Source organism: Mytilus galloprovincialis, chromosome 11, assembly GCF_965363235.1.
Source record: "Mytilus galloprovincialis chromosome 11, xbMytGall1.hap1.1, whole genome shotgun sequence".
NCBI lineage: Eukaryota > Metazoa > Mollusca > Bivalvia > Mytilida > Mytilidae > Mytilus > Mytilus galloprovincialis.
Window position 1 is genome coordinate 37,879,445 of NC_134848.1, and position 72,089 is coordinate 37,951,533.

At 32.2% G+C, this 72,089-nt stretch overlaps 2 protein-coding genes across 2 annotated transcripts; both read left to right on the top strand.

Moving 5' to 3' along the window:
• The first annotated feature begins 11,655 nt into the window (after positions 1 to 11,655).
• LOC143051128 (uncharacterized) lies at positions 11,656 to 15,572 on the top strand. Its single transcript, XM_076224141.1, has 4 exons — positions 11,656 to 11,685; positions 13,734 to 13,812; positions 14,432 to 14,781; positions 15,442 to 15,572. The coding sequence occupies exons 1-4, from the start codon at positions 11,683 to 11,685 to the stop codon at positions 15,454 to 15,456; spliced, it is 447 nt and encodes a 148-aa protein (XP_076080256.1). The 5' UTR covers positions 11,656 to 11,682; the 3' UTR covers positions 15,457 to 15,572.
• Positions 15,573 to 24,710: 9,138 nt separating this feature from the next.
• Positions 24,711 to 38,262, top strand: LOC143050743 (uncharacterized). Its single transcript, XM_076223862.1, has 9 exons — positions 24,711 to 25,209; positions 30,586 to 30,749; positions 32,354 to 32,478; positions 34,114 to 34,265; positions 34,792 to 34,852; positions 35,442 to 35,604; positions 36,078 to 36,204; positions 37,006 to 37,298; positions 38,145 to 38,262. The coding sequence occupies exons 1-9, from the start codon at positions 24,711 to 24,713 to the stop codon at positions 38,175 to 38,177; spliced, it is 1,617 nt and encodes a 538-aa protein (XP_076079977.1). The 3' UTR covers positions 38,178 to 38,262.
• Positions 38,263 to 72,089: the final 33,827 nt, after the last annotated feature.

A 72,089-nucleotide genomic window follows, 5' to 3' on the forward strand; every position in this document is an offset into this window, starting at 1 on the left:
TTATTGACTCTTTGAAACATTCGCCGTTTCCATTTAGGTAAGGAAAAAGGTTGGCGCCTGTGTTAAAACCTTTAATAACGCTGCATTTGTCTGTACCAGTCCTTTTGTTCAATGGTTGTGTTTTTTTATCGGGTTCATAACTGTTTCTTATTTCTTTTTAAATAGATTGTACCATTGGTTTTCCTGTTGGTGTTATTTAAAGTAAGTAATGTTAAGGCCGGCCTTTTATAACTTACTGTTTCGTGTGAGCGAATACAAAAATGAGGATGTGGTATAATTACCAATGAGACAACTCTCCACAAGACACCAAATGTCAGAGAAATTAAACTATAGGTCACCGTACGGCCTTCAACAATGAGTAAACACATACCACATAGTCAGCTATAAAAGGCCCCGAAATGACAATGAAAAAAAATTCACATGATAAAATTAACGGCCTAATTTATGCACAACAAAATTAACGAAAAACAAATAACACATAAACAAAAGACAACCACTGAATTACAAGGCTGTACTTGGACATATCATTGTTTACTATTTACAAATTGGGTCTTGGATGGGGTTTTGTCTCATTTGAACGCATACCTGATCTATTTAATACTTACAGAGAACCAATCATTACCTAGCCTTAGTATGTATTGTACACACATGCTTAGTACACACAAGAGGTACTGGTGGGCGTGATCCAAGAGAAGAGGGTATGTATCAAATTAATCAGATTAATTAAAAAGGTGGTATGAATGCCAATTAGACAACATGCGGCATTTTGACTTATGGTCTATCACAATGATAATTCTTCAATATAGAAGAAGCATCCGTTGGTTTATATACACAAAAACAAAGAAATGCCAACAGTACCAATTCCAACTTATGAGGTTTTAATGTGTTTTCAGCATTTATTTCAATCGTTCGTCATCAATTTATTTATATGTTGTCCGGGTAAAACGTTGCTTATTTTTCCTCCACGCCGTGCTCTTTTTATAGAGGAACGAAACATTTAGTCTAATCGTGTAAAATAAACTACGCCTAATAACTCCATATGAAATATACACGGATTATACGCGGTTGCTTTTAAACAATGATATTCCTAGAACTGTATGGCAGTTAAGAGAAACGAGAAAATTATGGGCTTTTGTTGAAAGCCACACGGTGATTTTCAGTTGTTTATTACTGTTTCATTTTGTCTCTTGTTGAGGGTTGTCGTATTGGCAATCCATACCACATCTTCTTTTATTATATTGTTCAGCGAAAATAGACATCACACTAAACTCCGAAACATAAGAATGAACCAGAATGAAATTTAAAAAAACACGCAGGACTAACAAAGGCCAGAGATTCCCAACTTGCCACAAGCACAAAATGTGGCAGTGTTCTACATGTTTTGTGAGATTTGAACTCTCCCACTCTACCTTTATTTGGAGTTGGATGAAAAAAGCACATATCAAAACGCACACCCAAACTCACTTTAAAAGAAGCTGGAGTCCTATGTTGGATAAGAAAACAGAAAAATGACAATAATACATTGCAAACATAAATTAACAAAGGAATACTAGCAATAATTGACATTCCAGCTCCAGACTAAAATTAAACTGATTAAAAGATCATTATACAAATCAAGCATTAGAAGTACACATTTGTTTTGCCTGCTTATATTCTAAAATGATTAAAAGAATATGACAAAGGATGCACAAAGGATGCATTAGGTGTGAGCAAAGGCAACGCTTTGAAGACCGTACTTTGACCTATAACGGTTTACTCTTACACATTTTGACTTTTGATGGAGAGCTGTCTCATTGTCACATCTTCTTATATCTAAATTAGTGAGTTTTCCAATTCACAGACAGTCAGTATTATTTGTGATGTACATTTTCCTGTCTTTTTAAACCAGTAAGATCGGACCCTTTACATGAAGAAAATGCAGTTCCTATGAGTTCAATTTACTAATGAAGGAATTGATGCAATGAATATCAGCAAATTTGTTTTTACAAGGAAGTAACATTTAAAATTCAATTTTATTTTCTATAGTTTCTAATTGATACACCAAACCTTTTGCGCGACCACAGTATATAACTATATACTATATGACATTCAATAGGCAGTCTTCCCAATTCGTTCCTTGTACCAAAATTTGAGGCACTCTTGTTATATTGGAAAACGTCTCAATAACGTCAAGCCAAACCATTGCACTTCAGCGAAAAGACCATCGTACTTCGGCATGCACCATCGCACTTCAGCGTCCCCATAGCACCTCAGAGTCTTACATATTTAATTATATTATGATACTAAAACCCTATCTGCTATGAGTTCTTTGTTACCTTGTGTATCATTGTATTTTTTGGAGTTTCTTATGTAACTTATTCTGACATCGAACTCGAACTTCTTTTATTCATTTTACTGTGGGTATGGCTGTGTGTTCGTGTGTTTTACATTGCCTAGACATATAGATGGCATATCTATTAATATTGACAATGCAATTTCCCATAGGAACTCATATCCTAGAAAGGAAAGTTCATATTTTTTCAATGGTCAAAATATAGGATTATTAATTCCGATTTGATACTGTGAGCCTAGGATGAATATAAATTTCCATTCCGTAAGATTATCTGTCAAAAAGGGGAAATACGATTTAAATAGGAATTTTAATGTACGTGTTTTAAATCAAACAAACATACATTTCTACCTCTATCACACGAATACTGAATTATAATATCTTTGGAAAAATCCTCGTGTCTTAAGATTCATGATTTTTTATTTTATTGGTATCAGATTACTTTCGTCGAGGTGGTTCAACTATGCACGACTGTATCATGATGAATGAAGCAAATATTAAAGGGATATAATTTGTTTAATTATCAAATTTACGTTAAGCTATGCGAATCACAAGATGAATGTTGCCTGATTTATAAGCCTAATAATTAACGAAAGTATGCTATAAATAAACCGAAGGAAATTATAGCCCTTTAGACTTTAGATGAACTGTATAACGACTGATCGTACGATATAATGGTAAAGTTGTAAATTTAACGATGATTTTGACTGATTGATTCGTTGACTTGTTTATCTTATGTTAAACTGTTGATTGTTTTGTAAAATTCGAATTCGAGAATATATTAGACAATTTGAAAAAAATAATCCATAAACGAGTGTTCCGCGAAAAAAGGTACGACCAGCATGAAACGTTGTAAAAAAAATCTCAATACAAATTGTTGCTTGTTTGATCCAGATTTATATGATCTTTAAAATGATATTCAAACGGATTTCAATTATTAAAAAAATAGAACGCTCAAGTTATACTATGCACGTGTAAATTATATTTACAGAAAACCATATTCCTAGCTTTATTATGTTTAGTCCATGTGGTGACTGTGATACATGCAAGCAGAAAAAAGGGTATGTTTTTTTTCTTTCTTCAAAACACTCCACAATTCAGAAAATATAGTACCGTAATTGCAAACTTCGGCAGCTTTGTGATAAAGCCAGAAGATTCATATTGGACGCCAAAAATATAATCGTAAGAAAACTTATAGACAAACAAAATGAAGACAATCGAAAGGACAATTCTGCTACACTGGATATAAAAGACGAAACAACACTTACCAATCACAAAGGGACGAATGGTAGTCAATCGGCAGATCAGTAAAGTACATTGTATTAAGCGAAATATTATAAGATATTATATGTGAAGGTAAGTTGTATGTCAATGTTGATAATGACGAGAAACGCTGTCAACGTTAGAAACGGGTTTTATTGAAATAATTCTGAATATCTTTGTTTTGTATCCCGATTAAAAAAAAACCACTAGGAGAAAACACAGAAGCACCGGACGAGTTTTTCTGACCAGGGGTTATATTTTTCAAAGTTTGATGGGTTTTACTAGTTTTCCCTTAGTATAATAACAAAAGCTTGAAAAATAGAGCGTTAAACAAAATTCTGTAGTATTGTGAATTGTGTCAATACTGATGAATATATATACACAGTACCGATAACTACCATATCATACAATTTACACGGTAGCTAATATCATGATCAGATTATGCAATGTGTCATTACAAACCGTCTAATCATATCAAATAACCTGCTTTAAAAGACCCGATTACAAACTTATTGTAAACATCTCAAATATATCCTCCTATTGGTGGTTCCAAGATTTCTTTTGATGCTATCCACTATAAATACATTGTAGAGCAACGAAACAACAATTATATTAAAGCTGAAACGTTGCCAGTGATGCCAGCACCAAATCTGCTGACAGTACGAGTAGTTTTACCAACACCATCTCCATATACAGAAGCCCCAACGGTGCCAACGGCTTTTCCGCCAACAATGAAAGAAGGAATACCAACAACTACTAGTCCAATTTCAGGAGTTTCAAAATCAACAACACTCCGACCAACAACTGTACGAATTCCTAACAATCATGTTCAAACCGCAGTCAGTCAAACGACTGTAAAACTATCATACACAACTGTTCATTCCTCAATGGATAGTAATTACAGGCTACCATCAGCAGCAGCTCGATCACCGATTGTAAGAATATCTAACAAAACTTTACATACTTCAAATAATGGGAACCACTTATCACACGCTTTTGGAAATGGAGCAGAAGCTGCATCTGATGCAGCCTATATCAAAGTCTACTCGGCTATTATTTTCAGCTTGATGGTACGTATACAACAGCCAAAACTTACAAACTTGAATTCAATAATGAAAAAGTCTCAGTTCGAAGGTCTTTGAAGTTACCACAAATCCCCAACTGTACTTTCATTGTTGTAAGAACAATCAGGTAAGTCGTATTTAACTTTGGCTTAGCATAGTTATGCTTAGAAGCATGTTACAGTTTTGCCTATTTAAGTTGCGATATTTCTTTAATTGTAGGTCCTATTAATTTTGTTATAAAGTAAAAGTATATATGTACTCAGTCTTCATTTCAAATGAAATGTCTACCAGTATGAGACAGTGTATCGATTTTATTTGCATCAAGTTTGATCTTGTTTGAGAAATGAAGAAAAAAAGTGTTTATTATCTATGTTCCATTTCGATTGCAATGTGTTGCACTGGGAACACGTAGATGGAGTCTTCTTTAAACATTTTGTTGTATGTATTGCTACTCCATTTGTTAATGTTGTATTTGATCCGCTGTCATGGCTTTCGAGATATATTTTATATTAAAGCTGTTCATATAGTGTTTGTGTTCTTAACTCGTTTTTGTTTGTGTTTCGAAAAAGTATTAGAGTTTCTATTTGAGGTAAAATTCGTGATGATATATTTTCTTATTTCATGCTCATATTTTACCTCTAAGTAGAAACGAAAGATACCAGAGTGACATTCAAACTCAAATATCTATAATAAAGCGGAACATTCGGTAAGACATTTCACATTGACTTAATGGAAACCTTAAATTATAAACGAGGAAATGTCCAACAGACATATAAAAGTACACACAACATAAGAAAGTCAACTTAAGACTGAGCAATACGAATCCAACCAAACACATGGGAGTGTTCTGAGGTGATCTGGAAGGGTAAACATATATTGCTCCACACGGGACATCCCTCGATTTTACTCATGTTAAAGCGAATCCTATAATCTGTCTTATTTAGAAAGTCAAATTTTGGGATATTGGACGGTACTGTAATTAGAAACATATCCGCTATCATCGGTGAAATGGATATTTTATAACCAACGACCGGTTGATTCAAACTTCACCATTTAGAAATCTTAGTTGAAAACCTTATGAGCAGCAACCCTTTATCATGGAAATAATAATGATAGGAAATGCAAGCCGTCGAATATCGTATCAACTAGGATAACTTATAACCAGTTCTAACAACACTTGCTTCAACTATATATGAGTGGAAATATCCCCAAAAAATGATTATGAAAATGATCAAATTATATAATTAAAGTTAAATTTAATCCAAGTGCATTTCAAACGAATGACTTCAACATCGACAACTTTACAGGTAATGTGGTTTTATACCCCCGCTTTAAAAAAAGGGGGGTATACTGTTTTACCTCTGTCTGTCCTTCCATCAGTCCGTCAGTCAGTCCGTCCGTCCCATGAATATTTTTCATCGCATTTTTCTCAGGAACTACAATACCAGGATTTCTGAAATTTGGTTTCAGGGTTTATCTAAGTCAGCTACATGTATACCGTGTGATGCGTTTTCAGATTGATCACTTGACAACTTCCTGTTTACCGAACACTTGGATGATTTTACACATGATAGCCAAGTTGAAAATTTTCGTCACATTTTTCTCAGGAACTACAATACAAGGATTTCTGAAATTTGGTTTCAGGATTTATATAAGTCAGCTATACCGTGTGATGCGTTTTCAGATTCATCACTCGACAACTTCCTGTTTACCGAACACTTGCATATTTTTACACTATTAATATTATCCACTTGCGACGGGGTATCATCAGTGAGCAGTAGCTCGCAGTTTCACTTGTTATTACTTTTTTTATTACAGATACTACAATGAAGACAGATATGACGTATAATAAAAGGTCAAGTAAACAACAATGTACTATGTATTTGCTTCCTTACTATAGGTTGTTAACTGGAAATTTGTTAACAATTTTATAATGAATTAAACTATATGACAGAAGTATCATAAACAGAAACATTCCATAAATAAAATAACATTGAGATACAACAAATGAGGGACACTTATTGAAGACGTTACTGGTTTAATTACTAACGTGCAATTTTTGCAAAGGTTTCAATTATGATTTTACTACCTTCACCGACCTGTTAATTGCCATGATGAAAAACTGAAAGGTTCAAAAATGCATTTCATTCTCCCTATAATGGCATTGTAGGCATCACATTGGCAAGTTCTGTGATGACAATGATAAGTATTCCAAAACAAATATTACTTGAAGATCGAGATGAAATTTTATGTTGGCAAACTTATTTATTCTGAAAAAAAAACAGCTTTGAAAAATGTCAATTTTGTTCATATTTTATTTTGAGTATTTGTTGTTGACAGCTCATCTCGATTGTTTGTGTTTAATTTATAGAACATGTATAGACTTGTGAGATATAATAGTTGGCATATTGTTTAGACACATGTCAAATCTTACATATATAACTATTTATATGTTGTTTGTTGTTTTTTTTGTCATGGGGATGCTGTCTCAAATATGTAATCAAAAAATGTTTAAACATACCTTTCAGTTTGTTTACTTATTCATGTGATATATATCATATTTAAGTACGTTTTACGTGTATGTCCTGAATGCACAATGTTTACAATACACGATACACATATAGAAATACTCTGATAAACACTTGTGAAGATCATGCGAGTTGTGGAAATCGCTCGATGTATTTTTTTATGATCTATTTTGTTGACATTCATAGATACATAGATAAATCATGCAGGCACCTTTAGTACAAGACAGCAAACCAATAACACAAACACGAAAACGGCAGGTTTATCTTGTATTTGCTTGGCAGTATATATACCCTTAATACAGGACGGAAAGTCAAAAACCTGAACCTTTATTATCAATTAAATCATGATATATTCTTTAAAACATTTGTTTTAAACATTTTTATATCAATTTCTTTAAGTTAAAATGAAAGGAATTTAAAAGGCAAATATTTTACAAAACAATAAAAAAAAAACAAAAAAACAAAAAAAAACATTTATTTGAGTCTCACCTCTTTAAAACATTTGATATACAACACAATATAATATTTACAATTTATAAAAGAGTCATTCTAAAAAGAATTATGAGAGACTTTACAAGTATTTTTCAATGAAAATAAAACTTGTGCTTTTACAGCCGTAGTACGGACGTTTTATGGACGTGGAGGTATTTCAAAAAGTCCGTAAAACGTTCGTAGCTAATTTACCGGTGTATGATTGCTGATGCCTAGGTCACACATTAACGGATTTGACGCCAGATTAGCTACGGATACGATTCGGCATCATTCGTGATAATCTGTATTTGTCCGTAGATATCCGGATTGTTGTCGTAGTCATACGTAGTAGTACTTGTATATCCTTGATAATTATTGAGCATGCGCCAAATTTGACCACGGATAAAACGACAGTAGTAACTTCTAACTAAACCGTATAAGACCGTATTAATCCGTACTTATTCGTAGGCATGACTGATGTCTACGGCAAGTTTCGGGGAACTGCGAACTAGTACGGTTGCATCCTGCATTGGTAAGGATACAATTTGTTACGAATGTGTCAAGGAACTGCACGATTTCATTACGTTGCAATGCGGACAGCTATCCTAAGGTATCAGCAAGGGTTATGAAAGTCTATTACAGTTTACGACGTAACAACAGGACATAATACGGAATACTGTAGATTCTTTTATTTTCGTTGCTACCAATTTTTGTGGATTGCAGAAACTTTGAATTTTCATGGATAGTTGATTTCGTGGTTCTGCCAAAGTCTGAATACAACTTTATAGAAAATTTTTTTTTCGTTGAACATATAAATTCGTTGTTCACCTGTACCTACAACATCCATGAATATTGGAATCCAAGGAAAGATAATGAATCCACAGTATTACGCCTGTAATGACGACAAACTAACGTAAGGCTTCTGTATAAATACACCATACTTTTATGGACCTACTTATTCTGTGTCTTGGCTTTGAGGTATGGATTGGGAGTTGTCTCATTGGTACTTATACTACATCTTCCTATAATATCTATATAATGATTATCCACCATGAATAATCAAGAGCTGCTGCTTGGAATTAATTGGTTGGGATAGGATATTGAAATGGCACAAAATGACAGTGCAGGGTCGAGTTGCTTTATGACACGTAGAGTTGACAGGATGCAGAGTAGATGGTGGACTAGGGACTAAGCCAGTTTGATCCCCTTATGACTAAATGATGTTAAAAAAATTGAGCTACATTTAAGAACTTATAAAATAGTATTAGATATGTTTCAATAACAGCTACATGTCGTTGGTTCGATGATTACGAATAATACCACATAGTACAGACAGACAGTCCAATAATTTATTTATCAAGAACGAAAAATAATCTACGATTAACTGCCATATAGAAATGATGAATAACAAGTAAATTATAGAAATGTGACGGTTCGTACTATTTCGATTCAGAACGTTCCTATTCGTACTTTCCCTTTCGTATACTGTACCAAACCGTTGTTTATCCGCAAAACATACGCCACGAAACGTGTAGATGCGTAATAAATCGTGTAAATTCCGTATTGAACCGTATCTTACCGTAAAAACCCGTATCACTCATGTCACAAACATGAACCCCGTTCTTCATCATCCGTGGTAGGAACGTCAAACCCCGTAGTCGTACCGTTGTACATCTGTATCGGATCCGTATCAGACTACGGAAACTGCATTATCGGGATCATCCGTGAGATTAAATTCGTAGTGAATCCGGCGAGGTGATCCGTAAATGTGTGATCTAGGCATTACATTCCATTCATTTGAACTGTGGTGGATAGTTGTCTTATAATCAATTATACCAAGCTTTTCTTATTTTTGTATTGTAAATTGATAGGCACCAGAAAGCGTATATAGATACGTTTGTAGAAATTATAATTAAATAGGTGTAATGATTAGTTTGAAAATCTTTCTCTTCAGAGATGACTAATATTTAGCCGGGTTTTTTCCCTCTGTTTTGTACATTTTTTATCGGTTATATTGTGCGTTGTTTCTTTCAATCACAAACGTCAATTATTAAGATATCACCAATGAATTTCCTTCTTTAATTATAATATAAAATTGAGAATGCAAACAAAGAATGTGTCAAAGAGACAACAACCTGGCAAAAGAGTAGAAAACAGCCTATGGCCACAAATGGGTCTGGAACACAGCAAGGAAATTCCGCATCCAAAGGTGGGATTGCGAAAAGGAATATCACACTAAACTCCGAAAATAAATAAGCCAAAATATAAAAAATAAAAAAATGCAAAACTTAAATGTGCACATTGTTCACATATTACTGATCCGTATTTATATTAGTTTGGACATTTGTTTAAGACCCTTTTATATTAAAACTAAAAAAAAAAACCGGAACAATGTTAATAAATATTAAAAGAAACATTAGTTATAACGATCGAAAGTAGTCATGATAGTCATGGTTTCCCTAAAGCACTGAATGTTCTATGGAATATGGTACTAACAGTAAATTCAAAACACAAAGTAAGACATTAGAAGCAAAAAAGCAAAGGAATGGCACCTATAATGTGAATTGCTTCTAGCTATGAAACCCGGTAAAAAACCATTTTATTTAGCCAATCAAAATTAAGACCACAAGGATTCCACTGCTGCGAGATAATACCAAAACTGGAACTATGCCGAAGCTTACTCCTAAACAATAATGAATACTAGTATTCATTAACATAGAAGTCGCACGAAACTACAACCAGTCAGCCCTGTACACGTGTAGCTACGAAAGTTTTGGAGAAAATGAATGTTTGAAGACTGTCAAGACATTTTATACTCAAACATTAGTTCATTTTCTTGCAATTTCTAACTACTTAGAATTTAATAATATTTAGATCCATTTTACATGCTAATGTGTCATCAACTAATAAATAATCAATTATAGTATTTTTATTTACAGTACCAAGCTCATTTACAATCACTAACCTGGTTTACGTTAAATTCTAGATTTCCATAAAACATATTTAGATACTTCAATCAATACTATCAACTCTTTTTAATTAATTGGGTGTGTTTTCAATAATCTAAAATGTGTTTTACAAATGAAGAAATAGTTATCCTACATTCATATGTATATTTACATAAATAGCATATCTCAGTTGGAAGAGAGACAACTCTAGTATTAAAGTCGTAAATAGAATGAACATTTCCTATATATATATATACGAAACATAAGAGTCGTGGTATAAAAATTTACGAAAGGGAAATGGTTCATTCTTATTGAACACAAAGAATAAAAAGACGGAAAGCGAAATCAATATAATGCATTTCATGCAATAGCTTGGAAAACCTTTTTGTTTAATTTCCCGTCATGAATATGTGCGAAAAAATAAACGTAAAACCAAACAATAAATCCTGTAAATTATAATGTGTTGATGAAATAAATGCCAATTGTTTGAATCCATGTGAAAAGAACGTACGATGGACTATAGCTGTTAAAATTCTGTGTCATTTGATCTCTTGTGGAATGTTGTCTTATTTGCATTCAGACTACATCTTCTTTTTTGATAAATTCTGGATCGGGACAATAATTTATATTTTTTTTAACAATTCGAATCCTAGGATGATCATCCATTCCCATTTAGTAAATGACTCGACAAAAACATACCAATACTATGTGAGTTTGAAATTTTACCGTGCAAATATTGAAATTGGACAAACACATTTTCTCCTGCAATCGCACGATTATACAATTATTTTATCATATGAATAATTCACATGTCGTTACTAGATTGATTTGTTATATTATCACTTACAAGATAAGCAGTTGTGTGACTTGAACACTATCCTTTTGGATAAAGATGGAATTAAAGTGAAGATAAACTAACTTATACTACTATATTTTTGTTAAGTTATGATAATCACGCGGAGAATAGTATATCATTTACATACTCGAGAATTCAAACGGAATAATATAAATAAGGTGAAAATAGAACGCTAATTTCAAATGAATTGAATTTCTGTTGGTTTTATTGTAAATATTGTATAATGGTAAGAATCATTTATTAATGAGGGGGAATTATATAGCGATGTTAAGTATGAAAACCAAACTACTTTAATCATTTTAAAAGATTTTTACGCTAGAAAATTAAGCACCAAATTGATTTAAAAAACACGCTAGTTATCCGAAAGACTACGTATTTTCAATTAATGTTGAAAGGCTTTATTAAGGAGGCTGGCGGGTACAAAAATATCACAAATTAAACATTTGCTTTTTCACTACAAATTTTTTTTATTACACTATTAGTCATTACTTATGATAGGGTACAAAAATCAACCAAAAATAAATTAATTCGGTTTGGCCCCAGATGGCTATAAAAATATTTATATCATTTAAAAAGCTCCAAATTATCTCCCTTTGATGCAAACATGCCATATTTTGGCATTGAAATTGAAATATCTTTTTTAACTGATCGGTGACCTATATTTTTTTATTACTGTTCTTAAATAAGCTGTGCATAAACTAAATAATTGTAAAATTTAAGCGATTTCTGTAATTTAGTTCTTTTTTATTTCGATATTACCTTTATTTCTCCTATTAGTTCAACAGAAAAAAGGACATTAACAAAAATGTATGCTTCTTTCAGAGGCAGAGTGTGAGCCTAAATGAACGGTGACCTCATTTTTTTATTTCATTTTTCTTTTAAAAATATGATAAAGTTCATTGAAAAAAAATATAGCGAAATCCTATATGAAAAAAAATATTTATACCTTCGAGACACTTTAAGATACAAAAATTGATTAAAAGACAAAGTCAAAACAGCAGGCGCTCTCATAACGACATGTTTGTATTATTTGAGTATACTATGCCTGTACCAAGTCAGTAATACGACAGTTGTTATCTACTAGTATTCGTTTGATGTGTTACCGCTTTTTATATTGCCTTTTGATTAGGGGCGTTCTTTTTTTAATTCTCCTTGTAGTTCAGGATTTTTTTGTGATATTTCTAGTACTCTGTTTTGACTTTCTTTTAGTTATGTTTTTACTGATTTTCACATATGTATGTACATGAACAAGACCTGCATTCTTGGTCAAATTTTATAGTTTGCTCCTTCACTACGGATCATACGAAAAAGAACCATGTTTCATGTTTGGTATTGACATCGACATTTTTCTCTCATTTTTACTACTTAAGGTTTGGTATTTGTTAGAGAACCTGAATGTAGAATTGATATTTTCCAAGCTGCCATTTACTTTGAATTGTTCGAATAACTCAGGAGTGTTAATCCAAAAAGTAAAATCACAAAAATACTCAGAGGAAAATGGAATAGGCTTCCTTAGCTGTATTTGTTACTTTATTTGGCCTCTTAATTGTTTTATTCGACAGTCATTGATGAGACCTCTCTCCTTCGTTGGTTTTCCTGTTTAAATGGTGTTTTTTTTCACATTTTTGGGCCCTTTTTGGCTTACTGTTCGGTGTGAGCCAAAGTTGAAGACCGTACGTTCACCTATAATGGTTTACTTTTACAAATTGTGACTTGGACACAGAGTTGTCTGATTAGCACTCATATCACATCGTCTTCTAACTATATGATTTATCCATCATTTATCTTATCCCAGGAATAGATTACCCTTAGCCGTATTTGGCACAACATTTTGGAATTTTGGGTCCTCAATGCTCTTCGACTTTGCAATAGTTTGGCTTTATATCTTTTTTGATCTGAGCGTCAATGATGAGTCTTATGTAGACGAAACGCGCGTCTGGCGTATTAAATTATAATCCTGGTACTTTTTGATCACTTTTTATCAATAGAGTGATCCAAATATATAGTATTTAAAAAAGAAGTGCAATTACATGGTAAGTATGAAACTGATTTACTTACGTACCTTTTTTGAACGTTAAATTCACATTTTATTGAGATGGAAACATTAAGTAAAAAGATGTAAGCAAAAATAATTTCTTGTGATCGAAGCGCTGTTATAGTTTCCCTTTAACCAGGAACGCTCAAAGGCAAATATAAGAATATGTGGCGTTGCTGTTAACGTAATGCCTCTTTTTAACATACGTATCTACTTAAATATATATTTTGTACTTACAGAAAACCATTTATTACCTAACCTTAGTATGTATAGTGTATACATGTATAGTAAATGGTGTGCGTGCTCCAAGAGGATATGGTATGTTTGAAATAACTGTCCAAGTCTTTAAATTTGTAATAGTGCTAACTGTATAATACATCCTGGATCTCTGGAAGTTGAGATGTTAATTCTATAACACAATGTATTAGATAAGTGTTCTCCCATGATATTTCGTTTAACATTTTGTTGAGCAGGGACATTTGACACACCATTTTGCATATTTTGTTTCTATAGTATCACATTAAAAAACAATCTATAAGAGAATGAATTCAGTAGCATCACATTTACAAAATATTGCATAACACTACTATACTACTACAATGTCATAGGGAGGAGACTGTAAGATATATCATGGTTGGTGTATGTCGTCTTCAGCAACGATAATTATTTAGCCTTTCCAAACTCGTCTAGTGTATACATTAGTTGTTTGATGTTTGGCAGATGTAAATAATATAACAAATATAAAACTTGCTCGACATAGCACAGCTGAGTTAACCCCAGTATTTTGATGGGGTTTTAAAAATTAAGCTCAGTTTACCCCAGTGTTTTGATGGGGTTTAACAACTTAAGCTGAGTTTACCTCAGTGTTTCAATGGGGTTTGACACCTTATAATGTGTTCCTTATAATAATACATCATTTGTTTCTCTTTGTTTGTAGAACGACGAAAGACGGCACTTAGTAATGCTGCTTCAGTTTCTTCAAACACAACATTACAAAATACGACATTAACAGCAGAAAGTTCAGGGTCACCTTCAACAAACGAAACGGACACATCAACACATAGTTCAACTTCAAATAATACAAACATATCAACGCCTAGTCCAACTGTAAAGGAAACACTACCACCAAAATCCGGTTCAGCAGGTGGAAAAAGTTCAAACAAAGCTGGTACTGCTCCCATTCCAAAACCCCAGGTATTATCAACAACTCCTGCAGGAAGTGGAGCAGAGACTAGATCAGTAATTCAATCTGTCAACTATTATCTTGGTATTGTAATCTACTTTTTGGTATGTAATAAAATAACGACACTCACTATAAAAAAATAAACAAAAATAAGGAGGTATAATTGCAAAGGAGATGACCTTCTCTAATATATTGCTAAGGGTCCTTGGTAACCAATTATCTTATCATTAGCACAGGTGTAAACACTGGCGTTGTGAGTTCGAACATCGTACATAACAGGTACGCTACGTTTGACTCTAACTGAAATATTAGTTTTCCTGTCGATGGTTAGTAGTTATCTACGAACGTTTCGCCTTTCTTCGCAAATTCAAAATGCCTGCGCGAACATAAAAAAACCATTTCATCTTTTCCTCGATTGTGGCATAACCGAATGAGTATTATCAACGGAATTAAAATTGCATGAGTAACAAGTAACATGGGGAACATCTGAGTCTTCCCTAGTGTTTGATGGGGTAAAATTCCTCCATATTTACTATGTTGTTGATTTGTTGTCGTTCCGTAATTTTTCTATTTTTATCACGGTGTTGTCAGTTGTTTATTTCTGACATACTTGTTTAAAAAATCCCCTTGGTAACTTCTGTCCTGTCATTTTGTTTTACTATCTTGTCAAAATGAGACTATTATAGACGAACCATAATTATGTAGATATAATGGCTTTTGTTATTGTATTTTGTTATTTTCATTATCATTATCATTTTTTACAGATGCTGCAGTTATGAAGACAGAGTAAGGGAGTACAATGTAATTTTTGGAAACGACATTCTGTTAATAATTTGTGAAACACTCTTGAACTTTGTATTACTTTACAGTCTATTAAAGATAATTTATGTCATAATTTATAAAACAATTATTTCCTTATCTGTGTGACTGCTAGTCTGTAGTTAACAGGTATACTAATACAGTGACCTATAGCTGTTAATTTCTGTGTCATTTTGTCTCTTGTGGGGAGTTCTCACATTGGCAATCATACCTCATCTTCTTTTTTTAAATACATGATTCACAGACAATCTTGCCAACGAGGCTACTACCCAAGACAATTTTAAAAAGCGTGGGTTTAAACAACCACAAATTCCTTACGTCCTTCAAATAGAAACAAAACCACTACCATATAGTGCGAATTAAATTGTCCAAACATGACAAAATGTGAAAAATTCAAACAAAATAAAAATCGTTCTACCGATGTAGGCCAAATAAAAAACGAAAATGAAAAATTGCAAAACAAAAACTTAAACACTAACGTACTTCTGAAGAGTGACAGACATATTTAGAGATCGGCAAGGTTGGAAAAGTAAGCAGCCCATCCATAACCTGGGACAGTGCATTTTGTTACAGTACAACATAAGAAACAACTATAAAATAGACAAAGGTCGATCTTATATTATACGGTTACACCACTATCCCAGGTTAGGAGGAGCGTAGGGATCCCGCTAACTGTTTAACCCGGCCACAATCAGTATGTATGTACCTGTTTCATATCAGGTGTCTGGAATTCAGTAGTTGTCGTTTGTTGAGATGTCCATATTTGTTTTTTGTTCATTTTATTTACATAAATTAGATAGCTAGTTTTCTTGTTTGAATTGTTTTATGTTTGTATTTTTCGGTCTTTTTAGCTGATTATGCGGTATGGGCTTTGCTCAATACTGAAGGCCGTATGGTTACCTAGAGTTGTTAATTTCTGTGTCATTTGGTCTTTGTTGAAGAGTTGTCTCATTGGCAATCATATCACTTTTTTTTTTATAAAAATATGTCTCTACACTACACTCTCAAGTAACTGTATTATAACAGAGTAGGATTTTCCTTGCGATATTATTGTGTTTTGGAGACACAAATGTAGGATTCCCTGTAGAAGGAGACGTTGGAAGCAAAAATAGGGTTCATTCTAAGAGGAGACATTGGGAGCAAATATTGAGTCACTGTAGGAAAAGAAATTTGGAGTAAATATAGATTCACTGTAGAAGAAGAAATTCGGACCAAATATATGTTCAAATGCCAGCAAAGTGAAATTGTCCAAGCATTCAAACTGTAGGAGGAGTTATGCAGAAACGCAATGCAAGTAAATACTCATAAATATGACAAAGTTCACTATCTCCCAAATAAGGGCAACATTTGAAATACCGCTGTTAAATAATCATAAATCGATTCAGTGAGAACAAATCCGGGTCATAAACAAAAAATCACGAGAACGCATCAATTATGCATCAATTATGCATCATAAGAGAAAACCGAGGTAACATCCGAAAACTGAATTGCATTAAAAACAATCGTTACCATACATAGAAATGGACTATATGGAAGTAAACTGACACATTTCTGAATTGTAACAACAAATTTCAAGATAAAATGGTGGGTTGAATCTTGTTTAATGGCTAGCAAAACCTCGTGTATAAGCCAATGTTAATAAGAACGCTAAAATGAAAGTATTACGTGACTGTAAACGCAAGAACGCTCACGGCAGAGTAATATATAAATGATACATACAATAATTATAACAACGGACACCTTCCATGACAGAACATCCGGCAACAACAATATAATTTAAAACTGTGCGTCATACGAATGTATCGATCAACGTCACAAAAAGTGAAGTATCTTTTGACGTGCTTTTATCACAGGTAAATTTTTAAAAATTGAATATGAATCTGAGTTTGTAATAATGTCATTTTATGTAATACTATGTCTGAAACCTGAAAAGTATTTCAAAATAGAAGTGCTATTGTAAAGGTGTGATCATGAGTATTTTTCTAATTATGACTGGTTTTTTTTCTGAATCTACACAATCAAAACTGTGTACAAAAAAAAAATCCTTTGCATATAGTTCTTATAATTCTTATATCATTTAAAATTAAGAATGGAAATGGGGAATGTGTCAAAGAGACAACAACCCGACCATAGAAAAAACAACAGCAGAAGGTCACCAACATGTCTTCAATGTAGCGAGAAATTCCCGCGCCCGGAGGCGTCCTTCAGCTGGCCCCTAAACAAATATATACTAGTTCAGTGATAACGAACGCCATACTAATTTCCAAATTGTACACAAGAAACTAAAATTAAAATATAAGACTAACAAAGGCCAGAGGCTCCTGACTTGGGACAGGCGCAAAAATGCGGCGGGGTTAAACATGTTTGTGAGATCTCAACCCTCCCCCTATACCTCTAGCCAATGTAGAAAAGTAAATGCATAACAATACACACATTAAAATTCAATTCAAGAGAAGTCCGAGTCTGATGTCAGAAGATGTAACCAAAGAAAATAAACAAAATGACAATAATACATAAATAACAATAGACTACTAGCAGTTAACTGACATGCCAGCTCCAGACTTCAATTAAACTGATTGAAAGGTTATGATTTCATCATATGAATATCAGGCACAATCCTTCCCGTTAGGGGTTTAGTATCATACCATCATAACATATGTGAGAAGAACATAACCCGTGTCATACCAACAACTGGTTTTTGAATAAATGTGTTTAGTTCCGATGCAAAGACCCTATAAGTGAATCAATATTAACGCCAAAATAAGCCATCTTTAATGACCTGACAACAGTATCGTAACTATATCCCTTCTTGATAAGTCTATTTAAAGGTTTTGTTAGTTTCTGAGGTGAATACTGACATTTTTGTGCTTTATAAATAATATTTCCATAAAAAATTGGATGTGAAATACCTGAACTTTTAAGAAGTCTGCATGTTGAGCGATATTTACGAATGATGTCCTTATACCGATGATAAAATTTAGTAAATGTTTGGACTAGTTTGTGATATCTATAAATACTTAAATTGGATTGGTCAATAGGAATTTTTCTGTTGGTTTACACTTCGATAAACCATGATTCCGAAACTACTTTCGTAATATATTCATGCGCGATACATATTCTTGCAGGGATACTGGGATTTTCAGCAAATTGAGACTATAAAACAATTGCATAACAGTTGTTTCTATTCTAATGCATATTTAACAAAAAAAAGAAGTAAAAAAAAATGCACAAAAGCTTCAAAAATGTATAAAATGAAAATTTAAATAAAATTCCGCGAAATTTCATGAAGGATTTTGCGAATTTACGTTATGGAAAAACACGACGTCATATGAATGAAATGTTCAAGGGAGAGATTATTTCGTTACGTGTACGCTTCAAATTCGAATATTATTTAATTAAAATGAAGTTTTTGAGGTAGTTGTATTTCATTTTAGATTATGTTGCATTTATCGGACATTTGTGGTGTTAAGAAAGTCGAAATGGCGACGACTGCTTAGTTGCGACATGCCATTGTGCTTTTGATGGTAAATATAGCAGCCATCAATCAAATAATGTAAATTAATAATCGCGTATGTTTGGCTGCAGAGTTATAAGGATTAAACACATTTTTTCTAGAGGTTATTGATGAGTAAACCGGGTCTGTTACTCACAAACTTGACATAAAAGTCCGAGTTTGTGAGTTAATCGCCCCGGTTTACACATCAATAACCTCTAGAAAAAATGTGTTTAATCCTTATTAAACCAAAAATGATATAGATGAAATAGCTGATTAATTTGTTTTTAACGTTTACATATAATATTAAATATAATTCAAACCACAAACGAAAAGACATAACACAATATTCAACAGGACTAACAAAAGAAACATCTTAACTAAATACATTAATGTTGAATGTATCAATACCGAGATTTGTCGTATAGCGATGCGATTTCACACTCGATAAAAAAAATCATATTCAGGAAAAGGTCACGTTGTGGGAAAAAAAATCCTAACCACATGCACATCTTCAATGTGTGTATAATCAGCCAGTAATGTGAAAACTTCTTAGCATTCAAACTATGAACTCGTATCTAAGAGAGATACAATCAAGTCTGCTTCATATATTGACTTACATCTAGAAATTGACAATAAGGGTCTGTTGAAAACAAAACTTTACAACAAAAGAGATGATTTCAGCTTCCCAATTGTTAACTTTCTATTTCTGTGTAGCAACATTACAGCAGCACCTGCATACGGAGCATATATCTCCCAATTCATATATTGCAACACCAATCAAACCGTAGGGTGGACTAATTGTATATTTGTAACAGTGCAACACAAGAACAAATAATAATCATCAATTGAAAAACCTTAACTCATCAGATGGTCACAAATAGAAATACATCTCACAAAAGCACACAGCGTTTGTTTAAGTAATAATAAAAAGGGATATCATGGTATATAAAACCATATTGTTCATAGTGCAAAGTCAGTACACGCGTATGGAAAGACCAAAAAAGTTTACATTATAGCTGGGAAATCAGCCTTCGAATCTCATATATATTTGTTGAAGTAATAAGCATTAAAAATGCCAATGGGACCAACCAGATATATTTTTCAATTGTGTACATGTGAATATAGTTATTAACTGACTGTTTTTTTCTCAGTCGAAACTATTGTTTAATTCTGTTTAATACTGTAAGCCTCGGATCAACATCTATTTCTATCCAGTGAGATTATCTGTCAAAAAAATGTATAAAGGATTTAAATTGGAATTTTAATGTGCATGCATAAATTCAAACAAACATACATTACTACCTCTTTCACACGGTTCCTAAATTATCTTAATATCATTTAAAAATCCACGCGTCGTAAAAAATCAAGACGTGTAATATTATAGCAAAGAAATTAATTTCATCGTTTAGACCTATTTAGCCACAGTGGTATCATGTGGGATAAGGTTGGTATTAAGGGGGGTAACGCTGACCCAGGCTACAGCATTTTCGATAAGCTATGCCAATATTGCGAAATGTATTGTTTAATTCCGCACTCGAAAATTAAAATCGGAATAATATAAATTGGGTGCAATGAAAATCCCGACTTTCAGACGAATTTAACTACAATTCAGTTTAATGCATAATGGTAAGCATTATTTAATTTTATTTTTTTTCATGAACTACACCGTTTATGAATCTTATAAAAGTTCCTTTCTTTTTTTTTTTTCGTTTACTAACGTCTCTGCCTCAAATATTTGTGCAGGTGGTAGAAGTGTATGCGTGAAGTTGGTTCTATTAAAAAAATGATTGCTATTTTGTACATTGATATAATTAATAGGAGTCAAATCAATGTAGATGCCTTTCGTATCACAGTATTGCTTGTTTACTCATTATTTTACTTGCTTGGCTACTGACATGTATAAACGATGAGCACATTAAACAAGAATCCAAAGAAAATTGTTCCGTAAAAGTAATAGACTAGTATTGAGATCGGAAAAAAGGTGGTTCGTCAAAATTTGCCTATCAATAGGCTAGCAACGGATCCATTTAACATTTGTTTCATGAACATTCTAATGACAAAAGAAGATACTTGTTTCTGGAGACAACACGTACATGAAATTACATCGATTTGTTAAATAACGCTATGTGTTTTTGTTCAAAGTGCACTAGCTACGAGATATATAAAAAAAAACCAACAATCAGGATACTGTTTTTTTTGTTCAGTCATTAATGAAAGTAACATAATGAAATAATAATTCGCTTTTAGCAGCTAGTGTGGTTCAGTTTAGTCATATTAAAAAACATTGATGATGAATTATTCACTTGCAAGTATATAATACGACCTCATTGAATCTGTGGTCATATGAATTTCAATTTAATCTCTAACCTAGAAATGGTTACCGGTAACACATGAAGTGAGCGTGTTCGGTTATGTAAAGGAATAATGACAATACTGATAGTGAAACAAATGTAACTCATTTGGTTGACTGATTCGATCCACAAAGAATCTTATACAGGTAAAAACGATGAATAACATATAATATGAAATTAAACACATAAAAAAATCCAATAACACGGTTCCGCTTTGTATTCATATCTATATGTATGTTTATATCGTTTGTATGATAATCGCAGGTCTTCGGAGGTCAAGTCGGTTTTTAGTCAATTAGATGGCGTCAAAACTAAAATACACACGAAATGAAGCTCAATATTATCGAGCAAATGCCCTGATAAACGTTTTTTTACAATTAGGATAAATGTTTTACATGGTCTTAAATCAAATATGACGATTTGAGTCAAATCGGTGAACATGCATTTTATAGATACAAAAAGTTCAGTTCTGCTGCGTTCTAGTTTATCTCAACATGTGATTATTATTATTACAGAAAAAATTATACCTAGCCTTATTATGTGCAGTATATGTGATAAATGGCGTGGATCTGTCTAGAAAAAATGGTATGGCTTGCACTATTCTTTAAAATGTTTACCCGACTTGAGGTCAAGAACAGTTAGAGAGCTAACAATTAATAGATGTAATTCAAATTTATCATTATTATTAACATTTAAATTTTATGAACAAATATTTATGTATACAATTACAGGAAATAAATAAAAAATCAACGAGAAAACAACCAACCGACTTATTCGCTCGGTTACAGGTTCTCAAAATTGACATTGATATAGGGTTGAAGCTAAATAAAATTAGTTTATTCCGAATGTACATTAAGGGCATACGATACAGTTACAGGGGAGGTAATGACGTTGCTAACGTAAAATGTTATTTTCGCGACGTCAAACTATGACATATCGGGAAAAGATGCATTTTTCTATTATTTTTTATCATTCAAACTGATTTAATTTGAAAACAAGTCCAAGGACCCCTATTTTTTAAAACGATATTTTGTTTCATTTTGCAGGGAGATTATGTGGACCAAATTTTATAAAACTGTAAATAGAGGATTTTTTTTTAATTTTGATAAATATACAGCAAGAAAATACGATTTTTTTCTTAATTCATGACCATTTGATAAATATGAGTTATTTTTGAATAAAAAAATGCATAATTTTTTAGGATACTTATAAAATACAAAAAATACAAATTATCTAACAAAAAACATTTTTTGTTTATCTTTTAAAACAAACAAGTTATGGCTTTCTTTCGAAAGGGAAAATACGGCCACAAATCCGAATTATGAGCAAATATACAAAATTTCGACCTCATTTAACTAAAAAAGTAGCGCATGAAGGTATATTTTTTATTACATATTTGATTTAAGCAGGCAAAAACTAGCCTATAAGGAAATTTTCATCAAACTGTAAATACAGGATCAAAATTGTATCGTATGCCCTTAATTTAGTAGCAGCATCAAACTATAAGCATTCGGTATCATAACAATACGTAAAGCTTCCAATTACCTCAGTTTTAGAGAATCTGGTATTGATGGTTGATTGTTAATTGTATATGTCAAATTTGTAAGCAGCTTCTCTAAACTAAAAGCTAGACTAATATTGACATATGGTACAGACAGTTGTCAGTTCTTGACGACTAAGATACATTAAAGATATCAACTTACGATGTTCAAAACAAAGATACTGACAAATAGACTTCTGCTTTTTAATTGACCTACACGATGAGCATATGTTAACCTAGTTCACAATGTAACAGTCCGCGGGAAGATATATCATCTTACCTGAACACGTCATTGTTACTCATAAGTGACTAGTCGCTCATTCCTTAAAGCCGCGTATATAGCTTATTCCTTAAAGCTGCGTGTATAGAGTAGCAGAAAATGATAATATTAAGTCTTTGGTTTGATCCGGGCGGAGTTTGAGTCTTGGACCTGCTGCATTAGCCTGAGGTGAATACCCTACAATGAGACCACCGAGGCTGTTAAATTAGAAAGAAATCATTCTTATTAAATTCTAATTCTTAAACTCAAATAAACATAACATATTTATCAAATAACCACAAACTCTTACATGGGAGACGCCACTTGTATAGATGAGTGCACATTGTATTATAATTAATGTATGAGAACAGTATTATGGAAAATTCAAATAAATACACATGCAGGTAGGTAGCAGTTTGTTTTGGTTTACTCATACTAGTGGTCTACAAATCTGAAGTTAAATAATATAATATATGGCAAAATGCTACTGTAAACTTTGACTGCAATTGCTCGAATGACTTTAAGGTTCATGTGGACCCTATTGCTAAAATGGCCGTATTTTCACCTCAAAATTTACTCTGAGTACAGACAAATCTGCGCATCTGTACAAAATTTCAGGCATAGCATGCCCTAGATAAATAAATTTCAAATATGTTTTATGTTTTAGAAAAATAAAAACTTACCAGGATTTTGCCGTGCACTTTTTTTCATTCCTCCAGAAGGTGCCAAAATAAACGAAGTTGGGAAACAGGTTTGAGAACTCCCCACAGGTAATAATTGAAGTGAGCTTTATTGCTTGACATGGACATGAGATGGACAATAGATACCTGACAATAACTGGTTATTTAAACTGTGTACCTGAGTGGACCATATCAAGGTAAACTCAACTGTTTGTTAATTTTATCATCTTCTGCAGGGACGAAAAAAAGTGTACGGCAAAATCCAGTTAAGTTATGAATTTTTTAAATCATACATTGCATTTGAATTCTATTTATCTAGGGCATGCTATGCTTTAAAACTTTTCCAGATGCACAGGTTAGCCTGTTCTTAGAGTAAATTTTGAGGTGAAAATACGGCCATTTTAGCCATAGGGTCCACATGAACCTTAAACCACATGAGTTCACTCGTGCATGAACTCAATATCCCAATCGAACCGACCCGCAAAGTGGAAAGGGATAAGATAAGTTGCAAAACTTGTTTCCCAATCCACTATAAATAAATATGTTTAATCTAACCGACCTTAATATAATTAACCAAACACGTTTCAACTATAAACAAACAAAATTTTTACATGTTCGATTTTGTACAACTTTGATAAATACATTATTAACATGATCAAGTACGCTAGACTCTTACTGCAATAGATAAAACTTTATTTGGTTTAATTTTGTTCTATATTATATATAACATAAATTCCACTCATCATCAAATTTTGAACATCTGTTAATAACAAATATGACTGTACTCGACACCTTACACAATGTTACACGCTTTTTCCTATAAGCATACACATATAAAATAAATTTATCGATTCCTTTTCCTTAGAAGGCAGAAATAAAAGTAATGTCATGGTCATAAAGGCTGAGTCAGCACCTTCTAAGACAATACTACGGACCATCTGGCCAGTACCAGATTCGTTGGCAGGAATAGAAGATGGAATTAACCCAACACCTAGTCCAACAGGAGCCACAGGACAAAACCCAACTCCTAGTCCAACAGGAATAATACAACTATCACCAACACCTAGTCCAACAAGCCCAGACCCAATACCTAGTCCATCAACAACAACAGAATTAGTACCGACACCTAGTCCAACAGGAGATCCAGGACTACAACCAACACCTAGTTCATTAGATAACATAGGCCTAAACCCAACACCTAGTCCAACGAAAATAGGATTAACACCAACCCCTTCGCCATTTACAACCATAGTATCTAACGGTGCACCGAAATCTACAGAATCAAGATCAGCTAAAGTGACACTGCCGAGTGTTACATTTTCAACCACAGCACAAAATGGAGCTGAGAAAGCTGAACCTTTAAACTTGTGTCTAGTATTTTATTGCTGTTTGATGGTTTTAATGAATCTCTGAGAAAAATATTCATACACACGGACTAGAATATTAGGTAGCAGTTTGAAAATAAATTTATTTAATAAAATATCAGTGTGTGTGTTGTCATGTCTGTTCATGTGCCATATGCATAAAAACTTGCTATTTAGTACATGTATTGGTAAATTCAAGGATTTATACAAATGTTCGTTTCGAGAAAACCATTCTTTGAAAGCTCTTTCCAATTATTTCAGCTAACAGGAGATATTCACAAATTGCACAGACACCCAACAACACAAAAAATATCTATATTAAAAGATATCTAGCCAGATGTCAACATACGACCTCCAACAATATACATATTTTGATAAGAATGTTATATTCAATCTGGTCTTAGATTATATGTGATTACATGCATCAAAAAGTATCAAAGATCTTAAATGCCAGGAATATAAAATTCCTAAAAGAACAATTACAATTTAGGAAAACCATTGATAGTGACTAGGGGCATTTCATATCTCTGCATGGGGATGATCAATTCCTATTTTGGCAAAAATACAAATAAGATATTATTTCTCAAGTTTCTGTGGGAAATTTCCTTTAACATGTCTTTTGCGAAGTGGATAATGATTATCAATGAGACAACTAGTCAGTTGAATCTAAACGAAGTGGATTGAAGCAACTATGATACCACAAGGCCTTCAACAAAGACCAAACCATATCGTAAGATAGCTATAAAAGGCACCAAATTTGAAACATTCTACCAATAGATGTACCGACACGCTAGATCTATCTTTTTAGATCCTGGAAAAATTAAACCTAGTCGCAATTTTACTTTAAGTTTGAAAATGAGTTTTATCTACATAAAATTAAAAAATATCAAGATATATAAATATTAAATTTGACCTGAAGCAGAAGAAAAATAATTTATCCATTCAGTCCCCACAAACTATGGCCGAGCTTTTTCATTCCATCCATTGAAATGATGATTACCATGTTTCACATTTAGTTTTTTATAAAAAGTGAACTCTTATATAGGTTTGAATATTACAATGGGAAAGGATAATTTTGTAAGGTCACTCGAAAGTGTGGATATGTTCTAAATTGGTCAGACAATACTTGGTCATGTTTTATGACAACAAATAAAAGTGTTTAACGACCTTGACTGGATTTTCAGCCCTAGCAGGGTCGGCTCGGTGCCCGAAGGCGATTGGTGAGCGTTTAGATATTTTCTGCCGTGGGTCAGGAACAGGTAGTAGAGGACGCCATTTTGGAGTTCGCCATTTTGGTTTTGGTTAGTTGGTTTTGGTTTGTTGACTATTTTGATATTATTTCTTCACAGCGGCTGCTTTCAAGGCCAGTTTGGTCAGCTTGGCAGCCCGCTAACCTCGATGATGGAGTACATGTAGATGAGTCGGGGACTCAGTGCTAAAGATGACAGGAAGCGTTATCAGGACCAAAGCCGCGAGACAGTGAAATGAAGGTCAATCATCTAACACCTAGGATTCAGCCCTCAGTCGGTAATCGGCAAAACACTCCCCCATGATACAATGGGTTTTGGAGTGCATGTTAACGCGGGTACGCCTACTACTACGTCTACTGTACGGCGTTGAATTGGTTGCTGTCATCTAAAGTAGTAAGTCGTTGATCATCTAACTGTGTAAACCCTCATCGAAGATAGCGGGTAAAGGAGAGGTGGCCCAGCACGTCCGTTCAGCTGTAATGACTGAGACGTGACTGATGGGATATGGATTGATGGATATGTGTTTTATGACCAAGTATTGTCTAACCTATAAATATAATGCGCAAAAAGTATTATATTGGGCACTACACAGGCAAATGGTAAATTTTGTTCACGAGAGATTAACGTGACATTATTGTGTAATTCCCAAGAAATGATATTCACGTGAAATTTACGTCAGTAAAATTTGCCTGTGTAAGGTATCATTTTATACTATCATCAGGCCCTTGTAATAGTATAGGGTTATTGCATGAATATTGGGGAATATTGTACCGAGTAGAATTTTATATTGCACGAGCTTGCGAGCGCAATATATGTTCTACGAGGGACAATATTCCCCAATATTCCTGCAATAACCCTTTTATTGTAAAGCAATATAATATTTGAAAGAAAAATGGTTTAAACTAAGATTTTGTGATAAATTTTGAAGATTTATTGCACTAGAGTAATATTGGAATTTATTGCACGCTAACTTTCGGTTACTTTCTGCGGAGATATTTTGCTATGCAATAATACAGTTTGTCAAATGTTAGAGGAATAAACATGACTCAAAGCTGTATAAAACGCATCGTCTATTAAAGCTCTTACTCAGTAAACTTAGAAATTATGGCTCTCTCTTAACACGGGTCAGCCATTTATCGTCCCCTTCCGACGGACTATCATCGTTTCCTCAGGACCATGCTCTTTTTGTTTAACACCCGAATATTTAATTTCTACATGTACCTTGTACACATTTTATTCCTGCTCCTTGACATGAAAATTGTCGTCATGTAACAGTTTAATTCAATATAAACATTTTCTCGTCCTGAATATTCATGGAATATTTGCCACTGGACGTGAATGAAAAACCGAATAATCAATCTAAAATATAATGTTTCAGTGGCGGATACAGAACTTTTCACAATGACTGACCTAATGGGCCCACTTCAGTCATGCTTCAGTGATTCCCTAAATAATCAACCAAGTTTTTTCCAATAAAAAGGGGGGTCATGGATCCGCCTATTGTTTTATAAAGTCGTAAAAGTTCGTCCTTCATCTACATGTATAGCTTAATAAACTTCACTATACAAACAATATCTTTGTTTATAATTCTTAGAGTAAGCAATATCTAATTGAGGAGTTCATGTACGTATACAGAAAAGTAATCACCTTTTCAGGTAAGGTAACAAGTAAGCAGCTGCAAGATGATCATGGAATAGCCTGTTGTACCTTGAGCATTCTTCAAAAAATAACTATAATAAAAATAATAATAATGATGGCAAACTATTAATTATGTGTCTGTATTCATGAACACCAACGTGTTCATTTTTCGTGTACACAGACATTGTTTGATTAATTTTACCTATAATTAGGTCTTCAGAAAAGTCTGTGAATAATAACATGTGACCGAAGACATGTGATTAAGCAGAACAGAGACAGTACTTATCGGTAGATTCTTTTATCTAATTAATTTGATTATTAATTTGTTTATGATTAATCTTGTTTTTTTCTGTGACCATATGTCCCTGAAATCTTTTTGACATCACAGATTTGATGAAGACGGAGGTAAATGTTTTGTTATTTTTTCGTTTTGAAATCTATTTTAATTTTTTTATTGTAAGGATGTTCGCTTTCCTTTTTTTAATATAACAATCTTTTTAATTTTTTGTAATACATTGAAAGTGTAAGCGACAGAAAAATAAAAACGAAAAAGGCCGTTTCCTTGTTTTTGTGAAATACATGTCATCGTATGAGATTTTGGAGGGAAATGTTTTTTAGTTTTTTTTATACATTTAACCCTGACACTTTTTATTCTTTCAAAATATCAAAAAAGAACAAGGATTTGATAAGATTGAGAAAAAAAAATCGTTTTTTTCTTTAAACTAATTTTTATCGATTCAAAAGCAAGAGTAGCTAACTGATAAACGTCCCGCTGCATTTACCAAGAAGAGACATCATGCGTTAAAAGGACAACAACCCAAACGCGAAGAGCAGAACACAAAGAAGTTTACAACCTACGAGCAAATCCCGCCCCAGAGGCGGACTTCAGCTGATTCCCACACAATAACTGTGCGGCGGGTTAAACATATTTTGTGCAATCTCAATCCTCCATCTATAACTCTATCTAAAGTGGAACAAACAAATACACAGCGATTCGTACACTAAAATTCAGTTCGAAAGATGTTTATTTCTGATGCAAAGAAAAGAAAATAATAAGTTTATTTATAAGTAATCAATCAACTTATCAGCATTTACATGTATTCTTAATCATTTCATATAATTTTCAAATGAACTTTGATTTGCTTCGTAATTTTCCTTATGTAGGATGTGAAAGTAAAGTTATGTGTTGTACTTTATTTTCAGAAAAATGGGCAGTTATGAAAGATTTGTGTTTTTGTTCACATTAATAATTGGAGGGGTACATTCAAATTTTAATCCGAAAGGTATGTACAATAAGCTTGGTTGTTATTGTTTGTTGATTTTATTGCTAGACGCCAGTTAGTTCCCACTCGCCATCAGTCAGCTTTCAGACATACTTCAAACATAATAGTCGCATAATGGTAAAACTCTTTATATATAACCATGTCATTTATATCAAATGTACGAATTAAATGTTATAACACTATATGCTTAACTGAACACAAAATAGGGGCGTAAGGAAATTCAAGGAACTAATTAAAAAATAAGAGGCTGTCACAACGACAGCAAACCGGATTTATTAACATTTATTTGTGTCCTGGCAATATCACAAGAACCATTCCTGATGAATGGTGAAAGTGAAAATCGTCAATATCAAAGTTCACCTCCATTTTGTCATCAGTATCAACATATTAAAATTTGAAAAGCTTAGATTGAATGGTTCATGAGTAAATGCAACAACGTGAATGGAAACGCCATTTTACGATCTTTCTTGAACCATAACTCCTGAACGGTAAATGTCAAAATCGTCATTATTGAACTTGACCTCTATTTTGTCATCAGTAACAACATATTAAAATTTCAAAAGCTTTGGTTGAATGGTTCATGAGAAGTGCACGGACACGACTGGAAACACCATTTTTCAATCTTTCAAGAACCATAACTTCTGAACGGTAAAAGTCAAAATCGTCATTATTGAACTTGAACTCCATTTTGTCATCAGTAACAGCATATTAAAATTTCGGAAGCTTTGGTAGAACAGTTCATGCATAAATGCACGGACACGACTGGAAACTCCATTTTTCAATCTTTCAAGAACCATAACTCCTGAACGGTAAAAGTCAAAATTGTCATTATTGAACTTGACCTCCATTCTGTCATCAGTAACAACATATTAAAATTTGTGAAGCTTTGGTAGAACAGTTCATGCGTTAATGCACGGACACGACTGGAAACTCCATTTTTCAATCTTTGAAGAACCATAACTCCTGAACGGTAAAAGTCAAAATCGCCATTATTGAACTTGACCTTCGTATAGTTGTCAGTAATAACATATTAAAACTTTAAAAGCTTTGGTTGAACGGTTCATAAGTTAATGCACAGGCAACATTTGATTGACGCCCGCCCGCCCGGCCGCCCGCCCGCCGTACATCCCCAAATCAATAACCGACATTTTTGTCACAAAAATCCGGTTAAAAATAAAAAAAAAAAATGATCAAACATTTCAATGGAGCCATTTTTCTTTGTTTGTAGTGACTTTACACGAATGCAGCAAATCTAAAGTGACACTAGAAGTAGACAAGGCTGCTGAAGGAGGAATCATTTATATTCAAGGTCAAGGGTCGGCATGTCTCCAGACGACAACTTCTATCTCCCGCCATTACGAATTCTATTTTGAAATATGCAATATTACATATGTAAGTCTTTACAAACTAAGAAAAATATGTTCGAAATCTTCTGGTTTTGTCGTGCAATAGATATACATTTTGTCAGATAATCTCTGCCTTTCTTTTAGTAATTTTATTACATAATTATAGTTGTAAAAGAAATAGTTGCATAGGGTTGTAAAAGCGTTGACCGTATTTTTAGAATTATAAATTAGCTCTTTACAAAACTTTGAGTTTTTTTAATTCTTAGGATATTCGATCACAGGTAGAACAGAAAAACCTTTCCTTGATTTGGGCATATCCAACTATAGCAGTCATCACGTGACGTTGACGACGTCACACATCACCCGTATTAAGCCCAAGTAAAATGTATAGAAATGCACAGGGGCTTTCAAGAATCGATAAAATAAAGTACTTTAAGTTCATGATACAAAAAGTGTGGGAATATATAGTAATTCCTCATATATTAAGAAATATATTTATGCCTTTTGAAAAAGTTAAAATTTTGGTCTTCTCCCTTCCAAATGCTTTTGAAAATTCGTCTTGTTGCCTCGATAAGTTCACACTGTTAATCATCCAACTCCGATAAATATTGGATTTTCTGTCGTGTTTAAACCTAAAATTGCGATTTTAATAAAACAGATAATTGTGGGAATATGTGCTTATTACTTTATTCATAAATATTTGAAATATCGTTTATGCAATAGTTTAATTTGTTATAATGTCCCTTCCAAATTGATTTGAAAATCAGTCATTTTCAGAAAATCTGGTATTATTTTTCAAGATGGCGACCTCATTGACAGCGTGGGACGACTTGGTAAAAATATATTTTATCAGATTGTTACATTGAAAATCTAATAACCGTTGGATGCTCGCGTTTTCAGTTATTGTCTTACCTTAAAGCAGCATAGAATCAAACATTGGTTCCTTTTGATAAAGCTGTTACATGCTGTTTATTTTATAAAATTTTGAAAAAAAATGGCGACCAAATAATTTTCAAACGTGGACGATGTTCAACACTTATTTTGTACATGCACATAATTCAATTTAATTTCACTGTTTACATTGCAATAAAATATGAAATGTTATAATCACTATAATGATAGCCAAGGGCATAGCTAGATAAAGGAGATACTAATTAAGTCATAACATCAACGTGACCAAAGATCGAAAATAAACATGGCACCTAATCACAATGCAAGTTTTGACAATACCTAAATAATTAATAATAATAATACCAATTTAGATTAATTAGTGTTCTCGATGCAATTTATTACGATATTATTTTATATTTATAAAAAAAGACCTCGAATGGATATTAAATAACCAAGGTGAAATAAATATATTGTTTATTTTTCTTTAAATCATTCATCGGGTAACCAGTAAATTTTACATAATCCTAATTAAACCAGTAACATGCAGAGTTATCGAACGTAATTATGACTTGAATAGTTGCATATGTCCTCAATGCCCTTCAACTTAACATTGTTTTTTTGGTTATTTGGTTTTTTTTATTTGAGCGTCACTAATGAGTCTTTTGAAGACAAACAGCACGTCTGGGGTACAGCAAATTCCTGGTGGTATCTCTGCCGAATATAATACTAACACCTAGTTCAATCTTTGTTGATTTGTAGGATACAGTATTCCGTGTGATTGTCCAGAAATATCCCACAATCCAGACCGGATATGACAAAGTTATCCCTGTCACGTGTTTAGCCGACCTATCAGAAATTGAACTAATCGAAGAGGTTCTCCCAAAGTGAGTATTCTACAATTAAAAAATCAACAACCGTGTAAACGACTTTACATGACTTTTTTTTGTATATTCAAATGCAATCAAATGGGATATACAACGCTTTATATGTTTTAACAAGACAGATAATTATAAAATTATGTAAGTGGTGATAATGGTTTTCTTTTACAAATTGTCACTTGGACGAAGAGTTGTCTCATTGGCACTCATACCACATCTTCTTATATCTATTGAGGTCACCATTTGATTTATGATTCTACAGTGTGAACTAGATACTCAGAATTAATGAATTTTGGTAGAAATTTTAGCGTTTCATTTATTCATTATTTAAGTTTCTATCCACTATGGCATAACTGATTAACTACATCATTTTTAATCAACCTCAAAACTCAAAGCTCGATATATTTTTGTGTATAGCATTGTGCAATTCCTTTGCAAGATGTTTTTTTGCAAGTTTCTTTGTAATACAACCAGCGATTCGACATGATTCTTGTATTCTCGTTTGTATTGTTTAACATTTGTAATTCCAAGGCATTTTATAGCGTGATATGCGCAGTCGGTTTTCTCATTGTTGAAGGCCATGGGGTGACTCATAAGTGCTAGCTTCTAGGCCATTTGTTCTTGGATGTGGGATTTTGTCATTGGCTATCATGCTACATCTTCTTGATTTTATATTTTAATTTGAGAAATGACTAACAAAGGGTATGCGAATTCAAGTTTTCTGAGTACTTCCCACATGCCGTAGTTTTTCTCAAGTTGGCTATGTAAGATGCGTGTTAATGTGTTTTAAAAGGTGTTATTAGGTCAATCGATAGTTGATTTGTAAACGTAGAGTGGAAAATATTTCATATTTTTTAACTTAGAATAACGAATGTTTCTTTGATGTATTAATAACTGTTGATTGATGTCCAGTGGCAAATATTTCATTTATTAGAAGGATGCTACTTGGTTGATATAGGTTAACTTATTGTGCAGTGGCAAATATTTCATGTATATTCCACGCGTTGAATGACTAATGTCTACTTATCGACAAATGGCAAATATGTCTGATATTCATATAATGAAGACATAATCTTCCAATCGGTTTAATTGAAGTCTGGAGCTGACATGTCAGTTAACTGCTAGTAGTCTGATGTTATTTATGTATTATTGTCATCTTGTTTATTTTCTTTGGTTACATCTTCTGACATCAGATTCGGACATCTCTTGAACTGAATTTAAATGTGCGTATTGTTATGCGTTTACCTTTCTGCATTGGCTAGAGGTATAGGGGAGGGTTGAGATCTCATAAACATGTTTAACCCCGCCGCATTTTTGCGCCTGTCCCAAGTCAGAAGCCTTTGGCCTTTGTTAGTCTTGTATTATTTTAACTTTTAGTTTCTCGTGTACAATTTGGAGTTTAATATGGCGTTCATTGTCACTGAAATAGTATATATATATTTTTTAGGGGCCAGCTGAAGGACGCCTCCGGGTGCGGGAATTTTTCGCTGCATTGAAGACCTGTTGGTGACCTTCTGCTGTTGTCTGCTTTAAGGTTGTTGTCTCTTTGACACATTCCCCATTTCCATTCTCAATTTTGCTGCATATTAAATGCTACGGGTGTTTCTTAACCTTTTCATGATTCTTTTATTTCTATTCCAGAAAAGACGATGACGTTGGTGTTAATATAACTACAAAACCTGTCGCGAATCTACGAGTTTATACCAGCAGTAAAAATGACATTAGTGGAGGCGGTGTTGTCAATCTGAACGCGTCAATTGCAATGACAATTACACTGGCAGATGACTTTACGGGTATGCAATAGGCTTTGTTTATTGTTGAAGGACCTAAGACGACCTATAGATGTTAAGTTCTGGGTCCTTTGGTCTCTTGTTGAGAGTTGTCTCGTTGGCAATAATTCCATATCTTATTCATTCATATATGATTGCAATTTATTTTCAATCGATTTTAAAGTTTTAAATTGAATTTCGTTATGTAGTGGATAAGGTAAGACACCGATAGTAAGATGTATTCTCATATGTTTGCATTAATTAACAACTGTGTTATACGTATTATGATACTCTTAAACAATCTATGAGATTTTTCAAATAAAATTGAGTTGCAGAAACCTATTATATTTCTCTATTTTTTGTCTGTTTAATATACACACTGGGCCTATATTCAACGAAAGGATACTTTAAAATGAATTTGTACTGTATGTTTCATCATTATTCGATGCACAGTGGCCTATTGAGGAGAACAAAATGTTTTATTGTGTTTAAAAAGTATTTTAGGCTTCAGCTTACACAGTAATTTTTTCTTTCATTTCTACCATTTTAGACACGTATGACATAAAAGCAATAGAGTGCACCGCCGCTATGATTAATATAATAGAAAACGGGTGAGTATGTATAATAAGAGACATAACTCACGAATGGCCAGACTTCCAATCCTTTTAAATCCACTTGCGTCTTTTGTGGTTTATCTAAAAAAAAAAATGGCACTATACTTGGTATTCCTACTTTTTTCAATGCGTTTATTAATAGTCAGGGGCTGTATTTGCGACTGTTATAACATGGAGTATTTATTCATCCTTTAAATTGTCCGAGCGTGTTTTTTCGATCTTTAATCGTCAATTACCTTTTATTCTCTATACCGTCAATCTCTTCGTTCATTTTATATTTGGTATGTACACAAATAAAAGTAAAGGACTTGAACTAATGTATTCATTGAGTTGCCAATATTAAATAAAATATACGTCAATAAGTTAACATCATTGATTTCTTCCTTGATTGGTTCTTAGTTATGATGACCAATAGAATGTGTTCTTTCTCAAGCATCAATGAACAGACATTAGTTGTCTATATGCGCATCTTGTACAGTATTATTGGTACACATGTACCATTTATTTCATTATACTATTAGCCATTTAAGTTCTTGGTTGCACTGCTTGTTTACAGTTTAATTTATTAATTTCTCTTATGTTGTAGCTGCGCTGTTGACAAAGAACTATTTCCAAATTTTCAACATGCATCTGATGGAAAGTTGACGTCAAATTTTCAAGCTTTCCAACCGACTGACTTGACAGGAAAAGAGGAAGTAGATGTCGCCTTTTCTTGTCGTCTTTCAGTATGTAAGGGGAAATGTGATAACGTAAGTCGAAATATGGACTAACCTTAGAATTTTCGTGTACGTTCAATAAAAAAAGGAACGCGTCATGAACACGTATTTTACTATTAACAGATTAAAAAACAGTTCTGCCTTGTTATGAAAATAAATACCTTTGTCTCGCGGATTCTTTTTGGTATTCAATAAAAACAACCCAAATCTGTCAAGTACGGTGGCTGTTTTTAAAAATTAGATTTACATGAACACATCATTCTGTTTAACAAAATGAACACATTTAATGACCTGACGCGTCAAACATGAGACATTAGTTTCAATCAAATAGAATAAAATCTACAAATAAAACGTAATTCAAATATGAATAAAATACAATTTAAACTTTTAAATGCACAAAGTATTCCTCAATATAACGACTAAGTTACTCGTTAAAACAACTTAAACAGCTCCGAATAACGATACCGACTGACAAATATGCTTATAATATATATTTTTATTTGCAGACAGTTTGTGACAAGAATGTAGGCCATGGAAGAAAAAGGAGAGATACGAAGGACAACGAAATTGACGAAATTACATGCGGAACGTCAATAAAAGTGGCAAACCACCAAAAACATCACAGCTTGCAAGGTACATTTAATGTATTCTTTTTCTTTTGATTCAATTGCTACTTTTTGCATTTGATTATCATACACAAGTAGTTTTGTTAATTATTAACAATAGAATACATAGTTTCATAATCGATCAAAGTTATTAATCAATTTTACTATCTAAAGCATAACAAAACTCATACACAGATAAAGTGGATATTCAATACCAACAAAATGTCTGTTTTACTCAAAGGGTACTTGTATACGAGATTTTTTTAATGTAATATTCATTTTGTTTTTTAAACGATGTTGATGTGTTCAAGAAAGGTCAAATAAAGCAAACCTTATCCAGCTAAGTTTTAACAAGTTAATTTCTAAAGAATAGAAAATTGTTCTCGACATGTACTGTATAATTTTAAGGGAATTGATATGTAAGTGTTTTTTTTTTTAATTTCTTAAATTTTTCGAATTCAATTTTATCAACATGCATCACTCCCTTTCTCTGTGTGATCTATTTAATTTTTTATTGGTATGTTGTGAATACTTCGAACATGATTATATGCGTATTGTAACTGATTATGAGCAGTCAGAAATATAGCACAAATCTAGATAAAAAATATGATTTTATTTAAAAAGTCAAATAAGACACCATATGTGTATAGATATTTCATCATTTGGTCTAACTCTTGCTGGAATCGTTAACATCTGTTATTTTAGGGGAAAAGCTGTTGAGAATGTCGCACTCGGTTATACATGTATCATATTTAGTAATGACTAATAACAAGTGCGTAGATAAATGATATACTAGTAGCGTACATAAAATAAAACTAAACTATTTCAGAAAGTCCTGTCGAACCTAACACTATATGCGTAGAGACATTGCCAGCCTACTTTGGTCTTACAATTGCCGGAATACTGTTTTGTTTGTCATGGATTCTGTCTGGCTATTTGCTTCGACAACACCTCGTAGATAACTCTGAAAATAAGAGAATGGGCGTTGCTAGATCTGTTGGCAGACGACTGACTTCTATGTTGAACCTCCCGACCGGATATGACCTTAAAGAATCTAAGGGATTTGTTTCTATACCTAGCTCTACGGACTCGACGCCTCCACAAAGAAGAAAGTCGGTTACGGTATGTTGTGTAACGCCATTTTATTGATATCGAAAAATTTGTGTATGCAAATTGTTTGCCTTTGTTTAAGTTTTGTAATACAATCAATCTTAAAAAAAGTTTGTTTCACTATCTAAATTTTAATATCACGCATGATCTACATGTTGTAAGTGAAGCTTGTTACAAAATACAATCAATTGTGCAAGTATGAACTGACATTACTAACTGAGTTTTTGACGTGTTTCTCTTTGTTTAAGGTCAAACATTTAGCATAAGATAAAGCTTCAGGTCAACAGAAGACAGTTACTGTAGACATTCAATAGACTTTTTTCATAAAACTGACTCTTGACTGCAGAATACATTTATATACTTTTTCAACAGGCACTTCGTGGAAGGACATCCTGGTACTCCGTCAAGTAAGAGCAACGAAAAGAAATAAAATAAAAGATATAACTGTTTCTTTATGGGGGGAAGTTTTTTTATGATGATTTTGTCGAAAACAAATAAAATGATTCAGACACATTTAATTTCTTCCCCAAGTTTAGCCGATTGTAAGCTTGATGTTTCTTTAAGTAACTCTTTCTTGACCAAGTACCATGATGTTCTATTAAAGAGTGAAGTTAACCTGTCGAAAAATATTAACTTCGGAGTCAAAAGTCGGTAATATGAAGATAGGGTCTTTGGTCCGGTAAATGTCTCTTTGACATATTTCCTACTTGTATTCTTTATTTCATTAACATCTATATGTTCGTGCTATAACGTTATTGTCTACTGATAATCAATGCCAACACTGATTAATACACACTGTTGCTTATATGAAGATGGTGTGATGCATTAAAAAAATAAATAACATTTGTTTACTTTCAGGCCACCAAAATTGAAATGCGACCCGAAGATTGACGACGCCGTATTCAACATGTCTTTAATTTGTTTAGAAGACAACATAATTACATTGGAAATTTGGGAAAAGTGCTAGTTGATGTTTTGAAAATAAATATGTAAAAATTTTGTTCATCATTATGTCTTATTGTAAAAAAAAAACAGGTTAAACTTTTCTAAATAATTACTTTGAAAAAGACTCAAAATAGATAGTACAGAAACAATGGGTCTTAACAATTCTTCTTTTTAGGATCTATAGGAATATGGGTAAAATCATTGTTTGAACCTCAAAATGATAATGACGTTACGCCATTGGTCGAATATCCATGGTTTAGGACGTTTTTAACCAATCATAAGGTTTCAAAATAATAACCATAATTCATTATAATTGGTTTGATTTGTATTCATCACACTCCAAACTGTAGACAACTTTCTAACGAGTGTTAAGATGTTAGAATTTACTTTCAGTTTTTGTCGTTGAAGAATATCTGACAACTGCAATTATGTTTACATCTAAATAAAAGGCAGGTTTGTTGGAGCGTGTTTTCCTAAAGGGCGGGATGTTTTGGTATCGATTCCCTTCCTGCAAAATGTATACACGCAAACATTGCCACTTTTCCAATTAATCTGCCATGTTGAGAAGTTAAAATAAAACTTGAGCGGCCCCGAGTGAAAATAACATTGTATAGTTGGGTGAATCGGATCTTGAAAACCATTAATTTGACAATAGCGAAGAAACATCAGTTTACAAGGGTGAGCTATACTATACAAAATGTGTCCCTGTAAGATTTCCGGAAATAAAAAATCCCATTTAGCAAGTAGTGATCAATAATTTCAAATAAGAATTATGACTTAACTTAAGTAAACAATTACTTATATTAAAAAAAAGGAACTGCACTATGGTTCACATGGAAACAACTATTCACTAACGTTTAAATGAAGTGGATATAAGTACATGTAGCTTTGATGACATATTTCTTTATCTGTAACAGGGTTGGGACAGGGATTATTTTCTTTTCGTTTCCGCAGATCTGAGTAAAGAAACGGTGTTTGAGTTATTTTGCTATTTTACGGAACCCTCAATGCTGTTGTATTTATCTAAAAATCAAACTACATTACTTTAATTCTAAATTATTTTAAATGTAATCGAATAGACGTTAACTCCGCGGTTTCTTTTCATGCAAAGCTTGTTTGGAAAACCTTAAGGGAAGACAAACGTAAGTTAGAAACGTTATATAATCAAATACAACAAATTGATTGATTGTTGTTTGCTAGACGTCCAGTGGCAAATATGTCATGCAAGTTCAGGACGATAGCACTAAGACGATATACCCTTAATGTTTCTATATAGGGTGGATGCAGAAAACTTTTGAATCATTAATCATAAACTGTAGATGTGTGACGCCCTCTTTCGAAAAGTAAATCAAACGACCAAATCAAAGGTATACTGGATGAAATAATTTAATTTTAGTAAGAACGTTTTTATCCAAATTTGAAGACTGGCTAAGATATATAAGTCGATAACATCGTTTTTAATATTCAGGATGATATGTAATTCTGTATTAGAGATGGCTTCTACATGTTGTACAGGATTCAGTTGGTTCATTCCCTCTATTCCCACTTTTTATAAATCTGGTAAGAAAAGGTAAAATTTCATGTGGGAATAGAAGGAAAACTTGTGCAAACAAAGGATTATACTGTACAAACATTTTTTAATCAACTGTTAATTGACCAGTGTTTTTTTTATTAGAACAGGTAATAAGTTATTTTTTCATCTGTATGAATTCTGTTTTTTTTTAAACAAAATAAATAATGAAGTAAAGTTAACAGTTTTCACCCATTATTTTATATCTTTGATTATTGGTCCAAATAATTATGTTTTAAAGTATACTTTTATTCCACATCTTAAGCCAACAGGAATCACCAAAAGCATTAAATTATCGTTAATTTAAAGTTACTTTGGAGTTTGAGAAATATTTATTTTGGATGAATGGCAGATATCCTTATTTCTTAAATTTGGAACTTTGAACATGAAATCTCCAATAGAAACTTGAAGATGGCAAAACATAGAAAGAGAAAACAGAAAATGTGTATTGTGTTAATATTCAGATGCAAATTGGTGATGAATACCATTACATTTTTAATTGTTCAGCTTTCGATAATTGTAGAAAACAATGTATTGCATTTTACAATAGAAATAGAACAAACACATTGAAGTTTTATGACTTAATGAATTCCCCAAAATGTACAGAACTGAACGAACTTTGAAAACTTATAAAGGAGATTAATAACAAATTGAACTTTTCTGGGTGAACAATTGTGAATGCCTCTATCTACTTTCGTACATTATATATTTATGTAATTGTATTGAAATATGTAAAATTATCTCTATACCTTTCTGTTATTTGGTTGTGAGAATAAAGATTTATATATATATAAGATTATTCTTGGTTATAATATTATTTATATCATGATTTATTAGTAAAGCAGACAATTTTTTAAAGTTACAAATTCAAAAATTTTAAAATAAATCTGACTCCAATCTATTTATCATATTTTTTCTCTATTTTTAAGTATTTATTTGATGAAAAAAGAAACATATTACAAATAAACAAGGTATTATACCTAAACAGTGTACCAAATATGTTATGCTTTAAAAAAAAAGTACAGGTAAATCTTAGGTGAAATTCTAATTAACCCTGATTATTATAAAAACAAATTATTTATCAAAACATCTATTGTTATTTGCAAGTGGGAATAGAAGGAATAGTATTTTTAAAAAGTGGGAATAGGAGGAAGACACCATTCAGTTTTACCATTTTGACTGAGCGTACCCATATAAAAGGGCAATTGGACAAGATTTAAATTAAAATTATCTCTCTTTTACCAGGTGTAATCGACAATTTTCTACTTGAAAATGCTTGTACCTAGTCAGGAATATGACAGTTGTTATCTTTTCGTTTGAGGTGTTTAAATGTTTGAACTTTTGACTTTTGTTTATTTATCTTTTGAATTTTAAACCTAAGTACTGGTATTGCATAATTGATCACACTTGTCTGTACATCTTTTAAATTATATGCAAAAAAAAAAACCCAAAAAACCCCCAAGATATATGATAATCAATTTGATTTCAACAGACCTTGGATGATAACTTTGGATGAAAAATCTGTATTGTTTATATAAAATAATCATTCAAAACCATTCATCAGACTCCGAAGTCCTCTTTTTTTAACATTGCAAACTAATTATAAACTTAGATTGTTTACTTCAACAATATATAATACCAAAAATCCAGCTTTTAAAGGCATAGACAAAAAAGATAGTGTATGCTGTTTAAACACTTTTTACACTTCTTAATTATTGCCAATTCATAGGTAAAATAATTCAAACGTCATATTTTTTTAGTCGTTTCTGTTTTATATGTATACATATACTTTCATGCATGATGTACATTAATGACATTGTCAATTATATGTAATAATGTATCTGTCAATCATTGTCTTTTACATTTCGTTTTTACTAGTATTTGTCATTTCATAAGGGTTATGGGGAACTTTAAAATAAATTTGTTGTAGCTGATTAGTTTGAATTTTTCATTTGTCTACCTCAAGTATTGTTAATCCATAAAGTATTTTGAAAACTCGTTATAAATTTCAATAAACATGACGATCACTATTTTCATGCCGAAAGTTTCCGGTCACTAAAATTCATCCACTTATAAAACGCCCCGAAATAGTTAAAAGTGCTGACAATGGCGTTCAACCCCAAAATTCAATAATTTATTCGACTTTAACTGTGTATTGTTTTAAAAGAAGAAGATATGGTATGCATGCCAATGATACTATTTCCAATCCAAGTCACAATTTGTAAAAAATACCATAATAGGTCAAAGTACGGTCTCTAACACGGAACCTTCGTTCACACCGAACAGCAGACTATAAAGGAACCTTAATTGACTAGTAAAGACCATTGGCATCTAAAACCAAACGGTGTAATATATATATAAATGAAAAACGAGAAACACTTAAGAACCACATTAACAAACGACAACCACTGTACATCAGGTTCCTGCTTAGGACCAGTGCTAAACACATTATACACGGACAGATATTTCCCTCTGCCCGTATTAAAGCAGTAACAGAATCTTTGTTTTTAAGTTGTACTGTTGGTTGATATAGTCGAGCTCTTGAATTTGGAAGGTTTTATGGACTTTCAGTCCAAAAAAAAAGACGAAAGTTGTTAAAGAAAGAGGGACGAAAGATACCAGCGGGACATTCAAACTCAAAAGTCGAAAATAAACTGGCAACGCCGTGCATGGCTGAAAGGGAAAGACCAACAGGCTCAAAGTTATAGTACACAGAACACAACTTAGAAAAATAAAGACTGAACACGTTACACCATGGAGATATCGACAGCATTACCTCTCAGATCTATTCTAACCTCATTTCATGTCAGAGATAGCTGATGAACATCATTGAGGAGATACTGCTTTCAAACTTCTGCTAAAACAAAATGTTTTACCTACGTTTGTTTGTAATGGATAACTAAGATCAGAGGTTTTTCATTTTTAATTTAATTGTAAGTAAAATAATATACACCAAAAGCAAAGGAAATTAAAATATGATATAAATCCATTGATAAAATGTATGTATTTCGTCGTTTTGTCACAACTATTATAGTCATTAAAACACGCACCACACATCTTTACATTGTTAAGCATAGTCCAAAACGTCCATATGTTAACCACCAAAAGTAAGAAAAACCTTTAATTGTTACAAAATCATTTTAAAATTCACGTATAAAAATTAAACAGTGTGATTCATCATAATCACAAAAGAAAGAAAAATTTATTATAAAATGCATTAAAGGCTTTTCTTTCATACAAACGTACGAAAACACTTTTTTTTCAAACCTGAGAGATTTTCTAAAATCAGTTTTATTCAAAGTCTAACATCGAAACTTACATCCATATCTGAACAAAAACAATCCAATTATTAGAGAAATAATTTAAAAATAGCCACGTAGGTATAACATGTTACCTTGGCGAAGGATACTACAAAGTGAAAACCAAAATCATATGTTTTAGATTATGTACAAGTTACGGAAAGACAATATCCTATCTATTTTGTTGGTTTTAACACGACAATGATTAATGACTACATGTTTGATATATATAAAAAAAGACTTAGATCAAACATTTATTATTACAAATGTTGAGCGATCTGCATTTGGTTTTACTTTCTGTTTACGTATCACAGTTCAAATTTATGTCGTTTTCGTCGTATGTATCTAAGCAATGCCAATTTCTATAAAAATCATATCACAGCGCCTTATTTGCCTAAAGACCTAGTTTTGGGCAACAACACAAACATTATAGTGTAAGGACTTAGTTACGTTTGTTCTTGGAATAAATACAATTTATGTTTCCCTAGCTATTGGAATTATATGGTTATGTCCTCTCAGCCACATTAAATTGACATTTAAACTTTTGCTAAGTTTTAATATTCATGTTTCTGCACAATAACTTTAGAATAGGTAAACAGAAATCTATGAAATTTTAACATAAGGTCTATGTCCACAAAAGAAAGGTTGGGATTGATTTTTGGGAGTTTAAGTCCAAACAGTTTAGGAATTAGGGGCCAAAAACAGGTACCAAAATAAGCATTTTTCTTGGTTTGCGCACAATAACTTTAGTATAAGTTAATAGAAATCTATGAAATTTTAACACCAGGTTTATGACCACATAAGGAAGGTTTGGATTTTGTAGTTTTGGTCCCAACGAATTAGGGGCCAAAAGGGTCCAAAATTAAACTTTGTTTGATTTCATCAAAAATTGAACTATTGGGGTTCTTTGATATACCGAATATAACCGTGTATTTAACTTATTGTAAGGCATAGATAATTATAAGTATGATTATTCACATCTTATTTCCAAAGAAATTCTACGATACCACCTTATTAGTCATGGTTAATTGACGTCGAAATATTTACATCAATAACTGGTAAAGTTTATACAGATGTTTTACAAAGGGCACATCTCATTTCTAATGAGAGTTTTTGGCACACCCCTTCAATCATGATGAAGTTATCTTGAAACTTATGCATCGTTTACTTGATACATTTTGTGATTAGAACAGTTTTAGGGGGATCGATTAATAGTAAGTAAATGATATTGTTCATGTTATTGTATCAGTAGATGCAATTCTCATCTCTAGATTTGAATTAATTGCATTGTTTGCATGTAACGTTGGTGATAATATCTAAGTTAATGCTATTTAAATCGCAGGTGAATCATCACATTGGCATATATAATTGGACGAAAAAAAGGTCATGGTTTATCGACTTTAGACGTTGTGCGTCATAAACACGTTAAGGTATTGCTATTTTAATATCAACATTTGTATTGTAACATGACAATAATATATCATAATATTTAGCAATTTTTTTCTTTATTATTCACCCCCCTTTCCCAAAAAAATCATTTTTATTAACTCATTCTGACCCACTCTTAATATTCAAGTAACTATGCAGTGAAGACAAAGATAAAAAATAAAACACATAAAAGAAAAACAGACAGTGTCATGGCAAAAAAAAAATGAAACGTAAACAGTATAACAGTAAAACAATAACCACCAAATGACGATTAGATGTTTACTTTACAGTTCCGTATTGTGATACTTTGACTAAGTGTTGATTTGTTTTTAGCGGACTATGGATGCATACAAGGAAACAAATACCCTGTCGGCGTATCCGGTCTTGCTCCGTATGTGTGATACCCTCATTATTTTAAATTCTTTACCCATATTTGTATCTTTAAATTGATTTATAACAGTCTTACATCGGTAAACTTCTGACTCCTCTAATTCATTAGTTACAGTTGGCACTATAATGAATCATATTGCCAGCTATTATTTCTTTGCAGGTCTGTATGATGAGTGCATATTACTTTTTTCATGTTCTAGCTATATTTTTACGATTTAATTGTCGCTTTCATTATATTTGACATGAAAAAAAGAGACAAAAGATACCAAGTCAAAACTCATAAGTCATTAGGAGATGATAACGCATTTGCCAACAACAACAAAACAAAACCGAAAGTCGACAAAAAGACAAACAAATTACACTTGTACTTGAGACTGAGCATCACAGGAACACTAGATGATAAACTAGATGAGATAAACTTTACTAGAAGAAAGAAAGTAAGTTAGCTTCTGCATAAAACGCTGTTGCTTTTTAAAATTACAAAATTAAAATAGAAAAATTAAAAGATGGCATTTTCGGGGAAAATTTAAACACCAACTTGTATATACCGACTCTGTTAGGTTTATAGCTACTAAGAACATCTTTTTATAGCAAATATAAGAACATCGATTCGACCTCCATAAACATTTCTCAAATTTCTAGGAGCACATCTTATTACAGAATAATCACCATAATAATTTTAGTTTTGAAAATTCTTGAATCGCAAGTATTTCAACATGATTTTTTTCTCTTATCAGTTCTTTGAATAAATAAGTCTAAGATATGCTCTTCATGATGAAAGGATAATCCTTTTTCTATTACTCTAGCTGGCAAGACTTTTAGAACCAGAGAGGTGTTTTTCAACTCTCTTTCAAATATCTTCTTTTAGAAACTTGTAGGTAATAAATACCACACGATAAAATATGGAACAAAAGCAGATACAATAGCAAGCAACAGACGATTAAATATACCACTGAAATTGTGTGAAATTTGATTGAATGTTCCTTCAAAAAGCTACATTTAAAATTTTGTAGGTTTGTATTGTTTGAAGAAAATTTAGAAAAAACTATTGGTCTTTTTCGCCTTACATATGCTACATTTGCGTACTTCATTGGTATTATTTTCCTTTAAAAGGAAAGAGTTATAGTTCTTTCCTTATTACGATTGTTAAATTACCTGCCTTTTATACAGCCCAAGCTATCAAGTTGACGGAGGGGATTTTTTAACATATTGTTATAAGACCAAAGTTCTAGTTCTATTGGATGATATTCTACAAACTTTTGGTTAAGTATGTAATTGTGATATGATTACCACTTTACACCAGGATGAAACAGTTACTGTATATGGAACGGCATTATTGAGGAATTAGTTCTTCCATTTTAGCAGTTATGTCATAATTTATGTTATCCCTATCTTCTATTTTGGTGAATTTGAATTCATCCTTTTGTAAATTTTACGTTTGGTTGACCGTTATGGAATAACTGTTTCACAGATGATATCGGATATGTTCCTTATGCCGTAACTACAATACCCTGCCCTATCACGAATATGACTTACCGAATTTAACTATTATTCGGATTTGTAATAACATAAGCAACACGGCGGGTGCCACATGTGGAGCAGGATATGCTAACTCTTCCGGAGCACCTGAGATTTCCCCCAGTTTTTGGTGGGGATCGTGTTGCTTATTCTTTAGTTGTGAAAGATATGTTGCGTCTTCTGTACTATTATTTGTCTGTTTGTCTTTTTATTTTAAGCCATGGCGTTGTCAGCTTATTTTCGATCTATGAGTTTGACTGTCACTCTGGTATCTTTCGTTCCTCTTTTTCCTCAAGTGAGCAATTTGCAAAACCCTCTGAGTAGGACAAAAACGTCTTTTAATGTGTATTGCTGAGAAGATATGCATGTATTCAGTTTGCTTACAAATCGCTGAGTAGAGAGGGAAAAGGGAAAGGGATATGCTGATGACTGAGACAAAGACTATCGACGAATATGGACGTAGTTTGATTTCAAAAAAGCTCATCTGAAGCTTTGGTTAATATGATGAAAAAATAGAATAACACACAGGTATGCAATTTTTGAATTCAATTTTCATATGTATGTGAAAAAAAGCTTGTTCAATAGTTTCCTAAACAAACGAGAATATAAACCTGTATTTGTGTAGAAGTCTCTGTGAACATATATTTTTTACAACCATCTATACACATTTAAACATGAACAAAAATAATTGCGGAATGAAAACACTTTTCAAATATTTTTCTGATTTTTGATATAGTATTAACTTTTTTCAGCAAACACTTGCTGTACATCAAAGCGTACTGTTATGGTTTATGCTATTATAAATAAGTTATGTAGAATTTTTGTCGGACCCACGTAATTCGTTTAAGCAACCCATTATTCGCTGATTTTTATTTAAATATATTCGACTGTTTTTGTCGGGTTGTTGTATCTTTGTCATATTCCCTGTTTCCATTTTCAATTTCATAATTACTAAGTGATCACAAAATATAAAAACTGCTTAATATTTTTTCAATCATGCCGAACTAAGTTTTAGATGTCGTCAAATGCTATTTTTTACGGTATAAGTTTTGACATAATAAACTTCTTGTGAAAAGAAAATTCTAATTAAATATTCTTTGATAAACAATAAATGAAGTAGAACAGTGAATAATGTTATCTATATGTCACGCAGAGCTTGTATTACGTTGGTTTGTTTTACAACCAATTTTACCTCCTATTTTACATGTTTTCAAATCATGAATATAATTGTCGACAATGGTTCTCGTTTATTTATATGTTACGTATTTGTTTATCGTTCATTTTTTGTACATAAATTAGGCCGTTAGTTTTCTCTTTTGAATTGTTTTACATTGTCATTTCAGGTTTTTTTTAACTGACTATGCAGTATGGGCTTGCTCATTGTTTAAAGCCGTACGGTGACCCATAGTTGTTAATTTCTGTGTCATTTTGGTGTCCTGTGGAAAGTTGTCTCATTGGCAATCATTTCGAACAGCGGTATACTACGGTTGCCTTTATATACCACCTCTTCTTTTTATAAATACCTTAACTGCGATCGGATATTCATCGTTTTGATGATTAAATTTTTGGCATGAAAGTTAAGTAGTGGAAAAAAACGCAATAATAGACTAAGTATATTATATTTTTTAAAATTTTTAAATGTTTAGTATTATAGTGATATTGTACCGACTGGTGTGTCATGGTGTCAACACGTGCCTTTTGTACTACTGTTAAATAACGACTGTGCTATTCAAGTGTAATATTTTCATTATCTATACTTTTAAACGATTAAACCTCATTTTGTGTGTCGCTTCTCTTTCTTCCACAATAAATTAATCATAATACCTCTGTGTCCTATAAGTACAATGCATAGACGCATTTGTCATCCATTCTTATGATTATTCAGATTGAGTTATTTTGGGAGAAAAACGGATAAAAAGGCGTCTGGATATTGTTTTCGTCATTGGACGGAACTTTAAGTCACACTAGACTTCCGGTTTGTGTTTTTCTGTATACTTTGAACATACATATACTTTGAATAAAGTATATTTGCTATCTGCTATCATTTTCAAGTTTACTATCCACGGCGGTCACAGAGTTTATTAAATAGAGAGGGTCTATATAATGTATCAATGACCGCCGTGGATCGATTAGTAAACTGAGAATTGATAGTAAAAAGCAAATACACTTTATTTATTGTAATGAATGTTCATGATATACAAATAAGCGACCATAAACGTTTATATTATTGAAATTAATAGAAAACAAAAAACAAATGGTAATTTTGGAAAAAAGGAGGAGCCGGGCTAGATAAAACAATTGTCCTGTCCCAAAGTACCTATGCCCTTTGATACCTTTTCTGAAATTCTCTAGTCATACAATCTTTTACAAAAATGCATCGGGTCACTAAGTATATTAAATAGAAAGGTTCTATATAATCTATTAATGACCGCCGTGGATTGATTAGTAAACTGAGAATTGATAGTAAAAAGCTAATACACTTTATTTATAGTGAATGTTCATGATTTACTAAATGTTCATATTGAAATTAATAGAAAAAAAAATGGGAATTTTGGAAAAAAAGGAGGAGAGGTAGAAAAACAGTTGTCCTGTCCCCAAATACCTATGCCTTTTGATACCTTTCCTTAAGTTCTCCAGCCATTAAATCTTTTACAAAAATTCTACCTACAACACTACATACTTTCAACCACGCTCAAAATGCCCGCGATTTTGCGGGTGTGTTCTAGTATTATTGACGTGAATAACATAAAGAGAGAGAGAAAGATAATATAGCAAGGGAGAATGCGAAAAAACTAGATAATGCCATTGCGAAAATACGAATTAGGTTTGCATCTTTAAAAAAGTATTAGATTTAATCAGTCAATTTTTCTGAATAATTGTATTACATGTAACCTCAAATTGGCTTCTTTCTACATTTTACACTAAATTTAAATACTTATCAAAGAAAATGGTGGATTAAACCTGGTTTTATAGCTAGTTAACCTCTCACTTGTATGAGAGAGGGACGAATGATACCAGATGGACAGTCAAACTCATAGATCGAAAATAAACGCATAAAATTCCGTTTTATTGATATTTATGTACCGATGAGAACAAATTAGTGTTTGGTATTAAATATGGTCACTTTGAATACTCAATTCTTACTGTAGTTTGTAATGATGGCTTTTATTGATTGTCCCTTCACCTTTTAAAATCAAATTGTTTGTTAACAAAACAAGCTTATTCAGTAGTTTGGTTAAAAACTGAGAATATACACCTGCTTTTGTATGGAATTCTCTGTGAACATTGACTTTTTTACAGCTAATATTAGGACAACAGGCTTTTAATTTTTATGATTTGTCTATAAATGACTCTTTAGGGGCGCGCGATTTTTTCTGAATAATTGTATTACATGTAACCTCAAATTGGCTTCTTTCTACATTTTACACTAAATTTAAATATTTAAAAACAGTTAAATGGCCAAATGTAAATACAAAATAAAAATCCGGAATGATCAATAATTAATATATAATCGTGACAGAACTATCTCAAAAAGCTATGCTTGGAATTATGTTATCATACAATACAAACATATTCTTCATCAATAATTTACATTGGTATGCATATAAATTTTATTGTATGTTTGTCAATGGTTCACATAATATTTATAAATAAAAGAAATGAAGACACGTTGGCGACTATTCATTGTACCTAATATGCAGGTTCTGTTTTCATGTTCAATCCTAGGATTCATCTTGAAACTATTAACGGTAATATTGTCGATAAAAATTTCCACGAAAATGCCAAACTAGAAGGGTATTTACTGTAGACACAATTTTTAAATACTCCAGTCAATCGGGATATTTGTGATGTTAGGAAAATTATGCGTGCTTACATTGTAACCCAATGAGATGTACAAGTGGTTGAGTCAAGATAAAAGTATGTCAAATTATCACGTTCTAAACCTTTCACACCAACCATAAATAAAACAAAAATGTTTGATTGGTTTACTCTAAATGCCTTGTATTAGATATATGCAACATATATATCATTAAGACACACGAAACAGAAAGAAATACAAAACCTTTAAAAAACACAAATATACTTGAAAGAATCGTATTTTTTTTAAACATAGGACCACTCCAGATTAAGGTGACAATTTATTTGATGGTAGATCACTTGAAGTTTCGGATATAATGTAAATGGAAACAATTATAATATTTGATATGTTGACTTTACTAACTATACAACGTAAGACATTGTTTTCTTCTTTATGAAATAACGGATAATTTTGTATGTGTTAATCGATGCAGGAAAACAATGCTAAGTATAATGATCTTCTTTACATTTACAAGACTTTCAACCAAACTTGGACAGTACAAACTCCTGATATCTGGTAAAACTACAGTATGTTATGGTCGCGATAAACCATGGTAATCACATCTTATAATAGCACATTAAGGATAAAAAGCATAAAAATTTCTTATATCTTGTAAACTACATTAAGCAAATATAATGAAATAGTGATAGATTACTATGTTTTAAATGATTCAGAATTGGATTTTTTGGGTTTCATACATTGTAGCTAAGGCACTTGTAATTGACATCGAATTAAATAGTAGAAGATCGATATCTTAGCTCAAAGATTTAAAAATAATTTTCCTTGTAAACTGTAGGGTTTAAACATTTTAATTCCGAACAAAACCGAAACTTACTCATGTTACTGTGATAATTAAATAAACCAGTGTGAAATATAGAAGTATCCAATGACCGACATTAGACAGAAAGGTTTCACGCGTCACTTGTATTATTCGTCGTGTTGCCCGTCCTTTGGTAATCAATGTTTGTCATTTGTTTGGAAAAGGTCACATAAGCTCGTAAAAAGTAAATGCGTGTACTTTATTGTTTTGTTTGAACAAAACGATAGTCAAAATTGAAAAAAAAATATTGTTTGAAAAGCTTTCTGTAATCTTCTGTTTGTTTACGGTCGTATGAATGATTATCAGATATCTTTATATCGTACAAAAGAACAAAGAACAGATCATTTTTGTTTTGTAGATAATGTAATGTATAGTTCACTGTTGATTTGTCTTCTAAGTGATATATGATTTAGAACAGATATAATGATAAAATCATATCTACTTTCTGAAACACAATGAATTTTATCTGTTGTTAATTTAACTGGATTGACCCCAGGGATTTTTAATTAGTAACTAAGACCGTCGAACTGGTATAAACAATAAAAGAAGATATTCATGATAAAAGCGGAGTATCACTTAATGAACAGTCAAGTGGGCGTGTATTTAAAGTGTGCGGAAGACTGAATTCAACATTCGACACCGTATGAAAAAAGATTGCATAGTAGATGATATACAACTCTAAATTTGCTGACGAATAAAATAAGTCAACTATATAAGCTGTTTATGTGAGTTAGTGTCTCAATTTTTACTTTGGAACTAATGAGCTAAATTATACAACGTGAACATAACTATCTTGGTAAGTAATTGAATAATTTGGTTAATTTTCATATTTGGTTCAAGTTGTTTAAAAGGTTGATTAATAGACTGAAAAAGGATATTACTGTGTATATATGTTATGCCCTGGACCATTTGTCTAACACAAGATATAATTTGAGAGAGTCCACTTCACATGTTATACGGTTTTTAGAATTTGATGAAAACTTGTTTAATACTTATTTTATTAAAATACAACAAACTTTAAGCCATATTCCAATACTTTCGGATTAAAAAAAATTGAGGAAAAGTGAAGTATGGTATTTGGATTTTTTTTATTTTATTATTAAAATAAAGCTTAAATCTAGACATTAACTGTTTGATCTTTTCAATTAGTACCATCGCTAATTTGATAGGATCGAAACTCGATATTTTGACAGGTATTGCATGACAATGTAAATAAAGGAAAGGTGAATTTGCTATAGATATTTTCAAATTTAAACTAACAACTAAAGTTCAATTATTTATAACAATCACCGAGTAGGTGTTTTTATGGCTTTCAATATTGAAGTTTGTTGATTTGACAATATTTAATGTTAGTTCAATCTGGAATGTGATTTTTTTGAAGAAAAAAAATTGACCTTGTCTCATGAACGAGAAACCTAGCCCATACTATAGTCGGATAGATATTTGGAAATCGTTTTTTCGAATCCTATTAATTCTGTTGGACACGGATAGAGGCTAAACTTTGTGTCTGATTTGTCACTATCATACTTTTTCATTTTATTTTGTATATCAGTGCCTGAACTATTATACTTTATATAGACGATCCCATACAATTAACTCTAGTATATATATAAGTCTAAAAGTATATGCTTTGAACTTCTAGGACTTAACAATATTACTGAAATTTTGTACTTCCCCTACCTTCACTTTGGGTCAAAGCGAACACTACCCAACTGTTTTTATACCGGTAAATTTCCCAAGTTTTGTCTATGAGATACAGTATGAAGGGTATATCTAAGAACCAGTGCTTGCATAAGATAAAATATCTGTGAATATTAAGCTATCCCTTAATGACGCTTTTTTAATTAGTATAATTTATGACGTGAAACTATAGTTTGGATTTATCAAACAAGGCCTTCGTAATTTATCAATGCTGACATATGCATTCTCATTATATCACCCACAGGAAGAGTAAATGCACAGAGACTAGCTTAATTGTAAACGTATGCGAGTAAAAAATGTTTAGGTAAATGAACAGTTATACCAAAACGTAACAGCACTGCGATATAATAACACATATGTTACTTAAGAGTGAACTTTAACAAGTTACATGTATAAACTGTTCATGTTTAAGTTTTTCAATATTCATGATATTCACCGTTCATTTGTTCGAATGGCGAAGTTATTGACAGAACAAAACATATCCACCCACATATCAACAGTCTTTTAAACATTTTGTAGTATGGAGAGGTGCAAAACTTTGATGCCTCGCGGCATACTCCCGAAAAGACAAAACCTGATTCAGGCAGTCAACGAAAACAGACATGAAGGTAGCGTATTGAATTCAGCTCAATCAAAGAGTATTTATTGATGGACACACAATTGTGAATATTCATATTTTATACCTGTTCATGTACGCATAGATGAAGACGTTTCCGTGTATGCGCATCCAGTATTTTTTCCTTTTAAAATTCATACATTTACCTCAATTTGTGTTTATTACTTAAGTTTGTCTTCTTATTCGAGTTATTGGTATAATGCTGTAACCTTTGTTTATTATTTTCGTAAAGGTGACGAAATCGACTTAAAGATATGAAATCATTGAATATATGTTTTCCCTTTCTTTCTTCTATTTAAAGGGCACTAGGTACATTAATATAAACAAATTAGAAAATGATTTTTGTTGCGTAATCATTATTGAAAGTTATATGCCTATATTGAAAATTTTGTTTCAGAAAAAAGGTAAAATCACAAAAAAACTGAACTCCGAAGAAACGATAGCTCTTTCTTTCAAAGAACCAATCCAAACGATACCATGTTTCAATTAATATGCTGCAAGTAATAAAATAATGGCCTGTGTGAGGTCAATATTTTCCTTGATAAAAATGCAAACTATAATTTACTTCAAAATCCAATTCGTTTGATAGTTTGTTATTGCCAATTGGGAAATTTTATTTTTTATTGTTTAGTTCAATCTTTACAAAAATTGTCATTGACCCGCATTTTTAGAAACAGATAATGTGAAGTTTTTATAACTTATTGCTACATTATAGAGACTTTATCATATATGTTAGTTGAATTTTAATGGAAAACATTCGACAATATTTATCAAAAGTACTAAACTTACAATTTGATACGCTAGATGAGCATTTCGTTTACATTAGCATGATTAGACTCATCATTGATGCTAAGATCAAAATAGTTAAAAAGCCGAATAGGTATAAATTTGAAGATCATTGAGGACCCACAATTCCAAAAAGTTGTGTCAAATACGTCTACAGTAATCTATGCCTGGGTTAAGAAAATCCTTAGTAATTCGAATTTATACATTTGCAAACAGTAATTTATTAAAAATTACCATATAATTGATATTCATGTCAACACGAAGAATAAAAACGAACATATAAAGCAAACTAGGACTTCACATAAAAGCAGCACAACAGAACATTGTCTGTCACACGAATGGATCGATATCACAAATTGACGTCACAAGTAAATTTCTAAAAGTTTGATTAAGTTCAAGATTCAGGTTTGTTATTATGGTATTAGATAAATTTTATAACAATTACAAGACTATCGATATATAATCATTAATATAATTGTGTTAGTAATAAAATAATTAATTGTATTATCTAGCTATGTCGATATTTCTTATAAATCAAACTGTTAAACAATTAAATCCTGTACGTTTAATTTCTTTAAACTAGAATCTTACACATGAACTGGGTGATTCATTATCTGAACTTTTACATACGAATAGAAAAAAAGATAGAATTACAACTACAAACGATAAGCAGAAATACAAATACAACATCATAACTAAATACATGAATGTTGTATAAACAAATACAGTAACACGTCTAAATGCGAATTCACATTCAGCAAAACAGTCATATTCGTTAATAGGCAATGTTCGATATAAAAATACCAGACGACGCAAATGGTAAATCAGAATCTAATATGTGGTAAAAAATGTTCTTATGGATATCAATTACATGGTCATTTTGATAAATTTCCAGTTGTCAAAACTTAATTATTTTTGAAAAACTAAGGATGTTCTTATCCCAGAAATAGATTGGAATTAGTCGTATTTAATACAACTTTCTGGAATTTCGGGTCCTCAATGCTCTTCAATTTTGTACTGGTTTAGCTTTACAACTATTTTGATCTGAACGTCACTGATGAGTCTTTTGTAGACGAAACGTGCATCTGGCGTATTAAATTATAATCCTGGTACCTTTGATAACTACTTAGTTAGTTTAGATCAAGACACTTCGTATGGATCAACAAATTCGTGATAGTGTCCATAAAATTTACGGAGTGTCATTTGTGATCTGTCATCCTCATAACTTGTTGAAATAACTCAAAGGAGAATCTGCAGGCCATTAGTTTTCAATAACATTTATTAATCATCTACAAAAATTACTTTTGATGTCACGAAGAACAGCATTATCCATATTTAAAGATATTGAAATATTGTATTCAATATTGTTTAAAGAAGATTTACTGATTCACCATTTTTATTCTTCTTTACATTCTGAAAAGTTTGTTTCTACATTTCGATGCTTCATCATTTAAAAGTGTTTAATAATGCTGGGTTTTCTGATTAAATCAAAATTGTATATTGTCATATATTTGAACACCTCAATAAATAAGTGGATACTTTTATCAACGTTCACGACATCAACACACAGCATACCAAATTGCTCTATTTTCTATTACATTCCTAGATTAGCCGAAAAGGAACTCGGTGGCGAGTGGTCGAAATAGTCATTACTTTAATCACTAGCCAGTCAACACTGAGGTTGTGAGTTCGGCCAACGCTCACGCGGTTGCACTCGACTCGAATCTTAATTGACTAGGGTTGTTAGTTTTCCTATCGTAGGTCGGTGGTTTTCTCCAGGCACTCTGGCTTCTTCCATCAATTAACACTGGCCGCCACGAAATAGCCTAAATGCTTCGCTTAAAAGTGAAGTTAAAACACCAAAAAATCAAAGTCAATTTAGGAAAGCACCATTTTAATATAGTCTTGTTTTCTGGGTTAAAAATTGCCACGGTGTAACGGAAACATGTGTTTGACTGATTTTTAGTGTAGCATAAACTCTGTTGTCAGATATTTCAGATATACCACGAACCCTTTACATATAATACACTTGTTATCTCAGAATTTGAACACTATTGTATCTAAAAATTCAAAGTAATATACATGATATAGTTGGTTTTCGGGGTAAAAAAGAGTGAAACATATTTAATAGTTGTGCCCACAAAACACTTTATTTTTTTAGCATCTCCCGAAACAGTTCATCCAAAAATGGAAGATGATAGCATTTGGTTGTATAACGTCCTTGACACTATTGGGGCGAATGATGGTTACAGAAATGCATGTCAACAACTAGGCATAAAGAGTGAGATTCTTGAAAATTTCCAGAACAAAGCTACACCGTATTATATGGGAAGTACATTTGAAGGCACAACTACACCAGGTAATACGTTACTTTGAAGAACATATATTTGGCAATTTAATAAAAAATGATGAAATTTTGAAACAGTTATAATGCTTAGAAACCAACACTATTAGATTGGTGTGAAAGGCCTTAACAAAATATTGTATATGGAATATATTTGAGTGTATTATTGTATGCGTATATTTTTTTTATATTATTTACTGTGGATTCATTTATTTTCTTAGGTCAAACTATATAGATATTTTATTTCGTTGTGTTGCCAATGTCAGTGTACGAGGCAATAGAACCTTTGTAGTTTGCTTAACATCTAATTCGTGATTCACCTGTTCCCACGATTTTTTCTTTCAAATAACAAATAAAAAAGAATCAATGATACTATACTATTATTTAGGAATCTAGACAATATGTCAATAAAACATAACACACACTATAACAATCATAAACAGTAACGCTAAAAAGGACACATAAAACGACAAATGATATGGAAACGATTGTCAAAATGAGATATTGAAAAGTCTAACAAAATTTACGAGTGTGCGTGTACATAAGATTTAAATCACAGTTTTATTTCTCTACCAACTTTGCGAAGAATGAAATACGCTAAATTTACAATAAGATATTGATACAGTCGGGATAATCGAAAGTAAGTAAACCATCAAGTTTTCTGCTAATAATGTTAAGAATATTACGGAGCCCCGCTAGGGACATGCAAAGAAAAAAAATATATTGTGCGCACAACTTAATTATATTGTGTGCACAAAATAATATATTGTGCGCACAACTTAAATATATTGTGCGCACAAAATATTATATTGTGCACACGAAATAATATATTGGGCGCACAATTTAAATATATAGTGCGCACAACTTAAACATTTTGTGTGCGCACAATATGATATGATGTACGCCTAAAATTAGATAAAACAGTTTTCACTTGACCATGAACTCATTTTATTGATAATTCAACAAGTTTAAATGTTCGTAGTTTACACGAAATCTCAGACACCAAATGCAATAGTTCTTCTACATTTGGTTGTATTAAAATGATTTTAATGTCTAAATGTCACCTTGACAGGTGTCATCTGACCTTGACCTCATTTTCAGGGTTAAGTGGTCCGGCAAAGTTTTTTTTTTTGTGTTTTGGTGTATTTCTTGGATACAATAAGCATTTAGCTAGATATATTTGGTGTACGGAATGTTTGTATGGTGTTATTGTCTATCTTGCAGTAATATTAATCTGACCTTGATTTTATATTCATGGTTCGTGTTATTTGATTCTTGTTTGGTCTGTTTTTCAGATACTATAAGGAATAAGTAAACTTTATTTGTTTTAAGGAATGATTGTAATGTATATATATATTTGTCTGACCGTGACTTTATTTTCATGGTTTATGGGTCAATTTTAAATATCTCAGAATTGGTCTATTTTTTAGATGCGATAATAAAGGTATAGTTTAATTGTATTTAATGTACAAAATAATTATAAGGCGCGCATGTTTTATAAGGTTTGTTTCTCAGATACATTTGGTTCTTCAATACAGCAAGAAAATCTCGCACCCAAAGGCGCGCTTCAGCTGGCCCATAAACAAAAATATGTACTAGTTCAGCGATTATGGACGTCATACTAAACTTCTTAAGTGTTTCTTGTTTCTTGTTTTTTATATAGATTCGGCCGTTAGTTTTCCGGTTTGAATGGTTTTACACTAGTAATTTTGGGGACCCTTATATAGCTTGCTGTTTGTTGTGAGCCTAAGCTACGTGATAAAGACCGTACCTTGACCTATGACCTATAATGGTTTACTTTTATAAATTGTGACTTGGATGGAGAGTTGTCTCATTGGCATTCATACCACATCTTCCATTATCTATCCAAAATATATAAAAGAAATTAAAATTAAAATTCATTGTTAAAAGGCTAATTTTTGTATTATTTGTGTAATAGACATTACAAGAACTTTAACTGTGACACCTGCTAACCGTTAAATAGTAATATTTTCTTAGCATCTGAATGAACTCTATAGAACTGTCGCAATTAATTAGTGCTATTTATCTATGGTCGTAAAATCGCCACTGAAGAACACTTAAAGTTTCTGGTTATTCTACCATGTTAAACATTCAAAGATAAAGACAGAGTTAATGTATTTTCTGGTCAGTTTTAATGTTGTTGCTCGATGTGAAAAGTTGGTTACATGTTTGCAATATATAAATATTGTATATAACTCGATGTTGTCTTTTTTAATTCATATTGAGGTGTAACATTCATAGAAGACCAAATTAACACAAAGGCCAGAGGCTCCTGACCTTGGACGGACACAAACATGCGGCGGAGTTAAACATGTTTTGTGAGATATCAACCCTCCTTTTGTACCTCTAGCCAATGTAGATAAAAAAAAACAGCAATACCGACAGTAAAACTCAGTTTAAAAGAAGTCCGTGTCCGATGTCCGAATAGGTAACAAATGAAACTTCAGGGCCGTAACTACATTGTGGCAAATGAGGCAAATGCCTCATTTTAAACCCCCCCTGCCCCCCCTCCTGAAACAAAAGGTTGTCTTCATATCACATTGTTTTTTTCACGGAAAGTGTCTTTCAAGACACAACTTCTCTTCACTCTTTGGTGTCGCCCGTGCATGTTTTTTGTTTTTCCATGTTTCTATTTTCCTTTTAGTTTTCAGAGTTGATGGTCAGTATTTTGTACTTCTGTGTTCCAGGTTTGTCTTTTGTTCATTTATTGTCCTACTTTATGACTATGCACGAGTTTGCGTTATTTTTCTCAGAGCTTCTCCAAAACATTTTCGTCTCGCTACGCTCGGCAAATATATTTTGCCTCAATATCAAAAGAGGCTAGTTACGGCACTGCATAAACTATAACCAAATCATTTACCATAAACAGAGACGGACTGATGAACGGACGTAAAGACTTTTAAACATAATAGCCATCTCTATCGTCGACGGAGCATAACAAAATCAAAGTCGTGAATTGAGGAACATGTCAGTCTTGTGTCAATCAAAACAAAATCTTGAGATTTTCAGAAATAAAGTATAATGCATAAGTGCAAATAGTAGTTGTATATAAGTTACACGAAAGTCTACATAGGTTCGATAGTGTCCTCGCTCTTGCCAAGTCTGTTTCAAACCGTTCCAATAAACTCTGCACAATATATTTAAGTTGTGCGCAGTATATATTTTGTGCACACAATATAATTAAGTTGTGCGCACAATATATTATTTTGTGCGCACAATATATATATTTTTCTTTGCGTGTCCCTAGCGGGGCTCCGTAGAATATAGATGTATTTAAAAAATATAAAAAAACCCAAAGCATCCAATCGCTTAGACATAATTAATAGTGATCAGCAAGTTCATTTTTCAATCATCGTTTGATACAGTGCTTTTTGTCCGATAATTTAACTTTTTGTCCAAACTTTTTCTTTTTGGTTCGTTGCCTTCGGTCCGTTCTGCTTGTTTTTCCGATAATTTTGAGTTTCGTCCGACACTTTTGCCTCTTGTCCGTTATTTTTGCTTTTGCTGCTACACTGTTGCTTTTTGCCCGTTGCTTATGCTTCGTTTTGCTCTTTTAGCTTACTTGGCCCTGAGGGCTTTTCTCATCACTTGTCATCCGTCGTTCGTCATCTTCGTAAACTTAAAAAAAAAGTCTTCTCCTCTGAAACTACTTAGCCAAATTAAAGCAAACTTGGCCTAAATCATTCTTAGGGTATATTGTTCAAAAAATGTATCCGATGAAATCTCCTCCCCTAAATAGCAATCAAGACAGACACCATGTCTAAAAATAGAACATGGGGGTAAAATGTAGATTTTGACTTATACATTTGTATCTCTGAAACTAAAGCATTCAGAGCAAATTTGTCATGTGGTAAAAATGTACATCAGGTCAAGATCTATTTTGTGTTATTTTCAGATACATCAGACAAACTGTTTTTGGTTGCCCCCCTTTATTAAAATGAAGTTTTTACTTTTATTTGATTGGCCTATCCAGCATTTTTATTGGCTATTCGTTAAGTCATGGATGACTTTTAAAGGTTAATACAATGTTCATATCGTCCGTGCCAACGGACATATATAATTTCTTAAGTAACATACCTAACACTCATACTTTTTACCTGAAATTCTTTATTTGTGTGATAAAAGTAAAGATCATTAAAAACCGGTAATTGCTCGGCTTTTAACAGTGAGTAAACCCCGTACTGCATAAATGTTTGTTTCAGCATTGGAATGACATTTTATAAATTTTTAACAATGATATCGTTAGTTTGTGCATGCTAATCTTCAATAACAAGCCTTGAATCTCCATATCTTTATTATTTTTCTTTCATCGATAACTAGGGCACAAATCTCTTTATTGAAAGGAAATTGCAAATACCGTCACAACTCAATCAATTAGTTCAGGCCTTGATGAAAACAATGGAAGAATTATATTTCAAAACAATCATATACTTTGAGTCCTTTAACTGTAAACAAACAAGCTTAGTCTGAACGAGACTAACCGATACTATGCCCCTTCTAGGGATTAAATCATACCAAGCAATAAATAGTCAGGGACAAATGAGAGGACTAAGATTCAAAACAGAATTGTCAAATAGTCGTCATTTTTGCCAAAATACCGTAGTCCCGATCGCGAAAGTAACTCAAAAACTTTACCTACAATTAGTAATACCTACAAAACCTACCATACTTTTAACACTTAACAATGTAAAAATTAGGTCAAGACAAAAAAATCACTAAAAGCTAGTCATTTGATCCCCTTGTAATCATGGTTATCATTTCGATTTTTTGGTTAATACATAAATCATGCCGTTGAATTTCTCGTCTTGAATTGTTAATGAATTGTAAACTTTTGCTCCTCGTTGAAGACCGAATGGAGTCAGGTGCTGTATATCAAAATCGCATTTGGACTCTTGTTGAGAGCTGTCTTATTTGCATTTTAACAATTATTCTTAGTTTAACATTTTAACTATATCAATTAAATTGAGCGTCACTTATGTGTCTGTTGTAGGAAAATGCGAGTTTGGAGTTACAGTTATAATATAAAAAAAGGTGTAAATGTCAATGAGACAACTCTTCACAAGAGATCAAATGACACATACATTAGCAACTATAAGTCACCATACCAGAATTATTATCTATTTCATTTAAATGTCACATGACTTAAAAATTAAAGTTAAAAGGTTACTTAAACTATATAAAAAAATAAGTGTCACAAACAAACATAATTTTCGTCTCATAAAAAAATTTAAAGACTACTTTTGCTTCAAAATGCTTGAATTTCATGACAATTCATCATTTCAACTAATTTGTGATCATCGTCTAAAATAACAATAATTCAATATACATGAATATAATTTGAACATTCAGAAAATAAAAGCCATCTCAAGTTATCATAAAGAGATCAAATTAAAAACGATTCAACACACAATTGTTCGTACAAAGCACACAGAGTCTGTTATAAACTGGAATTGGTGGCCTTGCATACCTTTTGTTTTCGATGAATAGATGTAGCGATCCGCGTGGAACAGAGCCATAACGCGTTTCTGTTGTCTGTGTATTAACAATGAGACATACGGTTCAATATTTTGTTCCTGTTTAAACATCATTGTCAAAAAGTTTATCTTCTCGGTCACAGTTTTCATACCGTGTTCAGTATTCAAAGTAACATTACTCACTACTTCATTTACATTTAATAAATTAACAGTTTTGTTCATATCATAATTCCATCTTCTTTTCCGTCTTCATTCACAACGTCAAACCTTAGATATTTTCCTGTTTTGGTCGATCTGTGTGTATATACATAACATTATTTTTTACTAGAAAAGTTAAATGATTGAGGTCTGAAATGTACCACTTAAGTCTTTTCTGGATTGACGGGCAATTTACAAGACGAGTAAAAGTCTATGAAAGTGCCTAGCATTCGTTGCAGGCTCTTTTTTGCCAGGCGCTATCAGTGCAATATCGTCAGCATAAAGTAAAATGTTTATGTTTTCTTAGTTAGATTTAAGACCATAATTCAATGCATTTATCTGTTCGGCCAAATCGTTGATATACATCGCAAATAAAGTTGAGGCAATACTAAACAGTCAGGGGCATTACTTAAACAAGTAACAATTAAAATTACCTATACAAGTAATGTTGAAAACGAGGCTAATTTAAATATAACTTATCTAAGTTATTTTTCTTAATATTATTTTTATAGGTGTCCAATAATACAGATTTTACTAGCTTTAGATAATTTTCACAGTCATCTGGGTATTTTTCCCTTGATATATAAAAACTGATTCTTCCGAAACACTAATTAACTTTCTGACGCACTTATCTTTCATACCGACGCTTCTGGGTCAAAGATTGGTCTCTTGGGACTATTAAATTATCATTTTCCTCTAAGATCTTGAAGGTAGACGGATATAAATAGATAGATACTTCTGAATTAATTAAGACCTGAAGTTATTTATAATTTGTAACCCAAATCAATTACATATGTGCCTCAGATAAGTGTTATTGTTATTTTTTTCAAAAATGTATAAAATAACTTATTCAAGTAATATTTTTGTCATTATTTTTAAAGTAACCCTTTATCTCTATACTCCTCTAAAATCTGATAAATTCTTTATTTTATGATATAAAATGTTGTTTAAAATCATGAAAACTACATTTAGTCTATGTTTCTATTGAAAATTGAAATAACTCTATTAAGTAATTTTATTATTTTTAAAAACAAAAATTACTTATATAAGTAATTAAAAAAAATAACTTGTTTAAGTAACGCCCCTGACTGCTAAAGCCCTGTTTTACACAAGAAGACACTTGGACCAGGAACAGCTTTCTATTGACTCTAACTGTTCATTGAACCTCCACCTAAAGTGATTTTATTGCGTTTTTTTAAAATTGCCCTCGTTTCCAGATCATTTGAAGTTTGTATCCTAATAAATCACGTCTTAGAGTGTCAAAAACCCTTTTTCATATCAACAAAGCATTTGTATGTAGATACAAAGAATTTGTATGTAGATTTTATATTAATTTTTCTATCATTAAGAATAGAATAAAATAGATCCCTCACAACTTCTGCTATGGCGAAATCCATTTTACTCGTTAAATAGACATTCATTTTCTTGTAGCTATTTTCTTAAACGATTATTCAAAATGGTACACTACCATTTTCCATTGTACAGATATAAGGATGCCATTTAGTTTAAACATATTTGTTTATAGTGGATTGGGAAACATGTTGTTGCATTTTATATTAACCCCTTTCCACTTTGCTGGTATGAAATGATGTCATTTGTCCACTGTGAACATAACATAACTCAAAACAGCCACTAGTAATTCTTCATAACAATTCAACTGTGACCTCGTTTTTTTAAATTTCGGCGGGAGTCATCAATTCCTACGGCCTGTTTTTTTCCATGACCGAGAGCCCCTTTCACCTCTTTTTATTAAATTCCTATATTAAGATTTGTTACGTTTTTTTGACGGTTAAAAGTATTTTGATAGCATGGATCGGTTTGTGTTATCTAATCATTTATAAATGGAGTTTGGAAATCATCTTTCCATTTGATCAGTACAATATCTTGATCAGTTTTAACATTACCATTTCAATATAACCTCCAACGGAATGTTTGGTTTTCGCTCATTCACTATATCGATTTTTCCTATTGTTTTCCAGACATTTGTTTTCGTGGACGGATCGGGTGATTGTTCGAGTTTAATCCGTTCTTCTTTTATATATGTTTGCTTATGCTTTCGATTTAGTCTGTCGAATATTTTACGTGCGTAATGAAAGTCTGATTTATTTTTACGTTTCGTATTAGCGGGACCTTGAAATTGTAACCATTTTTTTTCGGATTCACACACTATGTTAACATAAAATGGCAACTGTATATTAAATAACAATGATCTATCATAGGTAGATAATTACGAGAATTGTCATTGATATGGTCATATTTATTAATTAACTGTTTACCAAATTTTAGAATTTTTGAAATACTTAGGTTTTTCTACCTCAGGAATAGATTACCTTAGCTGGCAAAACTTTTAGGAGTTTTGGTCCTCAATGCTCTTCAACTTCGTACTTTATTTGGCCTTTTAATTTATTTTGCATTCGAGCGTCACTGATGAGTCTTTTGTAGACGAAACGCGAGTCTGACGTAAACAAAATGTAATCCTGGTATCTATGATGAGTTTATTTATCAAACTAATTTAAGCAGACAACTTTTGTCGTCGCCGGATAAGCAATTCATAAGTCAAGCTTTCCCTTACTTTCGTCAAAGGCGAGACAAAAACCATATCAAAAGATAGTGACGATGTATTTGCATCCCCATGTTTCGCATTATGTGGCTTTCTATTTCGTCGATTTCTTTTACAGATATCAATACCATAAAAACTATAACCAAGATCATTTAATAAGGTACGAACATTTTATATACATCAAATACAAAAGGAGGTTTTTTGGTAACAATTTTCAACCAACATTTAAGTATTCTTTGTTTTCTAATAATATGCATTGGTAAATGACCAAGTTCATCGATAACAGCACATATCGTCCGTGTACATTTAATTATATAACCGTAAAAGTCCCTGTCACACCATTGCAACAACGTCCTTTTTTGATAAATTTGTTAAAATGCTGGGACCATGATACTAATAGTATAATATTCCCTTTTAAATAGTAATTGTTATGAATGATAATATTTTATATATATGCTGTCTTAGTTTTTAAATAGTTATTTGGTTAATATGGTGTCTCGTAAGTCATTTTTGGACAGGATATTTTGTTTTATATAAATAGTGTATGTATATTCTGCACGAATAATTTTTATCGCTATCATTATAAAAAACTAGACTATGTGAACCGTGTGAGATTGCACACAAGACAGCTTATTGGATAAATGGGATGAATTGTCACGCCTACATAAAACTGATATCCAATCGAATGCCAGCAAACACCTGTCAGTAAAAACAAATTTCAAGCGTGGATGGTTAGAGATTTATTTGTGTATACGATATTTGAAAAATAAGTTACATAGTCACTATTCGTTTTCCCTTTTTTTTTCAACCGGATTTCAATAACTGTTTTTACACTTTCTTATTTAACAGAAAGGTATTTAAATAGAAGTGCACCACATGTAACAGAGATTTACAAGCATTTAATATAGCGACTTGTGTTTTCCGGAACGTCCTATTTTCAATAATTCACAGACTTTTGTAATAATATTAAACCTTTATTTTTTAACGAATGCTTCTAAATCTGGTATGTAAGAAAGTTATAAATGGACTTTGGATTATAGACACAATAAAAACAAATATGGAAAATCAAATGCACAAGTCTGGCAAAAATGAACGGACAATGCTATGACAATAAACAGAAAACGACAAAAGACATACATAGTACTGTTATAGTTTTTCCTTGTCTCAAGTTTACAATAACTTAAATGAAATTTATATAGAAAACATGAAAAGTTAAATGATAATGCATATTATTTACAATATTAAAAAAACAATGTAATTAAACATATTTAGATTACGTTTTCAAGTGTTAATCCCAACATCCGTAATTTTTCAGGGTATGAAAATTATCTGTAACGTCAAGTTGACAAATTTTTCACCACGGCACTAGTCTATAATTGCATAAATATTTATATACAATCACTTGTAAACCATTTTAAAACATAAAGTTTTTGATGTTTATATTCAATGAAGAAATATTCGGAAATCGGTGAATTTTAAACTCAATTCGCCGCGGTTTGCGCAGCAGTATGACTTTGAACCACTTATGTTTTTTTTAATATAGAAAATGTTAAATAATTAAATAGGAAGAAGTATGAATTAGAATTGATTATTTTCTTTAGTTTATTAAGTGGACATGGTAGATTTTCAGTTAACATATACCGTCTTCTTTTTAATTTTAATTTCATTCTTAAAAGGGGAGCAACCCCTGATAAACACTGCGAAAGTTTTACCCGTTTTGTGTCCAAATTAATAAAATCGGAACACGACTGAACACGGTCTGACAGCCTCTTAACGTTCTTTTGTATCCATGGTCTGTTTTGGTCTGACACGGTCTTAACGGGTCTAAACAACCTGCTAGACGATTCAGTCTTTTCCGTCTTGACATGCCTTAACAAACTGATTTACTTGATGAGGCTATCGATCTGAACGGCGACTTAACGATCTTAAATATCTTGACGATTTTTTCTAGCGGTAAATCCAGTCAATCAAGATGTGATCAGACCAAAATGACCGTTTCAGACTGAAATCGTGCTACTAGTGTTTACGCCAAACATTTTCATGCCCCACCTACGATAGTAGAGGGGCATTATGTTTTCTGGTCTGTGCGTCCGTTCGTCCGTCCGTCTGTTCGTCCGTCCGTTCGTTCGTTCGTCCGTCTGTCCCGCTTCAGGTTAAAGTTTTTGGTCAAGGTAGTTTTTGATGAAGCTGAAGTCCAATCAACTTGAAACTTAGTACAAATGTTCCCTATGATATGATCTTTCTAATTTTAAAGACAAATTAAACTTTTGACCCCTATTTCACGGTCCACTGAACATAGAAAATGAAAGTGGGAGTTTCAGGTTAAAGTTTTTGGTCAAGGTAGTTTTTGATGAAGTTGAAGTCCAATCAACTTGAAACTTAGTACAAATGTTCCCTATGATATGATCTTTTTAATTTTAATGCCTAATTATATTTTTTACCCATTTTCACGGTCCATTGAACATGGAAAATGATAGTGCGAGTGGGGCATCCGTGTACTTTGGACACATTCTTGTTCATTTTAAAATGAAAAATAAATGTTCAAATTACTCTGCAAATATTAAAGGTAGTTGGTTTGAAAAATGTAACAAAAATCTTTTGAAATCACTTTCGAAAAATCATTTTCTCTATGAGATTTGAAAAAATGTTATTTTCATGAAATCATATTTTTGATTTTACGAAGATATTGAAACAAATAACAATAAGTTTGTGTTAAAAATGATTTTATTTTGTCAAAAGTTTAAAAATATTAAAACGTTTGTATTTGCTTGCTTTAGAAAACAAAACATATTTCAATCTCATTCTTAAAAGCAAATATTGAAAATACTGACCTTTAGCATTTTTCAATTAAGTTTACAATATTGAAAAATGGAAAATGATCTAACGTGGAGCATTTTTCAATTTGACTTACAATATTAAAAAATGAAAAATGCTCAAGCGTGGATCATTTTTTAATTTGTCTTCAAATATTGAAAAATGAAAAATGCTCCAACGTGGAGCATTTTTCAATTTGACGTTTGATATTGAAAAATGAAAAATGCTCCAATTTTTCAATTTCATTTTACTGTGCAATATTCAAATTTGAATTATTTAAATGTTTAATAATGAGAACGAAATAGGTGTGTGTGTGTGTGTGTGTTTGAACTTTGTGTGGTATCAACAAATTCCGAACAAGAACAAGTACCATATTGTCCACAAAGAATCATTCGTTCTTTTCATCTATATATATATAGCTGTATTTGTAGCTACATGTTAATATCTATCTTTCGATCTATCAATTTGTATATATCTAGCTATCTGTCTATCTATCTGACGTTTGTTTTTCATTGTCTTTTCTTACCGAAAGCCGTTTTGTTCTGAAAATGGAATTACTAGGCGATGCAGAGTACACGAAGTAGCATATGAATGTGTCAAACATGTTAGAAAAGAAGGGAAAATATTAGAATATTAGATATTGTCCATGTCAGTTTCTGTACATGCTCAGGGAACAGGGTTCGCGAGTCGAGTGGGATGGGGAGGGGTGGGTGTAGATGGTATATTATTCTGATCACTGCACTAGAATTTGTTTTCAAGGTTGTATTTTTCTACATTGTACAGCATTTCTTAATTTCGAATCTGTTTAATACAAATTTGTTTTTCCCAAGCTTATGATATTCACAATTTTTTTCGCAGAATATCAAATAAGCATCATTTATAAAAGAAAATATGAAATTAACTTGCATGCATGTATGTGTGGTAAATGTATATTTTGAAGGATGAAAGGCTTCTTATATTTGCTTTTACCGAAAATAAAATGTAGTAAAGAATATATAATAATTATGTGAATAGTATTTCAACAAACACAAAACAGTTCCCATGAGGTTCTGTTTTATGTACATTCTCTTATCATTTATTCAATATGATTTTACATCTTTAATATGTGAAAGCAAAACGAGTATTATAGGACAAATATGTCGACACAAAAAATGGGTCTCAGTCTGTGACAATTTACTTTTCAAATAAAAAAAGTAAATAAAAAAACCCAGATCGACACAGATTGACACAAACGAATTCCAAACCGTATGAATCATGTACATGAAACCCATACTAGTACATGTAGTAGTTACATTTAAAACATGATGTGTGCATAGTGTGTGTTATTTTCAGGTTGAACTTACATACGGTCGGGAAATGATGACAGGCCATTTACGTGTGTGAGGCTAAAGTTGGTAAAGCATGAGGGACAGTTAACCCTCGCTACGATCAGCAGCAGTTGTAGATCAAGAACTTTTCATAAGGAGTGGCACTGACTGACCTTACGGGGGGGGGGGGTCCAATCATGCTTCTGTGATTCCCTATATAATCATCCAAATTTTCCCCAATAAAGGGTGGGGTCACCAACGGAAATACATAGTGTTTCAACTTCTGCAATAATAACAGCATATAATGCACATGGTTGACGCTTCCACAAAGCCATAAGTAAGGGACGACATCAAAAGTTCAATGTAGGATAAAAAAAAATACTTGATTCAAATAGTTTTTTAACTGACACCCACTCCTTATTCTTAACTTAATTTGAGAAATATTGATTGTAAAAAATGGACATATGTTAATTCGATTTTGAATAAAAAAAAATCGCAGCAATTTTACACCCCTCCCTCTCTGTCACAAACATCGAGCACGCTTGTATCTGTACTATGTGTTTAGCTTTTTTTATAACTTGTTTCTTTGTTTTTATACGACCGTCTAAAACGGGACATATTATGATATACCGTTGTCCGTCCGTCGTCCAAACTTCGGAAAATTGATAAAAAATGCTTCCAACAACTTTTATGAAACTTTGTTGAATTGTTTATATCTATTGACGTAAGCTCCCTTTCGATTTTGATAAAATTCAAATTTTTCGTTTCCATGTTATGAAATTTTATCCTTAAAAAGTGGGGATTTTCTAGTTTTCGCACAATAATTCAAAAATGCTTCCATCAACGTAATGAAACTTTGGTGAATTTTTAAAATCTATTGCCGTATAACCCCTTTCAATTTTTAAAAATTTCAGATTTTACGTTTCCGTGTCATGAATTTTGATGCTTAAAAAAAGGGGGATTTTTCCAGTTTTCGGACAATCACTCATAAACACTTTCACAAAATTTTATGAAACTTTAGTGAACTGTTTATATCTGTAGACTTAAGCTATCTTTCAGTTAGTATGAATTTCAGATGCTATGCTTTTCAGTTATGAATTTTTATATTGAAAAAAGGGGATTTTTCCAGTTTTGGACAATAACTCAAAAACACTTTACCAACTTTAATGAAACATTTACATTTTTGGAGTTATACAGTTAAATTCATAAAACACTGAGGCTTTTTTCCAGTTTTTCGGATAATAAATCAAAAATGCTTTCAGCATGTAATGATGAAACTATGGTGACTAATTGATATCGATTAAACTAAGTAGTGACGTTACCCTTTTGTTTTTTTATATAATTTCTGATTTGATGTTGTACAGTTTTTGGGATTTTTTCTTCTGAAAAAATGTCGAAAACGGCCTAGAAAATTGAATCGTTGAAAAAATCATTTAAAGCATAAAGGCAAAGGGAGTAGCATGCGTTTACAGCTAAGCTCTTTATTTATTTTTTTGAAAAGTCTTTTCAACTGATTTTAAATATGCTGTGTATCACTGTTCTGTTTATCACTGTTCAATGATATGGGGATGGTTGTGCACATAAAACGAGTTTAATCACTAAGAGTTCTATATATGCGCCGTAATTCTCGAATGAATTGAATTGTTTTAAATTTTTTATTTTGGATTCTTTTGTAGCTTGCTGTGTGGTATTGGTTTTCCTCAATGTTGAAAACTGTACTATGAATTATACTTGCTTACTTCATCATCATTAAATGTCTGGTGGAAAAATGTTTTTCTCTCGCAATCATTCCAAATATTTTTTTTTATGAAATTATAAATAAAACAAACACTAGTATTCGTCATTTTAGTTACAGAGCACGCCATTCACGAATTGAGTAAATGAATACATGGAGAGCGCAGCGTTACATATTTTCATGTTCCATACATGCTATACATATATGAATGTTTATAAATGTACATGTATCAATTGGTGATGCCTTTTGTACTTGCTATAGGGGAAACTAAGAAAAAATAAGATAGCAACGTTTCGTCGGTATTGGTTATATTTATTGATTGCGTTACGATCAAAAACAATAATAACAAAAGATGAAATTACTGAACAATAAGTAATATATATTTCACGATTATTAAAACATGTATTCCGACACGATGAAAACAGGAACCTTACGGTACCAAAAATACAAGACTGGAACCAGTTCCTCATTTTGATCAGTAGGAAAGGTAGAGAAACAAGGAGCATGTTTTATACCCAAGTCACACTAGCCCACTATTGCACCACACTCACCGCGATCTAAAAGCTGAGGTCCTGGTAGGGGCAGGATGAAAGTTTGGATTTTCATTGTTTTCAAGATGCTACTACATCCTCATTACGCTTCTACAACTATCCAGCTACGAGTCACGTTCTCATCACGCTTATTCTGAGTCTTCAATACAATAATCACGATCGTATTACGCCAATCACGCTTTTATGACGACAATACATGCACGATTTATTCGATTGCAACACGATCTTAAGACACTTCTTCTGCGATTATAGACCGCTTTTACATCTATCAGTCTACGACCTTTCCACTTTCATACCGCTCTCGTCATTATCGTCAACATCATATTGCATATAAATACTGTTCATAAATACTGTTTCATTTTATTCCTTCTAATGTCATTTAAAATACGTAGAATTCTCGAAAACAACACAGGCATACCACCAAAATATACCTGAACTAGTGGGTGTGATGGTAGGGATAGAGGTAGAATCAGAGGAGCCTCTGATACGAATTCTGATCCAGTAGCCATGTCGGATCAACCAATAAATCCTGAATCACAACGCGTTGCTGATCCATTGAAATCAAATGACGATATTTTATTGAACAACATAGGAAATGATATAGATGTGTCAAGCATGGTTGTGCTTATCAAACCTTGACCAAATGTCATGGTTCAGTGGTCAAAGTTAAGTTTTTGATATTTGATCTTTTTTACTAACACTATATGCATTATGTCATCTTTATTTGGTGTATGGAAATATTTAATGATGTGCATGTCAGTCTGACAGGTTTTATTTGGCCTTGACCTCATTTTCACTGTTCATTGCTCAGTGTTCAGTTTTTTAGTTTTGGTCTGATTTTCTTAAACTGTAAGCAATAGGTTTACT

Coding starts and splice junctions, on each gene's coding strand:
- LOC143051128 (XM_076224141.1), top strand. Junction 13,813..14,431: donor GCGTGCTCCAAGAGGATATG/GTATGTTTGAAA, acceptor CTTTGTTTGTAG/AACGACGAAAGACGGCACTT.
- LOC143050743 (XM_076223862.1), top strand. CDS start 24,711: ATGGTCATAAAGGCTGAGTCAGCACCTTCTAAGACAATACTACGGACC. Junction 32,479..34,113: donor ATCGAAGAGGTTCTCCCAAA/GTGAGTATTCTA, acceptor TTTCTATTCCAG/AAAAGACGATGACGTTGGTG. Junction 37,299..38,144: donor AAAGAAGAAAGTCGGTTACG/GTATGTTGTGTA, acceptor GTTTACTTTCAG/GCCACCAAAATTGAAATGCG.